General features: G+C 50.4%; 2 protein-coding genes and 2 long non-coding RNA genes across 25 annotated transcripts in view; 1 reads left to right on the forward strand and 3 right to left on the reverse strand.

The window, feature by feature from the left end:
- Positions 1-2,481, reverse strand: part of LOC103881550 — a 16,544-nt gene extending 14,063 nt beyond the window's left edge. The window contains exon 1 of one of the 2 annotated variants that reach the window (XR_643029.3): positions 2,375-2,481. This is a non-coding gene — a long non-coding RNA (uncharacterized LOC103881550). Of the gene's footprint in view, positions 1-1,019; positions 1,292-2,374 lie in introns of those variants that run through there. The other variant, XR_001899150.3, reaches the window with a different exon arrangement.
- Positions 2,482-21,162: 18,681 nt separating this feature from the next.
- On the reverse strand, positions 21,163-22,391 carry MIF (macrophage migration inhibitory factor). Of its 2 annotated transcripts, XM_003919124.4 has the most exons (3): positions 21,817-22,389; positions 21,455-21,627; positions 21,166-21,345 (listed from the first exon to the last, which is right to left on the reverse strand). In XM_003919124.4, exons 1-3 carry the CDS (start codon positions 21,922-21,924, stop codon positions 21,279-21,281), a joined length of 348 nt encoding a protein of 115 aa, XP_003919173.1. In that variant the 5' UTR covers positions 21,925-22,389; the 3' UTR covers positions 21,166-21,278. The 2 variants fall into 2 exon arrangements, with proteins under 2 accessions (XP_009197763.1, XP_003919173.1); XM_009199499.4 differs by having other exon boundaries at positions 21,163-21,627; positions 21,817-22,391.
- Positions 22,304-25,196, forward strand: LOC108584193. The gene is made up of 2 exons (XR_001899153.1): positions 22,304-22,392; positions 24,925-25,196. It is a non-coding gene; the product is annotated as an uncharacterized LOC108584193 (long non-coding RNA).
- Positions 25,197-30,922: 5,726 nt separating this feature from the next.
- SLC2A11 (solute carrier family 2 member 11) lies at positions 30,923-59,776 on the reverse strand. 20 transcript variants are annotated; one of them, XM_021933622.2, is made up of 13 exons: positions 58,975-59,766; positions 58,448-58,558; positions 53,738-53,836; positions 47,580-47,740; positions 40,493-40,617; positions 39,267-39,396; positions 38,569-38,717; positions 33,780-33,967; positions 33,557-33,667; positions 32,599-32,700; positions 32,448-32,523; positions 32,045-32,172; positions 30,925-31,815 (listed from the first exon to the last, which is right to left on the reverse strand). In XM_021933622.2, exons 2-13 carry the CDS (start codon positions 58,487-58,489, stop codon positions 31,615-31,617), a joined length of 1,512 nt encoding a protein of 503 aa, XP_021789314.2. In that variant the 5' UTR covers positions 58,490-58,558; positions 58,975-59,766; the 3' UTR covers positions 30,925-31,614. The 20 variants fall into 20 exon arrangements, 19 of the variants coding, with proteins under 19 accessions (XP_021789321.2, XP_021789313.1, XP_021789316.1 ...); XR_002520028.2 differs by having other exon boundaries at positions 30,923-31,815; positions 32,658-32,787; positions 58,448-59,775; XM_021933616.2 differs by having other exon boundaries at positions 30,932-31,815; positions 32,448-32,787; positions 58,975-59,772.
- Positions 59,777-68,619: the final 8,843 nt, after the last annotated feature.

The following is a 68,619-nucleotide window of genomic DNA, read 5'->3' on the forward strand; positions in this document are numbered from 1 at the left end:
GCCTGTAGTTCCAGCTACTCGGGAGGTTGAGACAGGAGAATGGTGTAAACCCAGGAGGCGGAACTTGCAGTGAGCTGAGATCCGGCCACCGGCCACTGCACTCCAGTCTGGGTGACAGAGCGAGACTCCGTCTCAAAAAAAAAAAAAAAAAAAGAGAGAGAGTTCTATGAGACCTTTCAGTCGTTCCCAAGGAGTCTGGTCTCCAGGCTACATGCCACTTCCACTGTATGACCAAGGCCTGGGTAGTTTTTACCACTATGTTAGAAGTGAATGCAGGTCCATTAGCACTTTGGACTGACTCAGGGAGACTGAATCGAGGGATAAATTCCTTTAGTAAAGCCTTCATGGCTTCTGCTTTTCAGTCCAGCATGAAAAAGCCTCTGTCCAACCAGTAAAGGCATCAAGAAAGCACCAAGAGATATTTAAATCCTCTACAAGACATAGGCGTAACAGTGGAGTCAATTTCCTAGTCCCTCCCCTCACATGGCTCCCCTGAATTGTACCACCTTGGCCAAGGGAGATATGGGAGGTCTGGTTTAAGCATTGTTTCTCTGACAATAGACACATTGGTCAGCCACTTTACCTATCATTTTCTTTGCTTTTTAGGGTCCTTATTATCCTGAGGAGCTAGGTGTGCATAGCCTCCTTGCCATAGTTTGAGAGATCATGGACAGGCTTTATAATAGCCCAACTCAGATTTCTGGGCACCCAAATCCTGCCTCTCTTATTTAGGGCCCATCCCTCTGAGAGGGAACTCTGATGATCTCCCTCTCGCATGGCTTCCTGTAATTCCCCAGGGGAGTGTCTTGGTTTATTGGTTTATATTCATAAAGAGGTTCTGAAGGAAGCAGGGACTTTCCCTCCCTGTGCGTGCCAGGTTGCTTCCCTTCATTATTTCAAAGTCCCCCGTTAGATGACCACCGCGATCTGTCTAGTCATTTCCACTGTGCAGTAGTGCTAATATTTATATTGCATATTTGATTTATTTGTTATTGGCATTTAGAAGTCCCCTTTCTTACCCGATTGCACCATGGGCATGGATCACAGCGAACACATATCTCAAGTCTGTACAAACAGTCAAAGCCTTGTCCTTTCTTAGTGCCAGGGCTCTGGTTAAGGCTATTATCTCAGTCTTTGGGGTTGAAGTTTGGGCAGGGAGGCTTTTGGCCTCTGTGGTTTTCCATAGGGAGAGAACCACATATCCTGCCCTTCTTCCGTCTCTTTCCATGAAGCTACGGCCATCTACAAACCCTATGTCTTCATTTCATTCTTCAACCACATCTCTGCTACAGAGAACCTTGAAGGTCATTTCTACTAAATGCAAGGGGTTAATATTAGGAACTGAGACTTGCATTTTTCCCGGACATAACCTCAAGCTTTGGCTAAATTAACCTTTATTGCTTGAGACACCTGTCTCAGTTATTTTTTGGTTAACACAATACAGATAAAGTAGGATCCCTATCTCATATCACACATAAAAATTAATACAGATGGACCAAAGACCTAAATATGGGGGGTGAATCAGTAGAAAATACAAGAGAATATCTCTATGACCTTGGGACAAGGGCTGAGTTTCTAAGCAAAACACAAAATGCTCAAATCATAGAGGAAAAGATTGATAGTCGCCTGTGTTACAATTTTAAATTTGAGATTCAAAACACACCCTAGGAATTAGGGGTGGAAAAGAAGCAAGCCAGAGAGTAGGAGCAAATATTTGCAATTAATGCACTGAACTGGTATCCATAAAATTATAAGGAACTACCAGTCAATAAAAACCACAACCCAATAGAAAAATGGGCAAAAAATATAAACAGGCATCCTCAGAATATGAAAACAGAGTAGCCAATAACTACATAAAAAGAAGTCCAGCCGGGTGTGGTGGCTTACACCTGTAATCCCAGCACTTTGGGAGGCCGAGGTGGGCGGATCACAAGGTCAGGAGATCGAGACCATTCTGGCTAACAGGGTGAAACCCCTTCTCTACTGAAAGTACAAAAAAATTAGCTGGGTGTGGTGGCGGGCGCCTGTAGTCCCAGCTACTCAGGAGGCTGAGGCAGGAGAATAGCGTGAACCTGACAGGCAGAGCTTGCAGTGAGCCTAGATTGAGCCACTGCACGACAGCCTGGGCGACAGAGCGAGACTCTGTCTCAAAAAAAAAAAAAGAAAAAAAAAAAAGTTCAAACTTACTCAAAGTAGGGAAATGAAAATCAAAGTTATGATGAATATTACATTCCACATCCATCAGGTTGGCACGCTCAAATTGTATGTTTAAGATGCTATATTTAATGTTATTACAATCAAATTATGTTCAAGTTATTTAATATGCTATTACAATCATTATAAGAGCAAATAATTGGCAACTCTCCAAACGCACATTACAAGAGGATGGAACAGGATATCGAGTGGAAATTAGCGAATTAGGCCCATACATCTGCGTGGGAGCATCTCAGAGAATGGACGGGTGAAACGCCGGAAGGGCACACAAACCGAGCCCCGCCCCCGGGAACCCCGCCCCCCCCTCCCAAGGAGCATGCTGGAGGCTGATAGGTTGGTTTGACCACGCCAGTCCCGCCCTCCCTGGCCCCTTGGAGCCCCGGCCCCGCGTGGAGCATGCTGGGGAAGTACGGACTCACTTTCCTTGTCAGCCCCGCCCCACAGGGCTACCGGTTACCGGCTGCCGGCTACCGGCAACCGGCAGCGGGCAACGGGCGCGCGCTGCTCCGTTAGGAGGCAGTGACCATCTGCCAGTGTGCCCAGGGCTTCTGAGGGCGCTGGATGGTTCCGTTGTGTCCGAGTGCCTCGGGAGCTGCAGGGAAGGGGCGGGAAAACTACCCCGGACCCCATGGAGAGTGCAGAGGCGGAAAGGGAAGGGCCTAGGGGCCTCAGATTGTTTTGAATCAAGGGCCGAAAGCTCGGGTCTGAGGGAGGGAAGGAAATACTTTCGTGCCTTCAGAGAGAGTCTAGAAGGAACTGCTCAGCGTCCCAAAGGGAAGGAAGGAGAAGGGAAAAGGGGTGGACTCAGAAAAGGTGGAGGGGAAAGAAGGGAGATGGGAGATGGGAGAAATGGAGGGCAGAATAGGCAACGTTACTTAGCCCTGTAAACCATAATGAGCCCATATGAGAAAGCAGAAAGGTGGGTGGGGAGTCGGGGGCTAGAAAGGAAAAGAAACAAAAGCTGTCTTGGTCTGAGTCAGGAGCCCAGTTCTTGGACAGGAAGGGACCTCAGAGATGGCTTTCACAGGTGGCTGTGACTGCAGCTCTTTCTGGTGCCTCAAGCTCCCTTTTAACCCCTGGGAGACTTTTACCTTCGGGAGAGATTTCCCTTCGGGTTAAGGAAGGAAAAGAGGGACAGTGACAAGGAATGCCAGGAGAAGGTGAGGGAGAGGACACATGTGTGTTAGGTTTTTGAAAAAAGACGAGGGTTAAAGTTAAAGACAGAGTTGACGACTCTACAACACAGGTTTATTAACACATCCTAGAGAGCTGGGGACTAACTTAATGCCAAAGCCCCACTAGCACTTACAGCCTGGAATCATTATAGGCCTGGATGAGGGATCTGGAATGGTACAACTTACCGCCCAAGAGGATGTTAATAAAAATATTTCTTAAACCTTTGTCGCAATGAGATGTGATAAAGAAGTCAGACAGTTGGGGAGGATGTTACAGCCCAAACCCCTGCAGAATGTTTCACTCTGATCAGGGTCTATGAAATGTTGGTAAGATTTACAAAATAATACAGCTTGGACTAACAGTGAGGGCCCAGCCTGGGGAGAGCTAGGCACTGATTTTAAGAGAAATCTATGTCTTTGGCTATGCTGGAAGCACTGCAATCATATTTCAAGAGCTTCTGGTTGTGGTGGACTAAGTCTAAGACTGGGGGTCCAGAGAAGACCCCATCCTTAGTAACCCTTGTCAATAGGGAGACTTCTCATGGAATTTGCTCTTTGGGTTTGACCCTCTGTCTTGATGATCATGCCTCATTCATCCTTGTTAGGTTTTAAAGGAAAGGTGAGGGTTGAAGAAAGAGTTGGCAGCTTAACAGCAACACAGGTTTATTGCCAGCAGAAACCTGTGGAGGGGGGACCAGCTTAGTCTCAGATCACGAGTCCCGCTTACAGACTGGGACAGTTACTGTAAGAAAGAGGAAAGCAACACAAAGGGTGGTTGGGCAGTCAACAAGGACAGGTTTATTTTAGAAAACAAACTTGAGAGGGGCTTCTGGACAAGTTAGCTCAGACTAACTTCTGTTGTAGACTAAGAATATTTAAAGGTTTTGGAAGGGGGCTTATCGTAGGTTCCGAATGTTTCTGTGTGAGGGAAAGTTTATTGCGGGGTTGGAATGTCTCTGGTTGGAGGGGAGGCTGTCTTGGGGTTGGCATATTTCTGGTCAGAGAGGGGTTTATCTCAGGGTTGGAATGTTTCTGGTTATGCTGACATTAGCCATTAGGCTGATGTTTTGTGGCTGGATATAGGCGGCTTTTAATTAAGGGGGAACTTAGAATGGTGGTGTTTGTTCAAGATGGCAGTGCTCCTGCTCTGTCAGTTATAGGTCTGGAAGCGGGGAGAATAGGCAGTATGGCTTGCTGCCCAGCAGGATGTTGAAGATGTTCCTTGGGCCCTTCGTCCAGGAGGATTTGATAGAGATTTTCCTATAGTTAGGTAGTTAGGCAATATTTTTTTTACGGCCTGAACCCCCATGGAATGTTTTACTCCGACCAGGGTCTATGAAATGTTGGGAAATGTCTATGGCCATACTGTAAGGCTCTTGCATTGGTTCAAACCCCGAGAGCGTGCCAACAAACAGCACAAGGCAGTGTGGAGCAACACACTGTTTTAATGAGCGCCTGGGTAGAGATGGGCTGAGGCCTAAAATGGCATCAGCCCCAAGTGAGGATGGGGCAGGGGTTTTATAGTCTCCTGTAAACAGGAAGTGTCCCAGTCCGACGTAATGGCTACGTGGTACCCAGTTGACCTCTCTCTCGATCTTCAGGGGTACCTGTCCTCTGGCCAGCTCTCTTCCTGCTTCTGCTATCTTGCTGACACATGCTGCTAGCTAGCGCAAGTGGCCTTGAGCCTTGGGACTGGGCCTGAGAAGGGAGGAGTTATTCATCCCCCTAAGCTTTCAGGTGCTGGGGAGAATCTTTCACATACCACCCTGAACACACCCAATCTCTTCTGATCTCAGAAGCTAAGCAGGGTCTGGCCTGGTTAGTACTTGGATGGGAAATGTTGGGAGGCTTACAAAATGGTGTAGGTTATCTTTGAATTTAAGCCCATGTCCCACAGGGAAGACCTTGTTGGTTTTCTCCCTACAGAACCTGCTGTGACATTAAGTGAACAGCTCCTGGGGGTGCATCGCAATAGGGAAGTTATTGAGCTTCCAATGTTTTTGTGAAGCTGCTTTGTCAACTGTGAAATAACTATTGCCCTTTCCACTCCTGGGGTTGTTAGAGACCCAGTGAGATACTAAAAGCGTGTTTAAAGTGTGTAGGGTCTGCAAATGCAATAAAGTGTTGTCAGAAAACCCAGCTCACGTGGCTTTGGGGGCCACTGGTGAGAGAGGAGACTGGAGGCAGCCTGCTGTGGCCAGAGCCTCCTGCTATTGTCAATTTCTCCTCACTGTCCCCTTTACCAGGAAGGCTGTGTCAGTTTGATCAGCTGCCAGTCTGTTTGCCCTCATTCTCCCTGGCCCTGCCCTGAGTCCAGGGACCTGGATTTGAAACCTTCATCTATCACTTACTATCTGAGTGATGTTGGGCAAGTCGTTTCAGTCCTTTCCTGCTTAAATAGAGCTAAGACAGCCTATGAATGAAACTGTATAAACCAAGGCATTTCTGGCTCCAGTAGGAGGCAGCTGCTCTGAGGGAGAAGCCCTGGTCAGGAATCTGTTACAGTTATTTTGTCACCAACTGGAATGGCCTTGGGACAAAGCACAGCAGCTGTCTTGACCTCATCAATAGCCTTGACCTCATCCCTCGTGTCATGCTGTATCATCTTCAACATCTGTCACTTCCATCAGCCTTAGCATTGGCTTTGGCCTCAGTTTCCTCATGTGCAACTTGAGGATGATGATTCTTATAGGAATCAATAAGCTTAGGATAAAGAAGCGATTGGGTCACATTTGCATTAAGTGGGGTCTTCAGTTCCTAGAGATTAGCAGATTGCATGGCATGAGAACAGAGCCATAGAGAATGTTTGAGGTCCCATTAATAACTGATAAGAGGCTGATCAGTAAGCACTGGGAGGGGAGGATTGAGTCTTGAGTGAAGAGTTGGAGGATGGAGGATTGAGTCTTGAATGAAGAGTTGGAGGGTGGAGGATTGAGTCTTGGGTGAAGAGTTGATTGGAAAACAAAGCTGAACAGAAAACCAGGGCATCATCAACACTGATGAGTAATTTTTTTTCTCTATAAAGTGATTATTTAGATTAAGAAAAGGAACGACAAATTTTGAAAAGCCAACAAACACCACAAACTCCGGGAAAAAAACATCCTGACATTTTTACTAAGTGACAGACACATCTGCGCCTTTAAAATACTCTGTCCCCCCCATATTTTTTGGCTGCAGACTCTGATCACATTTTTGTGTGACAGTGATTTTGTAATATTTTCGATGGAGGGAATAGAGAGATAATTCTGTCTTTCCTTTGGCAGTAGGCATGTCCCTGTCAGGTAGGAGCTCAGCAGGACTTTTCAAGCACCTGTCAAAACTCTGCTGATCAAAACAGAACATAACAATAACAAATAACAGCCAAAACCAGTTCGGATTAGGAATTATAATGCATTTGCATAAAATACTCCCACCAGGGCCATGACAGTTTACAAATGATCCCATGGCAATAACCCAGGAATTACCTTATATGGTTCCAGCAACTTCCTGTTACTTTTCCAGAAAGTTTATGAATAAGCTGCCCCTTAATTAGCATATAATTAACAGTGGGAATAAATATAGCTAGCCAGCGATCCTGGAGTGCTACTGTCTATGGAGCAGCCATTTTGCTGTACAGTGTTGATTTAATAAACTTACTTTGCTTTCAGTTTTGTCTGTTAGCTCACTCTTGAATTCTTTCCTGAGCAAAGCCAAAAACCCTCCGGGCTGAGTCCCTATATGGGGGTTCGCCTGCGTCAGCCAGAAGTAATTTATGCACAAAGATAACTATAGCAATTTTTAGTAGATACAGAAGTGACTTCAAAGCCCAGAAATCCATCCCACTTAAACACACACAAAATGATCCCCAATTGGCCGGGCGCGGTGGCTCAAGCCTGTAATCCCAGCACTTTGGGAGGCCGAGACGGGCGGATCACGAGGTCAGGAGATCGAGACCATCCTGGCTAACATGGTGAAACCCCGTCTCTACCAAAAAATACAAAAAAACTAGCCGGGCGAGGTGGTGGGCGCCTGTAGTCCCAGCTACTCGGGAGGCTGAGGCAGGAGAATGGCGTAAACCCGGGAGGCGGAGCTTGTAGTGAGCCGAGATCCGGCCACTGCACTCCAGCCTGGGCGACAGAGCGAGACTCCGTCTCAAAAAAAAAAAAAAAAAAAGATCCCCAATTTTACCTTCTCCCTTAGCCATATCCAAAATAGCCACAGTCATTCCAACAGGACAGATGCATGAGGGAGAATATGAACTGAAAAGAGAGAGTGGGCCTCAACCAACTTGTAAAAATGTCTTCTACATATTTTCCAAAAGCACATGACAAAAGCATTGATAGGGCTCCTCCCAAGGCAAAGAGGACCCCTGAGGGGTAAGCTTCATGTTCTCTGTGAAGCCACCTCTGCTCTGAATAATTGCAGCTGCACCCGTTGCAACTTGCTCTTCCCCCCAACATGTCCCACCTCACCCCACTCTCAACACATACAGTGGGGAGGTTCTGAGATTTGTACCCACCCCCTAAAAGAACCCTACTCTGGGCGGGATGAGATTCTCTGGCCCTTAGCAGGGCTGTAGCCTGCCCTGTCCTATGCCGCACATGCACGGGCAGTCAAAGCTGAACTTTGAACCACAGGTGCACTTCTTGAAAGGGGGCAGAGTGGGAGGCAGAAAAAACACGTTGGATCCTATACATGCCTTTGGGAACCCTGAATGAACTCTCGGGGTTCCGCGTCTGGTCACCTTTACACTGCCTTCTAAGACTGTTGGGAGGAGCTATTGAACACTCTTACATAAGACGTCCACAAGCATAAAAAACGTGGCAGTAGGGGAGGGGAAACAAGAGAAAAAGAGTAGAAGAATTGGAATAAAAGACTGTAGCTTGGAAGGGAGGGCAGTGTGGAGGGGCACCCAGATCGGGCCATCCTCACTGTCCCCCTGTTGCCGTGCCGGAGGCTGGCCCTGCCAGGAAAGCCTGATACCTTATCTCAGTTTCCCCTTTAAAGCAGGGTTGCTAATTCCTACCTCACAGGGTGGTCCTCATGAGGACAACATGAGGTAACATCGGGGGAAATTGCTTGGGAAAGTGTAAAAGGCCACTTACACAGAAACTACTCATGACCCATTTGGCCAAAGTGGGGATGTGGACTCAGAGGCCCTGGACCCAGGCCTGGGCCCTGCCTTGCCTGTTTGGGGAAATGGCCCTGGCCTTTACTCAACACTGACCCTACCTTAGGAGGAAGAGTCCTGCCCGAGCCAACCTCCCACGCCCTGACCGAAGCAGTGCCGTCAGAGAGTCCTGGCTTGGGAGTCAGAGGGACTGAGCTCAACGTATGGGTACCCTAGAACCTGCACCTGGAAAACTGAGTTGCTGATGCAGCCAGGTCCCCGCTGCTGGGGTAGCCCAGCCTACCCCTCCAAGCGCCTTCAGGGAAGAGAACCAGCTGAGGCTGGGGGTACCAGGAGAAGGGTCCCCCAAGGTTGGAACTTGCATGCAGGAGGATGCTCAGCAGGGGCTGCAACGGGGGCTTTGGGAGCCCACCAGGCAGGGATCAACAAGGGGTCTGACTCAGCAAAGGACTGCAAAGCCAAAGTCTCACTTCAGTCTCTAGGCCCAGGGATCAGGCTCACCAACTCCCTGCAGAGGCCCCAGCAGCAGGGGACCGCACGCTCACAGCATCGATAGTGGGTGATATCTGTTGTAAGCTCTCCTCTTCCCTCTCCCGCTCCCCATGGCCTCTACTATCAGAACATATTCTGCCTGTTGCAATATGGACAGAGTGGGTCTTTAAAAAAAATTACTTAAAATGATAGTTCAGGGTTCATTTCCAGAAGAAAAAATAGGTGTAAGGGGTTCTGGGACAGGCCTGTGGAAATCGGGAGTGATACCGAGGCTGACTGTAGCATTGGGGATAAAAAGGAGGAGTCCCAGAGTGGGGTGGGGACCACATAGGACACCACTTCTTTAGGGCCCAGAAGGAGGCAGGAAGTCTGGTATCAGCAGCCAGTTGGGAGTTCCTAGGGGTCTGGGTTGGTGGAGAGAGACCTTCACAAGTTGGGCAGGCTGCTCTGCTTCACTCCAGATTAGAGGGCACCACAGGATACCCACATGGCAAATTTGCCAAATCCCAAGGGAAGGCCCGGGGAGCTGAGTTGAAACTGCCCCCTGCTCCTGAACTCAGGGGTCAGCGATATTGCTGCTACTTGCTAAGCCCAATTGCCCCTGTGTTATCCACTCCCCGCTGGAGACCTGGGGCAGCATAGATTCCCCCTACCTAGGACTTGGAATGAGTCATCATTCAATGCTATTTGATTCCAAGGGTAGCTTGGACCCCAGACTACAAATTGTTTTACTACTCTTCCTACTTTCCCATCCTAAATTAGGTCCAACCTCAAAGTTCAAATTGGAGTCAGAGGTTCTGCAAATATATAAAATGCCAGATACCTAGATAAAAAGTCAACCTTAGAAATGTCTTTCATAAATTTCCTAGGGTGAAATTCAAGTCAAAAAATTAAGTTCCCTTGTCCTTTTAGGTTAAAGTCCAAAGGGGGAAAAAAAAAAAAAGTCTTAAGGTCAAAGGATTCAAGCCCAAAGCATTCAAAGAGAGCCCAGGGGCCCATCAGAGCCCAGTGGTGTTAACCTCCTCTCCAAGGCTCTGTGCTTACCCAGTGAGCAAAGTGGCCCGTGGGCACGGGAGGGCTGGGTGTCTCCTGGAAAGTGAGATCCTTCTCTCCACATCTCAGCATTTTCACTGGCCTGCCGTGTGCTCCAGTTTTAAAAGACTCAGGGTTACTAGGAATGAGCAGATGGTGATAGCCTCAGCTTCCTGCTCGCCAACCACAGGGAAGTCCTTAGAGCAGCGTGCAGGCCATGAGATGTCTCCAGGATCCCGGACCCAGCCCCACGTAGCTCTCTCTTCCTGCTACCTTAGTACTCCAGCAGGAATGCCCTGGCAGCTGATGGAAAGACAGTAGACAGGGAAGACAAACCCTAGACCCCATGGCATAGCTGACCAGGTGGAGGGTTAGCATTAGCCCTGGCGACCCCGCTGTGGTGCAGCAGGAAGCAACTTCTGCTGTCCTCCTCCCTGAGCGTCTGTGTACAAGCAGTCATCACCTGCCTGGGTCTTATTTATAACACCACCTTCCTTTTCATATGTGTGAAATCTCATCATTTCCATTTCTCTCTGTGTGCCCATTGCATGGGTGTCTTCGGCCCTAAGAGATCCCGCCCCAGTCAGTGGAGCGCAGCCCGGCAGGTTGCTGAGCTGAGCACCAGGGAGCAGTGGTTATGTCCCACTGGCTCTCAGGACACTAGCTGTCCTCCACTGGGGATGTTCCCAGCCCTAAGCAGCACAGTTTCTGCAGCACAGTTGTCAGCAGCTAGGGACAGATGTCCACAGCTGTGCTTCCTCACGCGACTGCTGGCTCGTATCCCCAGCATGGCTCAGCTGGGGTCCTGGTAGTTGTGCTGGCTGCTGGCCGTCTTCACACAGAGGGCTAGTCATTTGTGTTCAACCCCAGTGCCTTCCCTCCTTTTACTTTCTCTTTGCTTTCCGGCCCATATATTTACTTTTTCTGACATATTCCTCTAGATTTGGTCACTTGGGGGTCTCCCCTGGCAACAGAAAGCAAAACCAGGCAATCCTAGGTTTGCCACAAGAATTGCTGTTGAAACAGCCCCACAGCTGCACCCAAGAGATGGCAGCCGTGGCCATCAGCCTCCCTGCCGTCAGCCCCTCTCTCCTGACTGGCTGTGCTCTCCTCAGGGAGGACTCCACTGAACCCTTCTTGCCACCTAATTCCTACATTTAAAAAATGCATTCCCTTAGGACCTGAGCAACCCCAGGCACCCACCCACAGTAACTGCACTTTCCCCAAGTGTACCCAAAATATTCTCAATGTTTGACGCTGATCTTCTGTCCTTTAATTTGTCCAAATTCCCTACAGCCTCTGAGGGCTGCCCTGGCTCATGGAATGGCTTCTGGTTCTTACAGAGTCACTGTCTGCAGCATTGAATGGCCACCCCTCAAGAGTGTTCTGGGTCACCTGGTTCCCTGGTGGTGACCCTGTCTGTTCCCAACATCTGCCCTCCCCTCACATCAGGGAGCTTTCCTGTCCCCTACGTTGGTCTGGCCCACTCCAGGGTCCCATGATCCCTCATCTCTGCCCAACCTGCCTCCTGACACCACTGCTCCCCTTCTAAGGGTAAGACTGTGGTGTGTGTTTCAAACTATTCCAGTTCCTTCTGGATCTCCTAAGTAAACCCAATTCCCTGGGACAGGCGGTTCTCAACAAAAGCCATTTGGATGGCCCTTGCTAACTTTAGATGTGTATTGATTTCATTGTTTCTCTATCTCAACCCAAGAAAACAGCATATTCTCTAAAGGGCTCTGATTCCCTTTAATGCTGTTGTCCATTAACAAACTCTTGCCTTTCTGTGGGCAAAGCCACGACTTTAGTCTCCCAACTCCTGGGTCAAAATGTATGTAATAGCTGGGCACGGTGGCTCATACCTGTGATCCCTGTAATATTCTGGGGTGCCAAGGTGGGAGGATCACTTGAGGCCAGCCTGGGGAACCTAGTGAGATCCCGTCTCTACAAAAATAAAAATATAATTAGCTGGGCATGGTGGTACAAAACTGTAGTCTCAGTCACTCAAGAAGCTGAGGTGGGAAGATGACTTAAGCCCAGGAGTTCAAGGTAACTGTGAGCTTGATTGCACCACTGCATTGTAGCATGGGCAACAGAGTGAGACCCTGTCTCCAAAAAGAAAAAACAAATAAAAACAAAATGTACATAAGGCACAAATCCACAGCAAAGCTGAGCCGCACAAGGGGACGAACTCAGCAGGCCTAGGGATGTGCTTTGTGGGTTCAGGAGGGACCCTCCCCAGTCCCTGTTCTGGCAGGAGGCTTTGGGGGCAGCTCATCTGGCACAACTCCATTGTGGGTGGTACAAGATTCATACCAGGGTGCACTGGCCCCTTGCTGCCTTCACAGTTGAAAGTGGTGACCTCGGACCTGGCTGAGAACACAGGAAAGGCAGCAAGCCTGGGCCTGCCCTCCTCCATTCATGCCTCAGAGGTTGGGACTCTTCTGTAGCCTCCTCTGCACTGTCTCTGTTTGGATTAATAGGAGGCCCGTGCGGTAGTCAGAGAACATGACTCTGAGCCGTGACCGTCCCCAGAGCACTGTCCTGAGTTGCCAAGGCCATACCCCCACATGGACCTTATTTATATCAGCAAGGTGGGACCTCCAGCCTGGGCCACTAGTTAAAAGCCAACCCTAGGACCATAAGGATCAGCTCGTGGCTCCAAAGCACTGTAGGGAACTGCCAAGGCCAGAAGCCAGCGTGGTCCCCGTGAAGCCCCGGTGCACACACCAGGCATCCCAAAGCCTCAGACTTTTATATGGTTACTTGAGGACTCAAAGCTCAAAGCCTCTGCTGGATTTAAGGGGGCTTAAATAGAACACGCCTTTCTTCCCATTCCAATCCTGGGGCCTCCGCCACAGTTGTGAGGGTCACAGCACTCGCCAGAAGGCAGGGAGCACACGGCAAAGCAGGGCCCCGAAAGGCCGAGCTAGACGGGGGGCGCTAAGGGGGTGCTTGTTTAGGGACATAAGCACCTCATGGGGAAACAAGGAGGTGAGGAGGATCAGGCCCCCAATCCCAGGAGAAACAGTGGTGGGAAGCTCAGGGAGGCTGGGGGTGGGCTGGGGAAGAGGCCAACAAAGTGGGAACAGCCCTCCGTATGGGCCAGTGACTGGCAAGGTCTTAGAGGGATGGGGCAGTTGGGCAGTGCCTCTGCATGGCACAGTACCCAACCGTCGGCCTGGTGGTGGTGCTCTTCACTTCCTCTTCACTCCCTTCTACTGTGCATGTTAACTTTTGTATCAGGGAATATGAGATATGGAAAAATGCATAAGGTTTAATAAATATACACAGACACTTGAAAGAACAGAAAAATACTGCAGCACCCCGTCACCTCCCAAATGCCCCTGGTCGGTGGGACTGCTGTCCTGACTGTGATAGAAACCATTTTCCTGGCTTTCTTCACAATTTTCCGACCTACACATCATCCTCTGAACAATACAATTTGGGGCTTCTTGTTTTCAAACTTCATATAAATGGAACTGCATTATATGCATCTTGTGGCTTTTGCTCAATGTGTTTGAGATTTGTCTGTGGTGATATTCGTACCTATAGCTTGTTCATTTCACTGCTGTTGAATAATTCCGTGAATGAACAAGCATAATTTATCTATTCAATGCTTGATGGACATTGGGTTGCTTCCAGATACAAGTTTCTCCAGGATAGATACACCGAGGAGTGGGATTGTGGGCATGTTAGTTACAGCCGATGGGGTTGGTAGTGGTGTGTCATAGTGGTTCTTATTTCCCTGATTTCTACTGAGGATGAACAAGTTTTCCATTGGATATTCCGTTTTGTGAAGTGGCTTCTAAAGTCCTTTGCTCATATTGTTTAATAGGGTTTCCTAATAATGTAATGTTGAGGTAGGAGATCAGCAGAACTTGTTTTCCAAGCACTGGTCAAGACCTTGGTCATGACCTCGCTGATCAAAACAGAATCTGGTCAGAACAGGATGCAATGAAGAAATCAGCTGAAACCAAGATGGCGACAAAAGTGACCTCTGGTTGCCCTCACTGCTCATTATATGCTAGTGATAATGCATGCTAAAAGACATTCCCACCAGCAGCATGACAGTTTACACATGCCATGGCAATACCCAAAAGTTATCTTATGTGGTTTAAAAGGGGGAGGAACCCTCAGGTCCAGGAACTCCGGATCCCTTTTCTAGAAAATTCATGAAAAACCTGCCCCTTATTTAACATATAATTAAGAAGTAGCTGTAATCCCAGCACTTTGGGAGGCCGAGACGGGCGGATCACGAGGTCAGGAGATCGAGACCATCCTGGCTAACACGGTGAAACCCCGTCTCTACTAAAAAATACAAAAAACTAGCCGGGCGAGGTGGCGGGCGCCTGTAGTCCCAGCTACTCGGGAGGCTGAGGCAGGAGAATGGCGGGAACCCGGGAGGCGGAGCTTGCAGTGAGCTGAGATCCGGCCACTGCACTCCAGCCTGGGCGCCAGAGCGAGACTCCGTCTCAAAAAAAAAAAAAAAAAAAAAGAAGTAGCTATACATATAGAGGGCTGGTAGTCCAGGAATGCTGCTCTGCCTGTGGGGTAGCCCTCTAAACCCCATCCATCTGTATGGATGCTCTGTGAAACCCACTTTTCTGTACTCTGGTGCTCTAATAAACCTGCTTTGCTTTCACTTTTTTCTGTTGGGTCACAAATTATTTCCTGTGCAAAGCCAAGAACGCTCTCAGGCTGAGCCCCAGTTGGGGGGCTCACTTGCATTAAGACCAGTTGCAGAAACTGTACCATGTCTTTTATTCTTACGGTGTCTTACTAACATCAGTGTGTCAATCTTTCCTTATTGTATGTACTCATTTTATCTTACTTAAATCATAAAGATGATATTCTTCTACATCATCTTTTAAGATCTTTGTGGCCTTTTCTTTATGGCTCTAATCTATGTAGAATTGACTTTTGTGTGGGAGTTAAATAGGAGTCCAGTTTGATCTTTCTTCTTACATGGTAGCCAGCTGCCCAGCACCCCTAGTTGAATGAGTTCTTCTTTTCACGTGAATTTCAATGCTCCCCCAGTATGATATTGTGTCCATGTGTGTGGAGAGGTCTGTTTCTGGATTACTCTTTTTTCCATTGGTCTGTTGTCTGGTATGTTCTGATTCCACTTTGCCTTAATTGTGTAACTTGATAATGTGTCTTGATATTGAGAAAGCACGTCCTCACATCTTGCCTCCTTCAAGAAAATGTTTTGACTCTTCTTGGTCATTTAGAGTCTCATATAAATGTTAGAATTAGGTTGTCAATTTCCACAGAAAAACCTGTTGGAATTTCGATTGGGACTGTGCTGAATCATCAACCAGACAGAACTGTTGCCAGCACAATATTGCCTCCAGTACAGAGATGCCAAGACCACCTCGGTCGGTAGGGGAGACGCTAACCCAGTGGCCGCTACAGGAATTAAAGACACACACACAGAGAAACAGAGGTGTGAAGTGGGAAATCAGGGGTCTCACAGCCTTCAGAGCTGAGAGCCCCAAACAGAGATTTACCCACATATTTATTAACAGCAAGCCAGTCATTAATTAGCATTGTTTCTATAGATATTGGATTAACTAAAAGCATCCCTTATGGGAAATGAAGGGATGGGCCGAAATAAAGGGCTGGGTTGGGCCAGTTATCTGCAGCAGGAGCATGTTCTTAAGGCACAGATCGCGCATGCTATTGTTTGTGGTTTAAGAACGCCTTTAAGCAGTTTTCTGCCCTGGGTGGGCCAGGTGTTCCTTACCCTCATTCCGGTAAACCCATAACCTTCCAGCATGGACATTATGACCATCATGAACATGTCACAGTGTGCTGTAGAGATTTTGTTTATGGCCAGTTTTGGGGCCAGTTTATGGCCAGATTTTGGGGGGCCTGTTCCCAACGCAGAGACATGGTCAGTCTCTTCATTTATTTAGTTCCCCAATAACCTTTAGGGTGTTAGTTTTCTCTGTAGAGGTTCTCTGTAGAGTACATCTTGGATTTGTTTCTAGGTACAGGAAACTTTTTAAAAAATATTTTATATAGACCAGGGTCTCACTATGTTGCTCAGGCTGGTCTTTGAACTCCTGGCCTTGGTGTCCCAAAGTGCTGGGATTACAGACGTGAGCTACTGCACCCAGCCAGGAAATTTATTTTCTTTTTTTTTTTTTTTTTTTTGAGACGGAGTCTCGCGCTGTCGCCCAGGCTGGAGTGCAGTGGCCGGATCTCAGCTCACTGCAAGCTCCGCCTCCCGGGTTCACGCCATTCTCCGGCCTCAGCCTCCCGAGTAGCTGGGACTACAGGCGCTGCCACCTCGCCCGGCTATTTTTTGTATTTCTTAGTAGAGACGGGGTTTCACCGTGTTAGCCTGGATGGTCTCGATCTCCTGACCTTGTGATCCGCCCATCTCGGCCTCCCAAAGTGCTGGGATTACAGGCTTGAGCCACCGCGCCCGGCCGGAAATTTATTTTCTATTGCTCCCCTACAACTCCCACATCTTCTCCATCTGCATGAAATCATATTCTCTGTATGGTATCTGTAAAGTCATATCTTATTCTGAGAAATGTCCACTTCTGCATTAATACTCATCGCATGTATTCTAAATATACTTTGTCTTGTTTCTCTTGTATATAGGTTATTGTAGTTACTTGACCTGACTGAAATGTTAAATGTGTATAAGTTCTTGTCCTTCATGTCTTCTTCTGGCTTTTTATTCACTAATAGTCATCAGCGTCCTTACTGTCAATTAAGAGATGCTCCTTCTCAATATTTTGATATGATAGTACAAGGATTCTAAAGGAGGAACCTTCTTTTTTAGCAACTGTGTTTTTTGTTTTGGTTGGCAATTCACTAAGGACTCATCCCATCATGTTATGAGGGAGATATTCTTGGAAGCATGGCTACTTTTCAGATTCTTCTCAGCACATAGCTGTCACTCATGCTTTGCTGTGAGATGGGGTGCCCTACAGATGGATAGGGTTTACAGGCTTAGGGTTACTCATGCCTTTTTATAAGACATTATTGCTGTGTTTGTTTCTTCTTCAGAAAACAAATTCTAGAGAGCCGGGGTTAATCTGTTCCACAGTCTGAATGTGTTACCGAAACACCAGGGGTTTCATCTAGGTCCCATTGCTTGCTGCACAGCCAATCACTGCCGGGAAGAAGGGCTTTATTCGGGTGCTGCACTCAAGGAGAATGGGAGATAAGTCTTGAATCCATCTCCCTGACCAACTAAAATTGGAGGATTATGTAACAGTGGAAGGGATGTAGCTATGTTTGGGAAGGAATTAGGGAGGGGTAAGAAAGCAACCATGATGACCAATGGATCCAGTGTCTCCTTGTCTGGATGCAGTGATCTGGTGAATTTGAGAGAGGATTACTCTGTGGAGGAAGGCAACAGGAGGGAGCCTTCTCTCTGGAGCCCCTTGGCATGCTTTGAATTTGACCTATGTAAATCTATTACCTATTAAACTGAGAAGAGAGCTAGGTACGCAAGAAGCCAAGTCACTGGGGCCGGGGGGATGACATGGGGGATGAAGCTTCTCATTTGTAGCCTTTCAATTCAGTGCTCTATCTGGCTGTTTTGAGAGCTAAACTGTGAGTTGAGACCCCATGGTCACCAGATGACGCCTGAGGTTCCAGGACTGAAGGGACAGAGTCAGTTTCTGAAACTGACAATCTCTGTCTCTTTTACATGGGCTTCAAACACAGAAATGAAGTGGCTTGGCCTCACTCACCAGGAGGGGAAATCTGGGCAGTTGGCTGGTGGGTTGACACTGTCCCCCACATTGTCCTGGAAATTACTCAGGGAGGCCCAGGCCTGGAGAGCTAAGACTTGGCTTTCACTGCTCAGCCTGGAAAGGAACTGAGATGGCCAAAGAGGGCTTTATAGAAACATAGTGTCAGTGGCCCAGAAATCCTGGAAATATCCCAAGTTCCAGGGATCAGCTGATCTCTGTGTGTGTCTCCTGCACAGAGAGAGCTCCACCTAATTCTGTGGTCTTTGGGCTGGTGGCCCCAGGGGCCCCTCCCTCAGTACTTGTCCAGGTAACTGAAAAACCACTCTGATATGAGGGTTGGCCCTGCATTAATCTTATCTACTGCGTTAGAGGCTGTAGGGTTGTCTCACTGCCTGCCCTGCCAGTTCCTGTGAGGGGTAGAGCCAGCCCTTCAGTGTGGGGCTGGTGGGGATGCAGTTCCCAGTGAATGCATTTCAGTTGCATCCCAGCAGGATACCGCTCCAGCTTGCCTTGCTGCACAGACTGGCCTCACTGGCCTCCTAGCGCTTCCCGGCTCCATCTGGAGACTTCTAAGTAGATACCTGACCACACTTCCACATTGTCTCTGTCCCTGCCTCCCTATCTACTGCCATCAGGGCTGGCACATCAGGAACAATAGTGCCCTCTGAGGAAGGGGTAAGGGAGAGATTTCACAATTTATCAAGACCTGAGTGCAGGCACAGGCCACCTGCTCTCTCCTCCCCTCCCATGGCGTTCCTTGGATTAATCGTGCCTCTGAGGATGTGAGATGTCCCTGTCATGCCTACATGATTGAGTGAGTATGTGGGAAGGACTTCTGATGAATCCCTTCATTTCACAGATGGGGAAAACTGAGGCCCGGAGAAGGAGCAGAGTGGGGACTTGATCCTGATCTTGCTGGAATCGAGCTCCCAGAAGGGAGTGGGGTCTGAATGGAGGCTGGCAGTGAGGGGTGGTGGGGAGGGAGTCTCTGCAACGAAGCTGTTCCCGGAGGGGATGAGGTGGGAGACGTGCAGGGTGGGAAGTCTTGGGAAAAGCCTACATTGCTGGACTCTCCAGAATGGACAAGTACCGAGGGGGCCCCTGGGGCCACAAGCCCAACGGATGACAGAACTGGGTGGAGCTACGTGCAGGAGACACACCCAGAAAGGGAAACCTCGGCTAACAGGACCTGGGCTGAAGCAAAAGGGCCTGTGGGCGTTGACCAGGTGGCCTCAGGGAGGGTATCCCAGAAGAATGGTGTGTGTGAGGCTTATAGTGGACAGATGGGGGACAGGCCTTGAACCTACAAAATGAGGTTCAAGGCCTGCCAGGCTGTCTGTCCGTTGCAAACAGTGGCCCTGAGGAGAGTGAGGGTCACCCTGTAGGCCAGGAGTCTTTCTCAGCAGATGACATGGTACCACCAGAGTGATGGAGAACAGGCAGCATGATGGCCCCACACCTGTCTGTCCTGTACCTCGAGGTTTGTGGTGTTACTTGGAAATGCATTTCCAAGGCTGACCCTGCAGGTTCTGGGGCAGTCAAACCGGGGTTTGAGGAAGAGACCCCACCACCTGGCGGGCAGTGGAGCCTGTGCTTTGGAGGAAATGGAGCTGGCCATGGGATGGGGGTCGACGGGGGCAAGTATGGCTTGAAGGTAGGATGTAGCAGCTGCCCTCCCCAGCAGGCAGGCTGGTTGTTAGTCCCAGGGGACTTAGGAACACTTTCAGCAGGGCGAGTGGATAGGTCCCCAACCCATAGACATTCACTTTGTTCCTGCAGTCCAAGGAGCCATGACCTTGTAGATGCCCCCAGGGGGCCACAGAACCTCAGACACTCACCTGTTTTTGGAGGGCAACTCTGCCATCAACCCTCCTGCCCTCACACAGCAGGTGCCAGGGCCCTTGTAGGGGGCATGGCATTGAGTGTACGGCCATGCCCTGGATCCTGGGGTCAGTGTCCTCATCTGTGAAATGAGGGAGTTGAATTAGATGCTCATGGAGCCCTGAGGCCCTGCTCTCCCCATCCGTGGCACAGCTGAGAGTGAAAACTGCTGAGGTGGGGTGGGGGCCGGGGGCCAGCCAGGGCTTGGTGGGGTGTGGGACCCGAGGCAGAAAGAGCTTGTTGTGGGGGGAACTGGGGGTCCTGGGCAAAGCTCTGCCTCAGGCCTTGGGAGGCTGGAGCTGGGGGCACCCAGGAGCTGAGGGGATGTGACAAAGGCCAGGGCCGAGGAGTGTGCCTGTTACACCGGAGGTACTCGGATCCAAGAAGGAAACCTCAAGCCCGAAAGCCAGGCTGAGAGGAGTGGGACCTTCCGCTACAGCTGGAGCCATGCCATGCCCCCCATGCCTCCCCCAGCCGGGAGGCAGACAAGGGGTTCCACCGCCCTCTCACTGAGTTAATGAGACTGAAGTGACACTGGGGACCTCGGCTGGCAGGAAGTAAGCTAAGGAGGGCCTTGCTTTAGAGACCTTTATGGAAGGGGTACCCCACCCCAAGATGGGTGCCACCCTTCCAGGCTCCCTGGAGCTTCTATTCTCCTTCCTCTTTCTAATCTTCACCCCACCCAGCCCCACTGCTCTTCTGGAAGGAGATCTTGCTGTCTGGTGCTGGGCGGGATGATCGAGTGAACACGGGACTGGGGAGGAGACGTGACTGGAGACTAAGAGAAGCAGAGGAGTCACACTCGACTCACCTCGACTTCCCAAAGTGCCGGGATCACAGGCGTGTGCCACCGCGCCCAAACGTAACTGAAGGCTTTACAGACATGTCTGTGGCACCACAGAACACGAACGGTCTCAGTGGAAACCCCACGCCCAATTTCCTCAGGGAACTGTTGTGGCGGGGGCTTGGGTGGCTGAAGGGAGCAGAACCAGGCGTAGGGTTCAGGGGTGGACGGAGCGGTATAACCAAGAACTCCGCACCTCCCCCACCCACCCGCCTGAAAACTCTACTGAAGTCACCTAACAAAGCAGATGGCAGTGAGTGGCTCTGGGTGGGATCTTTCTGTCTTCTGGCTAGCCTCTGCCCATCAAGAAGGCTGGGGAAGGTGGGGCTGAGAGAAAGGTCTAGGCCTAGAAGACCTCAGACTCTCAACTCCAACTCCTCCTCCCCCTCTTCCGTAGTGGGCTCACCTCAAGCACCCCACGTGGTGGCCCTAGGTAGAACAGCACCTTAGATCCCGAGTCTGCAGCCCAGGGCAGGGTGCCCACTTCTCCTCATCCCTTCATAGGCCACAGAATGGAAAGACACTGGGGCTTCCCTGTTGGGAGCGTAGGAGGGAAAGGCTGGACAAAAGGGCTCCCGAACAGGCTCCGAGGGGAGCAACCCGCCCCCCCCCAACACCGTTCCCGGCCTCGCTCCCCAATGTCCCGGCTCTGCACCAATTCCTCCCGCAAGCCAAGGAACACCGAGGCACTCCTGGTCTCTAAACTGTTTTATTTCTCCAGAAGGTTGGGGTGGGCGAGCCTAGAACACTGCGTGCGGCGGGTTCCCGGGTCGAGCCAGCGCAGACCGCGTGGGGCCCGGCGGCTCTTAGGCGAAGGTGGAGTTGTTCCAGCCCACGTTGGCCGCGTTCATGTCGTAATAGTTGATGTAGACCCTGCGCGGGGAGGAGGCTGGACTCAGCGGGCGGCTCAGTCACCGGCCTGGCCGCGCGCCGCCGCCCCTCCCCCGCGCCTCCCCCGCGCCTCCCCCGCGTCTCCGCGTACCTGTCCGGGCTGATGCGCAGGCGCTCGGCCAGCAGGCCGCACAGCAGCTTGCTGTAGGAGCGGTTCTGCGCGCCGCCGATCTTGCCGATGCTGTGTAGGCTGCAGAGCGCGCAAGGCTCGCTGGAGCCTCCGAAGGCCATGAGCTGGTCCGGGACCACGTGCACCGCGATGTACTGCAAGAAGGGGCGCGGTCAGCCCGCCCCAGCGACCTCGCCAAGCCCCAAGCGTCCACTTCGGGCCCGAGCCACCGTCCTCCCCCCGCTCCGTCCCCCCAGCTCCGTTCGGGAGTCGCCTCCCCAGCTCCCAGCGCGGGACCCCCTCGTCCGGCCGGCACCCCCTCTTCCTGTCCCCTCCCGGCAAACCTGTGGGGGCTTGCCGGTGGCCTGCGCCAGCTGCTGGGTGAGCTCGGAGAGGAACCCGTCCGGCACGGAGGCGCGGGGCACGTTGGTGTTTACGATGAACATCGGCATGATGGCAGAAGAACCCGGACACCCGCGCAGAAGCACAAACGCACGCGCCGCGGCCGCCACTGAGCTACGTGCCTGACTTCTCGGACACTACTGCGGCCCCGCCTTTTGTGACGCCACCGCCGGCGCCAGGCCCCGCCCCCGCGAGGCTGCGGCTCCGCCTCCAGTGGGGACGTCACCGCCTGCCTCGGCTCCGCCCCTCAGGGCAGGACCCTGGGCGACTCTGCCCGTTCCTCCAGCAACCGCCGCTAAGCCCGGCGCACTGTTCGAAACCGTTCTCCACGTGGCCGCTAGAAATCGGCCTGTCCCGGCCTCGCTTCGGGTCTTTCTTAGTCCTTTCACTAAGTCACCGATGATAGTCGCCAGGAGGCGCTGTGCTGGCAGTGGGGATGCGGTGGTGAACCCGGAAGATGGCCCCTTGCCCTTCCAGAGATGAAGCCAAGTTGATTCCACTGCACGCACTGAGCCCCTGTACGTCCTGAGTCTTTGGGCCACGCGTCCCCAAGGGCTCCAGTCCCCGCACGCGTTAGCTTGTGTGTTTGAGATGGGGAGGGGCAGTCACTGCGGCAGGTGAGAGGGGAGCTGCCCCTGCGAATCACCATCCGGGGAACTTCCCTGAACCCCTGCTCTTTAAAGAGGATAGGATGCTGGGAGGCACCGAAGGGAAGGAGGTGAGGTCGAGACCAGATTCAGTGGTTCAAACGTGCGTAGCTCCACTTCTCTGGGCCTCTGGGCAACTTCAGCTCCTCAGGGAAGCCACACCCTAGTCAGGTCCACCGTGTATGCCCTCTCATAGAGCCCTTGCTGAATTTCTTAACTGTCTTTTCCACTAATGGTAAACTCGGGGACCATCTAGCAGGTGCCAAGCATACAAGAGACATTGACTTAATACTGCTGAATGAATGAATGAATGAATGGGTGAAAGAAGATAAGCCATGACATAGCAGGAAGAGGACAAGGCAGCAAGTGGATCACAGGCCAGGTCCTCAGATTTCCAGGGAGGTCCTGTCCTTGGTCTCTGATAGGTGCAATCCATATACCAGTCTCGGTGAAGGCCATGTGATATAGTAGGGACACCCATGCCTGTGGGACCCTCGTGGCACCAGCCAGCCTCCAGTTGGGAGGCCCCATGGCCCATTTATACAAATAGCCTATGGGTGTTGGTTCCTGCAGCTGGGCCCCAGACTCTTTCCCTCCTGCTGTCGCACCTTCTCTTACTTGTGTCCAGGGCTCCCTAAATGATGGCACTCCATGCCATGTCTCCAGCCAGGGGCACTCCCCTAAGCCCCAGGCGCTGACAGCAGCCGACTGAGTGTCCACTGCTCTGTAAAGTCCAGATATATGACTTGTCCTCCTACACCCGATCACCTGCCAGTGAAATGTGCCTCCTTTCACTATCCCTTTATTCCCACTTCTCTCCATTCCCTGCACTACTGCCTAGTCTGCACTAGCTGCATTGCCTTTGGCCTGGACCACTGTGACTTCCCTATGGTGGACTGCTGCTCCTCGAGGGAGGAGTCTGTTTCCCAGCCCCAGGCAGCAGATTTAGCTATGACTCCCTGTGCCCAATGAAAGCTGAACAGAATTACATAAGTCACTCCAGGCAGAAGACTGAAGAGCCAGGGCCTGGTTGACCTGTTCCCTGTGAACCTGAATGACAAGGTGCAGCCTCGCCAGCAAGCACCTGAGCTCCCCCTGGATGTGAGCCCCTGCCAATCTCAGGTTGTTATCATAACAAAGAGTTGCCTTACCTGGCCAGTGACGGAGCAGGAGCATTGCCACCTTGAACCAACACCACCATTCTAAGTTCCCCCTTAATTAAAAGCTGCCTAAATCCAGCCCCAAAACATCAGCCTAATGGCTAATGTCAGCATAACCAGAAACATTCCAAACCTAAGATAAACCCCTCTCTGACCAGAAACATGCCAACCCCGAGACAGCCTCCCCTCCAACCAGAGACGTTCCAACCCCACAATAAACTTTCCCTCACACAGAAACATTTGCAACTTATGATAAGCACCCCCTCCAAAACCCTTAAATATCCTTAGTTTGTAAGAGAGTGTGGCTCTGACCTAACTCGACCAGAAGCCCGTCTCAAGTTTGTTTTCTAAAATAAATCTGTCCATGTTGACTGTTGAGCCACCCTTCGTGTTTCTTTCCTCTTTAATTCTTATAGCCAGGACAGCCTCTGAGCCACTTGTCATCTCCTTGTACCCTCCCCAGCTGTTTCCAGTGGCAGTCAGCCTCAACTTTCTAGAAGGGTACCCAAAGAAGTGATATGATTTGCCTCTTACTAGCGTGGGCATTTGGCTCAGTTTCCCCATCTGTAATTTGGGGATGACAATAGTGTTCACCTGACATAGAGGTATTATAAGCACCAAGTGGCCTAAATGCCAGTAACAGTCTCCTCTGATACTAGGGATTGTACTGTCACAAGGCCCTGTGAGCCTCCCCCAACCCTCCCTTGTTCTCTGAGTCATGGCACACTGTCCTTCAGTACCATGGCTCCTGGCTCCAGGGTTGGGGTTGATCCTGAAATCCAGCTTGCCCACATTTTCCCTTGTCTGACTCCAACTCATCCTCCAGTTCTTGACTCAGCCTCAGGTCCTTGGGAAAGCCCCTGGAGCACCTGGCTTGGTCCATTCCCACATGTGCCCAGCACCTGTCCTGTCCTTCAAGGCTGTCTCCATATTTCTGAGTTAAGACTGCATGTCTAGGCAGTAAACTCTGTGCCAGTGGGGACAGTCTCTTTTTGGGCATTGCTGTATGCCTACCTCCTGACCCCTTACCTCCATGGTAGGCAGATGACCCCCTGCCCACTAAAGAATAGCAGGAGGAGGACAAGCACTAATCCCTGGAACCTATGAGTATGCTCTGTTACCTGGCAAAAAGCACTTCACAGATGCAATTAGGATTATGGACCTAATAGGGAGATTAGCATGGAGTATCTGGGTACACCCAATCTAACCACATGAGCTCTTAAAAGCAGATAATTTTCTCCAGCCAGAGTGCCAGATTCGAAGCAAGAGAAGCACTCGATGTCCATTACTGGTTTTGAAGATGAAGGGGACCAGAGACCTCATGGTACAACCACAAGGAACTGAATTTTGCTCACAACCAGATTGAACTTGGAAGTGGATTTTTCCCTTGTCCCTTCTGATACCTTGACTTTGGCCATGCGAGTCCTGACGCAGAAGACCTAGTCACGTTATGCTGGACTATTGACCCACAGAAATTGGGAGATAATAAATGTGTGTTGTTTGAAGCTGCTAAAAGTTTGTGTTGATTTGTTATAAGAGCAATAAAAATAATAAACCTGGGACCCATAGGGACACAATAATTATCTGCAAACCATGGGCAAATGCTCCAGGAGGCATTGGCAGGCATGGCTGCTGACTCCCTCTTCCTCCTCATGGCAGCATCCCAGATCTGTTAGTTAGAAGATTCACTGCCCCAGAGCCCCTGCCACCCAGGTGTGGTCACCTCATCTCCCACCCCATCCTAGCATATCCAGCTGGAGGCACCACCCACCTGTCAGTTTTCTCACCCCTAGGCCTCTGAGGAAGCATTTTCATGGTCTGATTCTAAAGACAGCGGTGTGTGTGTGTGTCCATGTGTGTATGCGTGCACGTGTGTGTGTGTCCACACACATGCTCACATGCACGTATGAGCCTATGAAGCTAGAGTAGCTGAGAAGTCACCATCTAGCCCTGGAGTGTGCACCCAGACAGGAGCCTGGGTTCCCCGGGCAGAGTCATCTCTCTCTAGGTGTTTGATTCTCTCTAATCTTCAATGATTCCCTGCTACCTGCAGAATGAACCAGAGTGGGGGCAGAACACGAGCCTCGAAGAGCACTGGCTCAAGTTCAGCTCCACTGCTAATCCACCGGGTCACTCTGGACCCCTTGGGTGGCCTAAAGGCCTCCTCAATAAAATGGAGATCAAGGAAATCAGGAAGCACACAGACTCTAGACTACACTGCCCATGAGCACTCTGAATGATCAGCACCAGCGTGCCACGGACCTCAGATACCAGGTGAGGCCCCAGACGCAGCGTGTGCAGTGATCAAGGTCTGGGGTCCATGGTCACCAGGTCTACTCCTGGCCATTCCAGTTAGCTGGGTGACCCTAGACAAGCCACCGGCTTCTACTCAGTCTCTCATATGTACAACAGGGGGGATAAAAGTACTAATTTCATGGGGTCCTTTCCAGGATTAAAGGAGCTAACACTTGGAAGACACTCAGAATGGTCCTGATACGTAGAAAGCCCTCCATAGATGTTATCCCTGAACATTGTTGTCACTGGGAGACTGTTTTACTTTTTGCAAGGTAAGGATGACCGCCATCCTCATAAGCCTGGGCACAGCCTGAGGACAAGGACTGAGGCGGAAGCCTTTGGATGTTGTGGACCCTAGGTGGATATGTGTGAACTGAAGGGAAAAATGATTCAGCTGAGGTACAGAGTGATCTGGGTCCCAACAAGAGGGAACCAGAGACTCAGAGGGTCCAAGAAAGGAGAGGATGAGAGCAAATACAAGAGAATGGACAGCGGCCCTTTGCAGGCTGTGCAAGCCCAGATCCTTGTGAGCGCCGCCTGGATCCTGGCGGCCAGGCAGTCAACTCGAGCCTGCCAGATGGGCTGGGCCCTGTCTCCTGGCCCTGGGAAGCTGGGACATGTAGGTCCTGGTAATTAACAAACGAGGGAGGGATTTGGGCTAGTTGAGGGGCTTGATCACATGCTCTGGGAGGTGGGGAGAGGCCACACTGGGTCTGGGGTCTGGGGAGGTGGGCTGGAGCTGGGCAGCATGGCTGTGGCTCCTCTCCAGCTACATGAGCTAGACATTGATGCTCACACCTGGAACGCAGGCTCAGCAGAGACAGGTCAGCTCCCACCCTGGACCACCCCCTAGAAACCCAGTCTGGCCCTCCGCCCCTCTCTGCGCTGCCCTTCCTTGTCTTCAAGGTCCTGTCCTGAGATCCTGTCTCCTCTCCCTAACTGAGGGGCTCCCTGGGCAACAAGGGACTTGCAACCCCCACCCTGGGCTCCCAGAGTGGCCAGAGCCAATTCCGGCTGGGTGGGTGGTGAGTGAGAGGGCAGGGCTCCGGCTGGGGACCAGGTCACCAAGTGGGTCTGAGGTAGGCCGGGACCTGGGTGTCACCTGATGTCTGCTCTACTTGTGGCATGTACCCCAGGATCTCAGGGGTGCTTGTCAACGGATTCTTACTCATGACTCTACATTGGAGGTCTGCAGCCAGGGCGGCCAGGGAAGCCATTTGGAGCACAAAGGTAAGCTGGGGAGCAGGTCAACAGATGCAGGATCAGGGTGGATGGACACAGAGGGTCAGAGTGACCACACACAGGGCTCCTGGGAGGGCTGCCCCTGCCAACTGAAGACTCCACAGTGACTGGACACGGGGGCTTCATTCCCATCCCGCAACGCTACTGCCTCCGAGTGGCTCCAGCTTTTTTTTTTTTTTTTTTCTTTTTTTAGTAGAAACAATGTTTTGCTCTGTGGCCCAGGCTGGAGTGCACTGGTGCAATCATAGCTCACTGTAATCTCCAACCCCTGGGTTCCAGCGATCCTCCCACCTCAGCCGGCACTACAGGCATATGCCACCAAGGCTCTAGCTTTTAAAAGGCTCCCAGCTGAGCCTATCCTTGGGAAGCCAGCTCAGAGCCACCATCTCCCTGAGACCCCTACTGATCCCCTGACCCACATATTTCTCTCTCCAGAGAACCCACTGCCACCATTTCTCTTTAACAGTCACTGTTTCCTGACAAAAGCGAAATTCTTTCTTATACAACAATAGTCCATTGATTTTTTAATTTAGGCACCAAAGTAAAATAATGAAGAAAAGATGGCTGTTTTTAAGCAAACGGTGCTGGTACGACCAGATAGCCGTTTCAAAAAAAAAGAAAGAAAAGAAAAAAGGGCCAGGCGCTGTGACTCATTCCTGTAATCCCAGCACTTTGGCAAACAAATGGCTTGAGTCCGTGAGTTCAGGACCAGTCTGAGGAACATGGCAAAATTCTGTCTCTACAAAAACAAACAATAAAACAAAACAAAACAAAAATTAGCCAGGCATGGTGGCATGCACCTGTAGTCCCAGCTACTCAGGAGGCTGAGGTGGGAGGATTGCTTGAGTCTGGAAGGTGGAGGTTGCAGTGAGCTGAGATCATGTTACTTGCACTCCTGGGCAACACACAGTGAGACCCTGTTCCAAAAAAAAAGGAACCTCAACCCCTCACACCATACACAAAAATTAACTTGAAATTCAACATCAGCAACATAAGTGTAAAAGCTAAAACTATCCAACATTTAGAAGAAAATCTTTGCAACATTGGGATAGGCAAAGATATCTTATGGCACAAAAAGCATGAATCACAAAAACCAAAAACTGATAAATCAGACTTTACCAAAATAAAAATTTCTGCTTGGCTGGGCCAGGTGGCTCATGCCTGTAATCCCAGCACTTTGGGAGGCCGAGGCAGGCAGATCACGAGGTCAGGAGATCAAGACCATCCTGGCCAACATAGTGAAACCCCATCTCTACTAAAAGTACAAAAAAATTAGCAGTGTGGTGGCGTGTGCCTGTAGTCCCAGCTACTCAGGAGGCTGAGGCAGGAGAATTGCTTCAACCCAGGAGGCAGAGGCTGCAGTGAGCCGAGATCGCAACACTGTACTCCAGCCTGGGTGACAGAGCAAGACTGTCTCAAAAAACAAACAAATAAATAAAAATAAATAAATAAATTCTGCTCTCAGAAAGGTAGCATTAAGCAAATAAAAAAGGCAAGCTACAGACTGCAAGAAAATATTTATGATACTATATATTTAACAAAGTGCTAGCTTCCAGAATGTATAAAAAATGCCCACATTTCAAAAATAATGACAACCAACCTGATTAAAAATAGCAGATAAGGGCTGGGTGCGGTGGCTCATGCTTGTAATCTCAGCACTTTGGGAAGCCAAGGTGGGTGGATCACCTGAGGTCAGGAGTTTGAAACTTGCCTGGCCAACATGGCAAAATATCATCTCTACCAAAAATACAAAAATTAGCAGGGCATGGTGGCTCACACCTGTGGTCTCCCCTACTTGGGGGGCTGAGGTGGGAGGATCGCTTGAGTCCAGGAGGCAGAGGTTGCAATGAGCTGAGATCATTCCACTGCCCTCCAGCCTAGGCAACAGAGAGAGAACCCTGTCTCAAAAAAAAAAAAAAAAAAAAAAGTAGACAAAAGATTTGAACAAATTATTCATAAAAGAAAACCCACGAATGGCCATGAAAAGATGCCTAACATTATTGGTCATCAGGGAAATACCACAATTAAATGACAAGATACCACTACACACTCACTAGAATGGCTAAATTGAAAAGACTGACAATACCAAGTGCTGGTGAGGATTTGGAGTATCCAGAACTCTCACACATTGTTAACGAGAATGTGAAATAGTATAATCAATCACTTTTGAAAACAATTTGTATACAGTTAAATATGCATTTATTATTAAGCCCAGCAATTCATTTACCCAAAAAGCTAGACTGACTGTTTATGTCCTCCCCAGGTAACCTCCCCATACATTGAAACCTAATCCCTCATATGATGGTACTTGGAGGTAGGGCCTTTGGGCCTCTTGGGAGGTGATTAGGTCATGAGGGCAGAGCCTGCATGAACGGGATTGGTGTCCTTATAAGAGACCCCAGAGAGTTCCCTTGCCCCTTCTGCCATGTCTAGGAGGACACAGTGAGAAGACCGCCATCTATGAAATAAGACATGGGCCCTCAGCAGACACTGAATCCACTGTCACCTTGATCTTGGACCTCCCAGCCTCCAAAACCACGAAAAATACATTTCTGTTGTTTATAAGCCACCTAGGCTATGGTTCTTTGTTATAGCAGCCGACAGACTAAGACACAAAAGAAATAAAAACACATGTTTAGACAATGATTTGTGTAGGAACATTCACAGCAGTTTTATTCATGATGGCCAAGAATTAGAAACAGCCAAAATGTCCACTAACAGGTTGATGGATAAATAAATCATGGTCTAACCACAGAGGGGAATACTACTCAGCAATACAAAGGAGTCTCTCCTAATACGTGCAACAACATGCATGAATCCCAAAAACTGTATCTGAAGCCAAGCCAGACACAAATATGTACATACAGTATGGAATGACTTCAGATTCTGAAAAAAGGTAAATCTGACTAATTGAGGCAGAAAGCAGGTCAGTGGTTCCCTGGGGCTGGGGCTGGGGTGGGTTATTGATAGCTAAGGGGCATGAGGGTGCCTTGGGGCAGGGTAAACGTTCCATCTGGATTGCGGTGGTGGTTCACAAGTGTATATACACTTCTCAAAACTCACCAAATATGGACTTAAGGCCGGGCGCGGTGGCTCAAGCCTGTAATCCCAGCACTTTGGGAGGCCGAGGCGGGTGGATCACGAGGTCAGGAGATCAAGACCATCCTGGCTAACATGGTGAAACCCCGTCTCTACTAAAAATACAAAAAACTAGCCGGGCGTGGTGGCGGGCGCCTGTAGTCCCAGCTACTCGGAGGCTGAGGCAGGAGAATGGCGTGAACCTGGGAGGCGGAGCTTGCAGTGAGCCGAGATCGCGCCACTGCACTCCAGCCTGGGTGACACAGCGCGAGACTCCGTCTCAAAAAAAAATATATATATATAGACTTAAAATGGATATATTTGATTATGTGTAAATCATACCTCAATAAAGTTGATTAAAAACATCAATTCCTCAGAAAATTCTGATCACTCCCCTCTCAGACTAGGTCAGTCCTCCTGGTATGCATATCCATACCCACTACAACCTGTATTTATTTTTTTTGAAACATGGTCTCCTTCTGTTGTCCAGGCTGGAGTGCAGTGGCTCAATTAGGATTCACTGCAGCCTTGACCTCCCAGGCTCAAGTGATCCTCCCATTTCAGCCTCCTGAGTAGCTGGGACCACAAGCATGTACCACCACACACAGCTTATTTTATTATTTTTTTATTTTTTGGTAGAAACAGGATCTTACTGTGTGGCCCAGGCTGGTCTCAAACTCCTAGTCTCAAAGCGATCCTCCTGCCTTGGCCTCCCAAAGTGCTGGGATTACAGGCATCCAGCCACCTTGCCTGGCCAACCTGTATTTTTCTTTCACTGCATTTCCTGAGTCTGTAATTATTACGTTTTAAAGAGAGGAAGTCTCCCTCTGTCACCCAGCCTGGCATGCAGTGGTGTGATCATAGTTTACTGCTACCTTGAACTCTTGGACTCAAGTGATCCTGCTGCCTCAGCCTCCTGAGTAGCTAGAGCTGTTAGCACATACCACCATGCCCAGCTCATTTTTTAATGTTTTTGTAGAGATAGAGGGTCTCACTATGTTACCCAGGCTGGTTTCAAACTCTGGCCTCAATTGATCCTCCCACCTTGGCCTCCCAAAGTGCTGGGATTACAGTCATGAGCTGCCACAACCAGCCTGTAATTATGTTGTTACTGATTTTCTGTCAGTTAATTACCTTTAGCCTGGAACACCACTCTCACCACTGATTGCTAAGCACCTGGAGCCATGTCTGCACACAATGGGTGCTCAATAAACACTCCTTAAACAAAGGAATGCAGGAGGGAGTGAGGACCAGGGCCCTGGCAGGAAGCAGAGGACAGGACAGCAGCTGGCTTTGGCCCCTGATCACCCCTTTGGGACTAGAGTTCTGTCGACTGGATAACTTCCGGGCTCCTCCACGTGGGGCCCTGGGGCCGCCTCGGGAAGTTGAGTCTGTGTAATTCTTCGGAGATCTCTTGGAGGGTCTTGCCTTTGGTCTCAGGAAGGAACAGGCCAGTGTAGATGGCCCCACAGACACAGACACCAAGGAAAGGGACATAGAGAAAGTGGGACAAGGCCTCCTGCGGATTAAAAGAGACCCCAAGACCTGGTATGGCTCCATCAACCCCAAACAGAAGGCCCATGACAGGTTGTGAGGAGGGATTTGCCCCCCTCTTTGCTCCCCTAAGACCCCTCCCTTTCAGTCTCAGTCTCCCTGGATGGAAGCCTCCTGCTGGGGTTCTCAGCGGGAGGCTGAGATGACAGGGACACAGCCTAAGGCAGGGCCCCCAGCGGGAGGGGCGGGCCTACCATGATGAAGGGAAATCCCAGGCTGACCAAGAAGAGCATGATCCACATGAGCGCCCCGCAGACCATGCAGGCAGCAGGCCTGGCCATCTGGTCAAACAGCTCTGTGGCCAGGATCCCTGTCACCCCGGCTGGAAGGAGGGGCAGGGACAGGGGTCTGCTGGCCAGGGCTCCCTGCCTGCCTCTCCCCTACCCCAGCCCAGACATGGGAGTGGGAGCCCAGGCCCAGTCTGTATGGGGGACCCCTCAGGGCTCTCCTCCTGCCATTCCCTCCCAGAAGCCCCAGCACGAAGTGGTCTCTGAGGGCCCGCAGGGGACATTGCATTCACACCACCACCGTGCACCCAGCCACCCATCACTCCTTCTATGTGATGACGGATGCCCAGAGCCCCTTAGGCCCACTCACCAGGGCCAATGCCAAAGCTGAGGATGGAGGCAAAGATGCAGGCCACGGCCAGGTAGAGTGTCCAGGGGAACGAGCTCTGCCATGGATGGGGCAGGGGTGAGGTGGAAGTTAGCCTGGCCTGGACCCTCCAGCCCTCATCCACCCCAGCTACCTGCAGGCACAGGGCCACAGTGAAGATGCTTCCCCAGCAGGCCATCAAGCTGTACCCACCGATGAGCAGCACGCGCCGACCCATCCTCTCGACTGCCACACACTTCAAAGGAAGAAAGCACAGACCCATGCACCCAGCCATGGTCCCTGAGGTGTGGGGCAGGCAATGGGAAGGGGTCTCCTGAGAAAGCTGGTGGTGGAGGTGGGGGTAGTTTATTGCTTCAATGTGACTTTATTAATTTCCTAAAGGAACTTGGTCAATCAATCACCCAACTTCAGCCAGTTTCCGCATCTCAAAATGGTGCTGGAAGTGACCCGCAAACAATAGATGCTCTCTAACTCACTGCATTGATTGATTGATTGAGACAGGGTCTCGCTGGTCCAGTCCAGGCTGGAGTGCAGTGGCATAATCTCAGTTTACTGCAGTCTCAACCTGCTAGGCTCAAGTGATCCTCTCACCTCAGCCTCTCCAGTAGCTAGCACTACAGGCAAAGACCACCACACCCGGCTAATTTTTGTATTTTTTGTAGAGACGGGTTTCACCGTATTGCCCAGGTTGGTCTCGAACTCCTGATCCCACCTCAGCACTATCGCCTGGGGTGGAGTGCAATGTCACCACCTCGGCTCACTGCAACCTCCACCTACCGGGTTCATGTGATTCTCCTGCCTCAGTCTCCCGAGTAGCTGGGATTACAGGTGCCCGCCACAATGTCCAGCTAATTTTTTGTATTTTTTAGTGGAGACGAGGTTTCACTATGTTGGCCAGGCTGGTCTCGAACTCCTGACCTCGTGATCCACCCGCCTCGGCCCGAAGTGCTGGGATTACAGGCGTGAGCCACTGCACTCGGCCCCTCACTACATTTTAACACCATAAGCTGGAGTGTAAACTGGTTTAATGCAGGGGACCTGGGGGTCCCTCCCCCAAGGGCTGGTGGAAGAAGGGCGCCCTCCAGACTCACACTAACAATCGCCATGAGCAGCTCGCAGCTCCCAGTCCCGATGGTGGCATACTGGACTTTCGCTTCTGGCACTCCTGCTTTCTGGAACACGGAGGAGGCGTAGGCGTACATCTGGGAGAGCATGGCTTTCAGGCCTGGGCTCCTTTCCACCTCCCATGGCTCCCAGCAGCCTGCAACACCAAGCCTCCAGGGCCCAGGGCGTGGGGCAGGGCAGGGGTCTCACCAAGTCATTCCCGCAGAGCTCCATGGCACTGCCCAGCACCACGAGGCTTGTCACCTGTCTCCTCAGGGCCCGATGCTGGAACAGCTCCCATGGGCGCCGGGCACGGCAGCCCTGGCAGGCAGCGCGCTCCTCCTCCAGCTCCTCCAGCTCCCTTGCCAAGTCCCCTGAGCCCCGCAGTTGCCGTAGTGCTGAGCCAGGGAAGAGGGTACTGAGCTCCCCTTCCCCAAGCCCCTCTTTGGTCCCCCCACAGGGACCCTCTCCTCCATCACACCATTCCTTTCCTTCTTGGCTCACTCTCTGTCTCTGTGTCTGTCTCTGTGTGTGTGTGTGTCTCTCTCTGCCTCTGTCTCTCTCAATCTCTCTGTGTCTGTTTGCCTCCCTGGTCAGACGGAGATGATCTTCCTGGCCCTGACATTTCTCAGGGCTGTTGGGGTGTTGCAACCGTGGATGAAAAAAGGCTTTAGAAAGAAACTCGGGGTTCTGTGGACATATCATGACTATTGCAGCACATTATCAAACTCAATTTTTCACCCCTCCCTGCACCCATGCTGCTTGCTGTGTGATTTTGCAGTTCCTCCCACTAAAGGGGCAAGTACCGCCTACATCCCTGCTCCTGGATCCGGGCTTGGCCAATAGGATGAGGCTGCAGTGAGGGCGTGCCATGTTCCAGCCTGAGCCTTAAGAGGCCTTGCTCACTTATACTTGCTCTTCTGCCACCATGAGAACATTCCAGGCTAGCCAGGAGGATGACAAGAGACATGGACAGCCATTGGCCAGGCGCAGTGGCTCAAGCCTGTAATCCCAGCACTTTGGGAGGCAGAGGCGGGCCTGAGGTCAGGAGTTCGAGACCAGCCTGGCCAACATGGTGAAACCCCATCTCTCCTAAAAATACAAAAATTAGCCAGGCATGGTGGCAGGCGCCTGTAATCCCAGCTACTTAGGAGGCTAAGGCAGGAGAATTGCTTGAACCCAGGAGGCAGAGGTTGCGGTGAGCCAAGATCATGCCATTGCACTCCAGCCTGGGGGACCAGAGTAAGACTCCGTCTCAAAAAAAAAAAAAAGAGACATGGACAGCCAAAGGGGCCCAGATGAGCCACCCTCGCTGGGACTGTTCTAGATCAGCCAATGCCCAGCTGAGCTGCAGTTGCAGGAATGACCAAGATCAGTAGAGACATCAGCCAGAACCATCCTAGATCAGCCCAGCCCAGAGAACCTAGAGGCTTAGGCTACACAATTGCTTGTTTTGTTTGTTTGCTTACCACCGAGATGTTATGATTGTCTATTAGTCAGCAATAGAAAGCTGATCAATAAATTGGCACCAGGAGTGGGTGCTACCATAACAAAGACCTGTGAAATATGGTATTAGTTCCAAGACCAGGCAGAGGATGGCGATAAGGTTGAAGAAATGAAGTGCTATGTTATATAGTGCAGTAACTTGGAAGAAAGAAAATGGGCTCAATGGGCCGGGCGCGGTGGCTCACGCCTGTAATCCCAGCACTTTGGGAGGCCGAGGCGGGCGGATCACAAGGTCAGGAGATCGAGACCACAGTGAAACCCCGTCTCTACTAAAGGTACAAAAAATTAGCCGGGCGCGGTGGTGGGCGCCTGTGGTCCCAGCTACTCGGGAGGCTGAGGCAGGAGAATGGCGTGAACCCGGGAGGCGGAGCTTGCAGTGAGCCGAGGTCGCGCCACTGCACTCCAGCCTGGGCCACAGCGCGAGACTCCGTCTCAAAAAAAAAAAAAAAAAAAAGAAAATGGGCTCAATGAACTTATGGACTTGAGCAAAGAAAACTCCAAATGTTGAAAGCATGAACTGGTTGCTGTTAAATGAGTATTCTAAGCTCGCTGTAAGACATGAAGAATTAGCTCAGAAAATAACTGGCCAGTTTGCAAACAGAATTCAGAGGCAACAAAATTTAATTAAATATAGCATATTTCAGAAACGCTGGGTTAGTTGAAAACAACAACAAAAATGTTTTCTCACCTCTATCCTCTCCAGCTAGCAAAAGAATCCCAAATTAAGTAAAAGCCTGTGAGCAAAGATCAAATCCGGAGCACCGCCAGGAAGCCATGGACTCATAGTAAAGATCAAATCAAGTGTGTGACTTAAAGCAGTGCCTCATAGACCCTCACAGCTAGAAAAGGGGGCATTTAGGAGGCTTGCAGGCGTTGCTTCAAGGTAGCCTGACATACCCTAAATAACAGCAATTAGGCCTTGGGAGAGAAGCCTGTCTCAAAAGTAATTGTGAGCGTGGTTTGTTGGCACATGAAAAAACCTCAAATACATAGAAAACTCACATCATTTTTGAGAAAGTTGTATTGGCAAGAAGCTCTGCTTTTTGACCAGGACAATTTGACCAGCTCTGCTTTTTGACCAGGACAATTTGAAATATAAAGACTTCTGTGCCCCAACTTTTCTTTTTTTTTTTTTTTTTTTGAGATGGAGTCTCGCTCTGTCACCAGGCTGGAGTGCAGTGTGCAGTGGCACCATCTTGGCTTACTGCAACCTCCACCTCTCAGGTTCAAGCAATTCTCCTGCCTCAGCCTCCCTAGTAATTGGGACTACAGGCGCATGCCACTATGCCCAGCTCATTTTTGTATTTTTAGTAGAGATGGGGTTTCACCATGTTGGCCAGGCTGGTCTCGATCTCTTGACCTAGTGATCCGCCCGCCTTGGCCTCCCTGGTATTACAGGTATGAGCCACGGCGCCCAGCCTGCCCCAACTCTCTGTAGACAGGAAGCAAGCTGAGAAATTTGCTCAACCATCAAAAGCAGCACACTGTGCAATGCCCTCTTCAGAAGGAATCAAGGAAGGTGATAGAAAAGGAAAAACATCTCAGAGGGCAGACGCAAGAAGCATGGAGAGCCACGCATAGTGGTGTGTGCCTAGAGTCCCAGCTACTCAGGATGCTGAGGCAGGAGGATCGCTTGGGCCCAGGAGCTCTGGGTTGTGGTACGCTAGGCAGATCAGGTGTCTACACTAAGTTCAGCATCAATATAGTGACGTCCCAGGAGCAGGGACCACCAGGCTGCCTAAGGAGAAATGCACTGGCCCAGGCTGGAAATGGGACAGTTCAAAACTCCTGTGCTAGCTGGATACAATGGCTCATGCCTATAATCCAAGCACTTTGGGAGGCCAAGGAGGATGGATCACTTGAGCTCAGGAGTTTGAGACCTGCCCAGGCAAAAGGTGAAACTCCATCTTTACAAAAAATACAATAATAAAAAAAAAAATTAGCCAAGCATGGTGGCACGGGCCAGTAGTCCTAGCTACTCAGGAGGCTGAGGTGGGAGAATTGCTTGGGCCTGGGAGGCGAAGCTTGCAGTGAGCTGAGATGACACCACTCCAGCCTGGGCCACAGAGTAAGACCCTGTTCCAAATAAAACCAAAAAACCAAAACAAAAACGAAGAAAACTTTCATGCTGATCAACGATGGGGTCATGCCTATGAATAGCCACAGTACTCCAGCCTGGAGAAGCGAGAACTTGTCTCTAAAAATGAAAGAAAAAAAAAGAAAAAAAAAAGAACCATGGCCTGGGGTGCCCTTCCTAGGGGGCAGGGGACAGAGCCAAAACTTGAACAAAGAATACTCCCTACCCCCAAGGCAGGGGACATGGCCGTATTTTCCTAGGGGCACTTCAGAATTGTTATAGATTAGTGACTGCTCCATGCCTGCCTTGCTTCCTCGTTTTTGAAATGAGAGCTTTAATTCTGGTTACCTCATCTTACTTTTCACCATTGCACGCTGAGTGTGGGAAGGGAGGAAGACTTATCTTTCTAGATCCTAGGTTTCTGGATCAAGAAAAGGCCCATATAGACTTAATGTGGTGTAAGATCTGGGACTTCAAGCCTGATGCCATGATTGGATGAGACTCTGGGGGATCCTGGAATGGGACTGAACACATTTTGCACAGAGGAGAGACATAAGTAATAATTGTGGCCATGGTGACAGAGAAGAGTACACTAATGGGCTCTGGTCTTCACCCCTCCTTAAATCCACACCCCTTGCGATAGGAGAGGATATGCCATCAATTTTTCCATCCCTTGACTTGGGATTTGGCAGCATGACTGACTCCCTTTGGCCAATGGAATGTTAATAGCATGAGGGGACCAAAGGTTTGGAAAGCACTTATTTGCAACTGGATTTGCTTTCTTGTTTCTCTGCCATCATCATACTATTCCTAGGCTAACCCGTTGGTACCAAAAGTGAGAGGACAGAAAGTGCAGCAAAGCTGAATGACTCCAGTCCAGACCAGCCCAGACCGGCCAAGCCGCAGCTGAACCTCACCGCTGCCCCCGTCCCCCGCCCCATGCTGTGAGGTAGCCCAGCTGAGATCAGCAGAGCTGCGCAGCCAGCCAGGCAAGCAAATGAATAAAAGATGCAGTAAATAATTGTTGCTTTAAACCAGAAACATGGCAGTTGTTCCTTAGGCATTCTTATTGTAGCCATAGTTGACTGATAAGATGACCATCACCCAGTTGGCATTGGGTAGGTGAGGTCTTGCACAGGTGTTTGACCGTGTGTGTGTGTGTGTGTTTCTCCACACCACTCTGGAGTTCTTGAATAACAGTGGCTATGTCTGATCCATTTTGCTGCCTGGCAGTTTGGACAGCCACTTGATAAGAGTTCTGACTGAAGGCAGGTATGGGCAGATCATGAAACTGAGACACAAAGAGAGGGATAGCTTTTCCTTGATAAATGAAACCTATGAAATGGGGACCCATATACTCTGAGGAGATGCACCCCTTGGTCAAGGCAGTCTGGGAGCCCAAGGACAGAGACTCACCTGCCAGGCAGGCCTCGGTGTCTCCACAGTCAATGAGGAGGTAGCGTGGGCTTTCGGGGAGCAGAGGCAGGGAGGCGAGCTGCAGCACCCCGGGCACCAGGCAGCTGGCCAGCAGCAGAGGCCAGGCCTGAGGGTCACCTAGAAGCTCCCTAAGGAGGCAGAGGAGAGGCCAGGCCAGATTCCTCTTTGCCAGAGTCCTACCACCCTGCTCTCCTGCCCACCTGCACACCTCCCTGCAGAGGCTCTGCAATTGCCCCGTGCCTCTTCCTATCCAAGTCTGGGTCTGAACATCAAGATCCCTCCCACCCAGGCTGGGACCAAGAGAGGACAGGGACACTGCCCCACCTCATCCCTAGCAACTCCCCTTCCCAAGAGTCCAGGCTCTGCGTTCTCCTCTTTTTTCTGGAATGACTGGAACAGGTTTCTCTTTGAAAGCCCAAATCTTTACCCTCTCCTCTGTCAAGACCTGTTCTTTGCTCCCTGACCTGGAGAAGATAGGATAAGGTGATTCACGTTGCAGTATGTTGACTGATACCCATTTTGTGAATTGGCAGCAAAGATGTGGATAGAGGATTCGATGCCTTCATGCAAAGCAACAATGCTTTAATCTACTAGTGGGTAGGGGAGACATTTAGGTGAAGAAAGGTTTTTACTGGTATCTCCGAAATACTGAATGCATGTGGGGGAGGGGTGCTTACCTGAGTCCGACCACCTGTCCCATCACGATCCCCAGAGCGGTAAAGATGGCTGAGCTCATGGCCACAGCTCCTCGGAGCTCCTTAGGGGCGCTCTCCCCCAGGTACATGGGCTGGATATTCATGCTCACGCCTGGACGTGTGCACAGCAGAGGCACATCAGCCACCGGCTGGGACTTCCCTCCATGACATCGGCCTGTCTTCCCTGCCCCACTCAGCACTGTCCAGCCACTCAACTGGATCCTGGCACTGAGGGCTGATCCCTCACCCCCCACACTCTGAGGGGTTCTGCTTCATCTGCTGAAGGGCCAACAGGATCCCAACTCTACTCCTCAGAACTTCTGAGAGAGGGCTTTCCCAGATCCGCTCCCATCCTGGTCCCTGGCCACAGTCCCACATGTTCGTGGGAACTTCCTAGGTCCCATCACTGGGACCTGAGTGAAGGGCTCTAAGGAAGCTGTGTTGGAGCCCTTAAAAGCCCAGGTGGATGTGCTCAAAATTCTGCTCTCTCACATGAAAAGCCCCACAAACCAAGGAGTACCTAACAGGCCATTCTGCTTCTGAGGGAAGATCAGAAAACTCATCCTATATCCTTTTATACTTTGGCTGCCAGGAAGCTCATGGCTTACAGTGTTACTCAAACATGGGACCTCTGTTAGTGTTAGTTTGCAGGTGTTTATTCCCCCACCCCTACACAACTTTTCCATTGTTCTGTACCTACTTTAAATATCTAGTCATATGAGTCTTTTAAGATAAACTATATTTCATCCTTTTGTGACAAAGGTAGGCATAAACAAAAAATAAATAAATGAGGCTGGGTGCGGTGGCTCACGCCTGTAATCCCAGCACTTTGGGAGGCTGAGGCAGGCGGATCACAAGGTCAGGAGATCGAGACCATCCTGGCTAACACAGTGAAACCCCGTCTCTACTAAAAATACAAAAAATTAGCCAGGCATGGTGGTGGGAGCCTGCAGTCCCAGCTACTCAGGAGGCTGAGGCAGGAGAATGGCATGAACCCAGGAGGCAGAGCTTGCAGTGAGCCGAGATGGCACCACTGCACTCCAGCCTGGGTGACAGAGTGAGACTCTATCTCAAAAAAATAAAATTAAATAAATAAATAAATAAATAAATAAAGGGAGGAAATGAGGGAAGAAATGAAATAAAAGAAATTAATGAATTTATGAATAAATAGGCATAGAGAGGTAGGACGAGAAGCCCCCACCCCATACCTGCACTGACTCCCACAAGCAGTCTTCCCAGCATGATCATCTCAAAGGAGCCTGCTTTGCGGCTGAATCCAAACAGAATCGCTGCCAACACCACAAAGATGTTATTCACCAGGAGGGACTTCTTCCTTGGGGGAAGTGAAACACACAGAAAGAGAGGCTGTGGTTCAGTCCAGAGGGACCATCCTTGGGGACCACTCTTTGCAACTCTAACAAGCCCTGATCACACACACACACGTGTGTGTATTTGTGTTTCAAAGAGTCTAAACTGCATGAACGGAAATGACCATTATACCTAGGCTCACCTATGGTATGCCTTCAGGTGAATATTCCCACTCCCCTCCCCCGCCATGCACCCCAATTACTCTCCTTTCTGCCTACAGCAAAGCTTGAAATAACAGAATTTATGTGGTATGGCTTTCCCCCTTCAGATTAAGTATTGTTCTCCCCAAACTTTTTGAAAATGAAGGGACTGGCCAGGGGTGGTGGTTTATGCCTATAATTCCAGCACCTTGGGAGGCTGAGGTGGGAGGACTGCTTGAGCCCAGGAGTTTGGTTTTTTCTTGTGTTTTGGTTTTTTTTGAGACAAAGTCTTGCTGTGTTACCCAGGCTAGAATGTAGTGGTGCAATCTTGGCTCTCTGCAACCTCCATCTCCCAGGTTCAAGCTATTCTCGTGCCTCAGCCTCCAGAGTGGCTGGGATTACCGGCGCATGCCACCACACCCAGCTAATTTTTGTATTTTTAGTAGAGATGGGGTTTTTCCCTGTTGGCCAGGCTGGTCTCAAACTCCTGACCTCAGGTGACCCACCTGCCTTGGCCTCCCAGAGTGCTGGAATTACAGGCGTGAGCCACAGCGCCCAGCCAAGACCCTGAATTTAAATCCTGACTCTGTCATTCATTAGTTCATGACCTCAAGTATGCCATTAACTACTTTGAGTCCTGGTAACCTTGCTGTCAAATGAGATGAGAGTTCCTACACTTATAGTCTGTTGGAACACATAATTTTTAAAATATATGTAAAAATTGGGCTGGGCATGGTGGCTCATGCTTTTAATCCCAACACTTTGGGATGTCAAAGCGGGCAGATCACCTGATCCCAGGAGACCAGCCAGGGCAACGTGATGAAACCCTATCTCTACAAAAAATACAAAAAAATTAGGCTGGGCACGATGGCTCACGTGTGTCATCCCAGCACTTTGGGAGGTCAAGGCAGGCAGATCACCTGAGGTCAGGAGTTCGAGACCAGCCTGACCAACATGGAGAAACCCCATCTCTACTAAAAAAAATACAGAATTAGCCAGGCGTGGTGGCACATGCCTATAATCCCAGCTACTCAAGGCTGAGGCAGGAGAATTGCTTGAACCTGAGAGGTGGAGGTTGTGGTGAGCCGAGGTTGCGCCATTACACTCCAGCCTGTGCAACGAGAGCGAAACTCCATTTCAAAAAATATATATATATTAGCTGGGCATGATGGCGCACGCCTGTAATTTCAGCTACTCAAGAGGCTGAGGTGGGAGGATTGCTGGAGCCCAAGAGTACGAGGCTGCAGTGAGCCATGATCACGCCACTGCACTCCAGCCTCGGTGAGAGAGTGAGACTGTCTCAACAACAACAGTGAAGGTACTAATATGTAATTTATCAGATTCAATACAACTCCAGGGAGGAAGAACAGGGACTTTAGAGTGAAGGAATGGACGCATAGATAGTCAAGTGGAGTTTCCTTATATTTTCCTCCATGTATTACAGAGTCGCTTCCCACAACTCAGAATGGCTGTATGTCTCAATGCCTTGATCAATGGGACAGACACCAATCCAAGAAGAGGCCATTGGAAATGTCACCTGTTCCGTCATGATGAAGCATTAGCTTTGGCTCCTAATACTGAGCTCAGAAGTGCTGTCATACAGATCACCCAGGAGAGCTCACTGTGATGATATAGCTCACTGTACTGAGAGGGAAACTGAAGACCAGAAGTGGCCAGTGTTCTGCTCAAAGTGACCAACACATTGGTGATAAAATATGAGCCAAAGCCTGTGTGTCTTGTGTCTAGAGAATCAAAAATGACAGTAGATTATAACAAACTTGATCCAGTGGTAACTCCAACTGTAACTAATAATTATAATTACAATGATAGACATTTTCCTCACTGGAATTAATAAATCCATTAATAATAATTAAGTACTTCAATCTGGTGAGTGCACTTTGCTCCATTTAAATACACAGACATTGCCAAAAACACTTAGCATTCACCTTGCAGGAAGAGTCATACACCTCCACTGACCTGCCTTAAGTATATAGCAGCAGCCGGGTGCAGCAGCTCATGCCTATAATCCCAGCATTTTGCGAGGCTGAGGTGGGCAGATCATGAGGTCAGAAGTTTGAGACCAGCCTGGCCAACATGGTGAAACCCCATCTCTACTAAAAATACAAAAAGTAGCCAGGCTTGGTGGCATGCGCCTGTTATCCCAGCTACTCAGGAGGCTGAGGCAGGAGAATTGCTTGAACCGGGAGGCGGAGGTTGCAGTGAGCTGAGATCGCACCACTGTACTCTAGCCTGGGTGACAGAACGAGACCCTGTCTCAAAAAAAAATAATAAATTTAAAAAAAGGATATAGCGGCTGTCCATCTGTGGGCGACAGTCCATCCACAGGGACCTGTGCATCCCACAGGACATGCTGCTGTCCCACTATTTTGATGAGTTCATACAGAAAGGACCTGGAGAAGAGGAAGCAGCAAGTGCACTAGATGTCTTGGTAAGGTACACTGTGACAAAGAGTAGAAGATTAAAAACGAGACAGGGGGCTGCCACTCCAACGAAGTTCCTGAGGTCTAGAGGACTAAGAGGTGGCAGCGTATTTTCTCCAAAGTGCATGACAAATTGCTGCACCATAGTCCCCTTCCTCTAAGGAGGAGGGACAAGCCTCTGAGAGCTTCTTTCCATTTTGGAGGCAGCGGAATACCACATCAGGTGTCGTGTCCTGGCACATTTATCAGGTGACTTGAAAACCTGGCAGTTTTGAGTGGTGCTTAGCAAGAGAAGTATTTCTCTAGTGGGTCGAAGCCAAATTCACATCGCACTAGCAACTATACACAATCACGGCCCCAAGACAAGCTCAAAGAGCTCTGCCACTCAACCCTTTAGCTTTAGGAGAGCCTGTGGTGCTCAAAGTGGCAGTGAAAATACTCTAAAAAGAGGTCACAATGCAAAACCAAAGATTTTTAAGTTGAACTACTCTCCTTCAGCAAATTACTAGCCTCTTTTATATATACATATTATATATATTTTTTCATATATATAAATATATATTTTTTTCATATATATATAAATAAATACGTATATTTATTTATTTAGAGATGGGGTCTCACTATGTCACCCAGGCTTGAGTGCAGTGGTGCTATAACAGCTCACTGAAGCCTCGACCTCCCAGGCTCAGCAAGTGATCCTCCCACCTCAGACTCCTGAGTAGCTGGGACCACAGGTGTATGCCACTATGCCTGGCTAATTTTTTCTTTTTTTCTTGTAGAGATGGGGTCCTGCTATGTTGCCCAGGCTGGTCTCAAACTCCTGGGCTCAAGAGATCCTCTTCCCTTGGCCTCTCAAAGTGCTGGAATTATAGGCATGAGCCATCATGCCCAGCCTGCTATCCTCTTAAGGAGAAAGAGCTCCTGGCCTTGTCACTAGGCCCTAGTGAGGAATAAACACCAGGCTGCAGGATGCCACAGGGCCATGTACTTATCATAACTGGGTGCTGTATGACACCCTTCTACTAAGCTTGAGTGTGCCCTGTACTACTCCGTCACTGAATAGAAGTGGTATAAACCAAACTTGCCCAATGTGGGCCCCAAAGTTTCCCATGAATAGGTCACTCACATCAGTTTGGACCTAAAAGGTATTGAAGGACTTAAACCCATCCAATAGATTTTTTAGCATGGACTTTTTTTTTTGTTTTTTTTTTTTTGAGACGGAGTATCGCTCTGTCACCCAGGCTAGAGGGCAGTGGCGCAATCTGGGCTCACTGCAAGCTCTGCCTCCCAGGTTCAAGTGATTCTCCTACCTCAGCTGTTCACGCCATTCTCCTGCCTCAGGCTCCCCAGTAGCTCTACAGGCGCCCGCCACCACATTTTTTTTTTGTATTTTTTTAGTAGAGACAGGGTTTCACTGTGTTAGCCAGGATGGTCTCGATCTCCCAACCTCATGATCTGCCCGCCTCGGCCTCCCAAAGTGCTGGGATTACAGGCATGAGCCACCACGCCCAGCCTAGCATGGACTTCTTTTGCCTCTTTTTATTTTTCTTTTCTTTTCTTTTTTTTTTTTTGAGATGGAGCCTCACTCTTGTTGCCCAGGCTAGAGTGCAGTGGCACGATCTCGGTTCACTGCAACCTCTGCCTCCCGGGTTCAAGTGATTCTCCTGCCTCAGCCTCCTGAGTAGCTGGGATTACAGGCGTCCGCCAACACGCCCGGCTAATTTTTGTAGTTTTAGTAGAAATGGGGTTTCACCATGTTGGCCAGGCTGGTCTCAAACTCCTGACCTCAGGTGAACCCCCCGCCTCAGTCTCCCAAAGTGCTGGGATTACAGGCGAGAGCTACTGCACCCGGCCTGTCCCTTTTTCAAAAGGTTTGGTTGGACAGACAGTCTTAGATGAAGCAGAATTTGAAGACTGGTTTCAAGGAGGTACAGGGAAACACTAAGTGGGTGTATCTTTTAAAATTAGCCCAGAATCTGAAAATATAGCTGGGCACCGTGGCTCACGCCTGTAATCCCAGCACTTTGGGAGGTCGAGGTGGGTGAATCACCTGAGGTCAGGAGTTCGAGACCAGACTGACCAACATGGAAAATCCCGTCTCTACTAAAAATACAAAATTAGCCAGGCGTGGTGGCGGGCGCCTATAATTCCAGCTACTTGGGAGGCTGAGGCAGGAGAATCACTTGAACCCGGGAAGCGGAGGTTGCAGTGAGCCAAGATCACGCCATTGCACTCCAGCCTGGGCAAGAAGAGCAAAACTCTGTCTCAAAAAAAATAAATAAATAACCCAGAACCTGAAAATATACATAAATATGTTTCTGCTTATCAGAATCCCCTTCCTGCTGCAAAGAGGCTCTTAATAATCATGCATAATCATGGACAATATGACCCTCTATCTGTAGATGGCATTCAACTGCCTTCTTTGACCATCCTGGTGCTTACTCAGTTGGGTGATAAACAAAGCAAATAGGGTAGAAAGCACAGAAAACGCACATAGGCTCAACAATAGGGGCTTCCTGGCACCGAGATGACTAACCCACCTGTTGCCCTATGCAACCAACCCTGAGCACCCAAAGATGGCAACACATTTCAGAGCTCCAGTCAGCTGCTGAATGGAAGAACTACATCCCCCTGTCCTGGGGAGGGGAACAGACATTTGACATAATCAGAATAGGCATATGTGCTAAATTTGAATTTTTAATTTCTTCCTTTCATGCTTATGCCAGCTGAACCAGGTATCATGAGATAGCCACACAATAGTTATTACCTCCATCTTTGTGGGAAGAGCCCCACTTTTGTTTGCGATTGTTCCCCTACTCCCCATGGTGCAGATATGAGCCCCAGTGGTCTAATCCAGTCTTGGTGATCCTGTGCTAGTGTTATGGTTTGATGGTTTGTGTCTCTTCCAAAATTCAGGTTGAAATTTAATTTCCAATGCAACAGTATTTAGAGGTAGACCTTTGGGAGATTGATTAGGCCATGAGAACTCCACCTTCATTGATGGGACTAGTGCTTTATAAAAGGGCTGGAGGGAACTAGGCAGGCTCTTTTTGCCTTTTGCCCCTTTGTCTTCCACCATGTGAGGACACAGCATTCGCCCTTTCTACCATATGAGGACACAGGGACAAGGAACCACCTTAGAAGCAGAAAGAGTAGCCCTCACCATACACTGAATCTGCTGGTGCCTTGATCTTGGACTTCACAGCCTCCAGAACTGTGAGAAAGTAAATTTCTGTTCTTTATATATCACCCAGTCTCAGTTATTTTGTTATGGCACCAAAAATAGACTAAGATCGCTAGTAAGCCAGCTGTTTTGAGACAGGGGCTCACTGTGTCATCCAGGCTGGAGTACAGTGGCACAATCAAGACTCATTGCAGCGTCGATCTCCTGGGCTCAGGTGATCTTCCTGCTGCAGCCTCCCGAGTAGCTGGGTCCACAGGCATGTGTCACCATAACTGGTTGATTTTTTTTTTTTTTTTTTTTTTTTTTTTGAGATGGAGTCTTACTCTGTTGCCCAGGCTGGAGTGCAGTGGCATGATCTTGGCTCACTGCAGCCTCTGCCTTGTGGGGTCAAGTGATTCTCCTGCCTCAGCCTCCTGAGTGGCTGGGACTACAGAAGTGTGCCACCACACCCTGCTAATTTTTGTATTTTTAGTAGAGATGGGTTTTCGCCATGTTGGTCAGGCTGGTCTGAAGCTCCTGACCTCAGGTGATCCACCCGCCTCAGCCTCTCAAAGTGCTGAGATTACGAGCATGAGCCACTGCGCCCAGCCCATACCTGGCTAATTTTTTGTAGAGATGGGGTCTCACCATATTGCCCAGACTGGTCTCAAACTCCTGGACCCATGCAATCTTTCCTCCTTAGTGTAATTCCTCCCAAAGTGCTGGGATTACAGGGGTAAGCCACCCTGCCTGGCCAGGCCTGGCTTCTAAGAACTTCCTTTCATGCTATGAGCTGCCCCAATGTCCTTTGAGCTATTACATTTTTGATTCTGTTAATCAGAGTCAGTTTGTGTTGTTTGCAATCCAAGAACTGCATTAGATATGCAGATGGAAAGTGAGGCCCAGGAAGAAAATACTTGTTTTAGGTCAGTTAGCACTTGTTGGTAGATATGAAATTGGAAACCAGGAGTCCTCCCTCTCTCGTAGCACAGGACTGTTTGCTCTACCAAATCCCGGAAGATGTGTCTTGCAAGGTGAAACTCCAGGCAGAGTAAGAGGCTGGATGAGGAGCTGTTCTGGGCCTGGAGCTTGCCGGGCCTCTTCCTGCTTCCATGTCCCTCAGCCTGCAGGCTGCAGCACTCTTCATTAAAGGGCATTCAGGGGGTACACAGGAAGCACTTACCTTCCCAGCGTGATGGCCAAGGGACCTGCAAGCAGTGCTCCAAAGAGGCCTCCTAGGGGGTACAGAGACACGATGAGGGACCACATAAGTAGAATTAGGTGGTCAGGCAGTGGCTCTCCAGTACGCGCCTGCCACGTCTCATTGGTGAATTCCTGAATGTGCTGTGGACAGAAATGCCAGTCAGCCTTCTGGGGATGGGGGCGTGCGGGCACTAGACAAGACAAGCCTTCTCCCCAACAGGGTTCCATGCTTCTGCAGAACAGGCAATGAGAACAGGCACCGTGTCTTCTGAGCTCCCCGTGGAGCAGGAACTAACTCACCTGAGCACTTCCCCTGTGCAGGGCACCATGCTGGTTCTTATCCCTCATCCCTCAGAGCCTAGCACTGGACATGCCCCATTTGCCCCTCTCTGCAAAAACACTTTTTCTCCCTACTCACATAACACTTCTGACAGCAAATGTGTGGATTTTTTCCACATCAAGCAATTCTCTAACTCTCCGGACACGAGCTGGAGTACTACAATGGAATCCCATTCTGACACTATCCACCTGGAGTTAGCATCAGATCCCACAAGTCAAAGGGCTCCATTCCACAAGACTGTCCCCTCTTCAGATGCCAACTGCAAGATCAGGTCTCCTGCACTTCTGACCAACTGGCCATCAACTGGGGATTCCTAGGACCCTTTCCGTGGGTTTGAAAATTTGCAACAATGGCTTACAAAACTCAGGAAGGCCCTTTACTTACATTTACTGGTTTGTTATGAAGGATACAACTCATGAACAGCCATATGGGAAAGATGCACTGGGCATGGTCCTGGGGGAGTAGGTTGCTAGAGGCTTCCATGTCCCCTGCAGGAGCACCACCTTCCCAGCACCTCAATGTGTTCACAAACCTGGAAGCTCATCAAATCTTGTTGTTCAAGAGCTTTTATAGACCTTAATCTTCAGCTCCTCTCCCTTTTTCAGAGTTCTGTGAGTGGGGCTGAACATTCTGACCCTCTAATCTCTTGGTCTTTTTGGTGACCAGCTCCATCCTGACGCAATCTAATGGCCCTACCCTGTCACCTCATTAGCATACGCGCAGGTATGATAAAATGGGGCTCATTGCAAATAACAAAAGATGCTCCTATCACTCAAGAAATTCCATGGCCAGGCACGGTGGCTCACACCTGTAATCAGAGCACTTTGGGAGGCAGACACGGGTGGATCACCTGGGGTCAAGAGTTCAAGACCAGCCTGGCCAACATGGTGAAACCCCATCTCTACTAAAAATACAAAAAAAAAAATTAGCCAGGTGTGGTGGCAGGCACCTGCAATCCCAGCTACTTGCGAGGCTGAGGCAGAAGAATTGCTTGAATCTGGGAGGTGGAGGTTGCAGTGAGCCAAGATTGTGCCAATCTTGGCAAGTAATCCTCTTGCTTCAGCCTCCCGAGTAGCTGGGACTACAGGCGCCCGCCACCACGCCCGGCTAATTTTTTTGTATTTTTTTAGTAGAGACGGGGTTTCACTACTTTTGGGAGGCAGCCTCCCAAAGCACTGGGATTACAGACATGAGCAACCATGCTCAGGCTTGGTCACTGTCAAGACTGGGGATTAGGCTCTGGGAGAGGTGAAGTGACTTGCTCACAGCTTTAGCCATGGGTCAGGGTTGTACCAGGTAGTTTGGACTCCCCAGACTCCAAACCTCAGGTGAGTGAAGGGAAGTCACATGGTTAGGAAAGAAGTGGGGAAGACATGGACACCCTTCTCTTGGTTAGAGATGAAATGTCATTTGCAGGTCTCCCGACAGAACAGAACACAAGAGAGGGCAGTGGGTTCAGGTGCTGGGCCAGCTCTCCCCTGCCCAGCTCAGGGCAATGACTGGCAGCCTAGTGCCCACCAGCTGCCTCTCAGGGGAGGAACTGTCCACAGGAGCTGGGACCAGGGCCAGCTTCCCCTGACATTGGCTGGAACTCCTCAAGAGTGACCATTGACAAAGATTCTCCTCAGAGTTTCCTAAGCTCTTTTTTTTTTTTAAAGATAGGGTCTCCATCCCAGCACTTTGAGAGGCCGAGATGGGCGGATCACGAGGTCAGGAGATCGAGACCATCCTGGCTAACATGGTGAAACCCCATCTCTACTAAAAAGTACAAAAAAACTAGCCGGACGAGGTGGCAGGTACCTGTAGTCCCAGCTACTCAGGAGGCTGAGGCAGGAGAATGGCGTAAACCCGGGAGGCGGAGCTTGCAGTGAGCTGAGATCTGGCCACTGCACTCCAGCCTGGGCGACAGAGCGAGACTCCGTCTCAAAAAAAAATAAAAATAAATAAAGATAGGGTCTCCCTCTGTTGTCCAGGCTGGAGCTCAAGCCATCCTCCCACCTCAGCCTCACAAGTACCTGCAAATACAGGCTCATGCCACTGCGCCCTGTTGAATATTTTTTTACTTCTTCGTAGATACTGGATCGTGCATGTTGCTTAGGCTGATCTCAAACTCCGGGGCTCAAGCAATCCTCCCACCTCAGCCTCTCAAAGTGTTCAGATTAGAAGGGTGAGCCACTGCGCCTGGTATTCTGAGCTCTTTTTCAACTAGGTCTCAACTTTTGGACTTCTGTGTTCATCTCTGCCTTGTTCAGTTTTAGCAAGTGTCCTGCTAAGTTGATTTAGCTAGAATCCTCATCCTCCACATCTGATCACTTTCAAAATCTAATTGGCCTCCTTATCCTCTGCCATCCTCCATGATGTCTGGTTACCCTGGCCTGCCCTCAACAAGAATCCTGTTGGGTCAATTTAACCAGAATCCCCCACAAATGCCTGATGATCCTCTCAGTCATTGTGCACCTACTGACCCCGCTCTACTCCTTGGCTATCAGTTCTCGCTTGCCCATGCTGTATTTGAAGTTGAATCCAATCTTTCTGCCTCAGGGCAGGACCCCATTGCCATGGTCCCTCCAACTAGTGCTTGCCACCTCTTGAATAAAGTCTTCATTACTGTGCTTTGACAAGTGTCATTGAATAGTTTTTGTTTTTGTTTTTGTGATGGAGTTTTGTTCTTGTTGCCCAGGCTGGAGTGCAATGGCGCGATCTCGGCTCACCGCAACCTCCGCTTCCCGGGTTCGAACAATTCTCCTGCCTCAGCCTCCCAAGTAGCTGGGATTACAGGCACGTGCCACCATGCCGGGCTTTTTTTTTTTTTTTTTTTTGAGAGGGAGTCTCCCTCTGTCACCCAGGCTGGAGCACGGTGGCGAGATCTCAGGTCACTGCAACCTCCGCTTCCTGGGTTCAAGCGATTCTCCTGCCTCAGTCTCTGGAGGAGCTGAGGTCACAGACACGCACCACCATGCCCAGCTAATATTTCTACTTTTAGTAGAGACAGGGTTTAATCATGTTGGCCAGGCTGGTCTCGAACTCCTGACCTCAAATGATCCGCCTGCCTCAGCCTCTCAAAGCACTGGGATTATAGGCATGAGCCACCATGTCCAGCCTGAATAACTTTTTCTTTAACAATTAGAACTTAACACTATTCAGCAGGGTAGGGGAAGCCTCTGAGCCTAGGAAAGTCTCCTTTGTGGGGGCTGGTGATGGCCGTGGGAGGTAAGGTCTGAGTGACCTGCCCAGCCCGGGATGGACCCCTCTCTAGTCTGAGTGTGCACTGAAGTGGGTGCTCAAATGCTTGATGAATGAATGAATAAATAAACCAATGCCTTACGCCTGTAATCCCAGCACTTTGGGAGTCCAAGGCAGGCAGATTACCTGAGGTCAGGAGTTTGAGACCAGCCTGGTTAACATGAGGAAAGTCCATTTCTACTAAAATACAAAAAAATTAGCCAGGCATAGTGACAGGCGCCTGTAATCCCAGCTACTCAGGAGGCTGAGACAGGAGAATCACTTGATCCTGGGAGGCAGAGGTTGCAGTGACCTGAGATCTCGCCACCATGCTCCAGCCTGGGTGACAGAGGGAGCCAAGATCACGCCATTGCACTCCAGCTTGGTCAACAAGAGCAAAACTCCATCTCAATAAATAAACAAACAAACAAACAAACAAACCAATGCAGCCAGCTCAGACCCCCCTTTCTAAATTCTCATCCTTGCTTTAAGAGGCTGGGCTGCTATCATTCTTTCTATCCCCATCTCTATCTTCTGCTAACAAATATTACTTTGGAGGAAGTTCTCTCCATAGTCAAGTACAGCTCTTGGTTCCCCCATAAAGGTGATCACCTGGCCCAGATCTGGCCAATCCGAGCATCCCAGCCTCCTGACCACATTACTGGTCTGGGAGTGGACACGTAAACCAAACCAGCCCCTCAGGCTCTTCCCTGCCTTTCTGCATGAGCTAATCTGGAAGACTTTTGTTGGTGGGGGGAGTTCTCAGCTGGCAGGAAGTGAATCTGGTGACAGCAGCTCCCCAACTGGGTATGAAAACAAGGCCAAGGCAGGCACGGTGGCTCATGCCTGTAATCCTAGAACTTCAAGAGGCCGAGGTGGGCGGACCACTTGAGCTCAGGAGTTCGAGACCAGCCTGGGCAACATGATGAGACCCTGTCTCTACTAAAAAATACAAATAAAATAGCTGGGCTTTGTGGTACACACCTGTGGTCCCAATTACTTGGGAGGCTGAGGTGTGAGGATCGCTTGAGTACCTGAGCTTGGGGCGGAGCGGAGGTTGCAGTGAGCCGAGATTGCATGACAGTACTCCAGCCTGGGTGACAGAGCAAGACTCTGTCTAAAAAAAAAAAAAACAAAAAAAAACAAAAAAAAAACCCGAGAGAGGAAAATCAGGGGCAGGACAGCAGCCACAGTTCTGTCCTGGGGCCTGGTTCCTGCAGCTCTCCCCCAGTGCTGTGTGAAGCCCCATATCCCATCATTCCCAGTTATGTGACTAGGTACTTGCCCTTCTTACTTAAGCAAGTTAGAGGTAGGCTTCTATCACTGCGGCTGAAAGACCCATCCTTTCCACAGACACTCACAGAACATCGGCTCGGGCCAGGCTACGACCAAGTGCTAGAGATTCAAAGATGACTCAGATGCTGAGAGCGAATCAGCAGGAGAAAGGAGATGGACACAAAACAGCCCTCACACAGCCTGAGTGAGGACAGCCTGCACCAAGGGCTGGAGAGGGAAGAAGGTTTCAAGAAGGTGGTGGTATCTGGGGTGGGCTTCTACAGGTGGAACAGAGAGGGCCCCTCCATGGAAGGAGGCTTAGAGGAAGGGCTGTGTCATAGGCATTTGAGGAACTATACTTAACTTGCTTTGGTATCAGGGTTGGGGGAGCGAAGGTGTGAGACAGTGAAACCGAGGGGTTCATTTGGTCAGATCTGCCTGCCCTGCTTGCTTTTGGTCAGTTGGTTTTTTAAAATTTCTTCTTCCTTTTTCCATGAAGCTGAGGCCCTGGTAGCTCCAGGCCTCGCCGCTGAACACGGAAACTTAACCTCCACTGGCTACTTTATAAATAACCTTCATGAGACCAGGAGCAGTGGCTCATGCCTGTTATCCCAGTACTTTGGGAGGCTGAGGCAGGTGGATTACCTGAGGTTGGGAGTTCGAGACCAGCCTGACTAACATGGAGAAATCCCATGTCTACTAAAACTACAAAATTAGCTGGACGTGGTGGCACATGCCTGTAATCCCAGCTACTCAGGAGGCTGAGGCAGGAGAATCGCTTGAACCCGAGAGGCAGAGGTTGCAGTGAGCTGAGATCACGCCACTGCAAACCAATCTGGGCAACAAGAGCAAAACGCCGTCTCAAAAAAAAAAAAAAACAATTCTGAGCAGGAGAGTGACTTGAAGAGATCAAGATGGGGAGAGGCTGAAGGCAAGGAGGCCAGTGAGGAGGCTGGGCTAGAACTGGGAATGTGGTGGAGACATGGGGAGAAGTGGCTGGATTCTAGAGATAGTTAGGAAGGACTTGGTGTCCAAGAGACGAAAAGAAGTCAATGCTGACTCCCCCATCACTAGGTGGAAGATGGAGTCATCCGCTGAGATTAGGGACTCAGGAGGACATGCAGGTTTGGGGGAAGATGTATGCTCAGTTTGAACCTGCAGGAACCTGTGGGCCAACCCAATGGAGACAAACTTGTGGCAGAAAGTGCCACCAAGTGGATGCCTGGCTGAAGCCCCTCAGTGGGCAGCTGTTAGCCAGTACCCACTCAGAAAGGGGCAGTCGACACAGAGAGGATACGTACCGAGGTCGGGGCATTGATGATAGACAGGTTATAGCCAAACTGAAAAGTCCCACCAATGCCAGCAGCACAGATGGTCAGGAGCAGGATCCTGCCCTGAATCTGAGGAGAGAGGGGAGAACACAGAGTGACCAACAACAGCCACCACCCCTCTCCCTGGACCAGAGCTGCCAATCACAGCATTGCAATTTATTTGAATCAAGCAGTGATGTCTCCACTTTGCAGATGAGGAAAGTGAGGCTCAGAGAGGAGTTACCTGGGTCACATGGCTGGCAGGTAGCAGAGGAATCCAGGCCTCCTGCTCTGAGTCCAGGACCCCACTTTACCCTCACGCCACCCATAGCCCCAAAGTTTCCCTGAGCTGGAGAGCAGTTCCCATCCCTCCTTGTTGGGCTGCCCCTGAGCACGTCTGCTGTGTTTGGGAAAGACAGTCGCCTGAGTTGGGGCCCCAGCAGAGTAAAGCTCTGCCTCCAGCAGGACAGGAGTCCCTGACTTGCCCCAGGAAAATGTTCTCCAACAGAGTGGCCAGGCTCCAGGAATCTGGGCTGAGCCTCCTTCTCTTACCTCCCACCAGCATGTTCTGCAACTAGGCTAAGAAAAGAGGCCACATGGACCTGCAGGTGCAAGGACTTGGGGACATAGGAGAAACAGAGAGGCAGCATGGATGGCCAAGGTGCCTGGTCCCTATCCCAGCTCTCCCCTTACTTCCTCATCCTAAGTCACTTCCTTACCTGGACCTGGAGATAATGAAGCCTACTTCTAGGCTGGGCACACATGAGTCATGCACACTTGGTACACAAAAGGACAGTGAAACACTCTTAGAGATGGAGGGAGAATTCCCAAAGGCATCCCCAATGCCTCATCATTTGTAGTTGGGATTTTCTCTTTTTTTTTTTTTTTTTTTTTTTTTTTTGAGGAGTCTTGGCCAGGCGCAGTGGCTCACACCTCTAATTCCAGCACTTTGGGAGGCCGAGGCAGGTGGATCGCGAGGTCAGAAGTTTAAGACCAGCTTGGCCAAGATAGTGAAACCCCATCTCTACTAAAACTACAGAAATTGGCCAGGCGCGGTGGCTCACGCCTGTAATCCCCACAATTTGGGAGGCCGAGGTGGGCGGATCACCAGGTCAGGAGATCACCCTGGCTAACACGGTGAAACTCTGTCTCTACTAAAAATACAAAAAATTAGCTGGGCCTGGTGGCGGGTACCTGTAGTCCCAGCTACTTGGGAAACTGAGACAGGAGAATGGCGTGAACCTGGGAGGCACACAGTGAGCCGAGATTGTGCCACTGCACTCCAGCCTGGGTGACATAGCAAGACTCCGTCTCAAAAAAATGAATAAAAATAAAAAAATTAAAAAAATTAGCCGGGCTTGTTGGCAGATACCTGTAATCCCATCTACTCAGGAGGCTGAGGCAGAGAACTGCTTGAACCAGGGAGGTGGAGGTTGCAGCAAGCCAAGATCACACCACTGCACTCCAGCATGGGCGCAGAGTGAGACTCCGTCTCAAAAAAAAAAAAAAAGAAGAGAGACGGAGTCTTGCTCTGCCGCCCAGGCTGGAGTGCAATGGCGCAATCTCGGCTCGCTGCAATCTCCGCCTCCCAGTTCAAGTGATTCTCCCGCCTCAGCCTCCCGAGTAGCTGGGATTGCAGGCATGCACCATCATGCCCAGCTAATTTTTGTATTTTTAGTAGAGACTCCTGACCTCAAGTGATCTGCCCACCTCGGCCTCCAAAGTGCTGAGATTACAGACATGAGGCACTGCACCTGACCTGTAGTTGAGGTCTTCTGAGGGATTCACAAAATTGTTTATCTTTCTCCTTTTGTGATTTTTTGTTTTGTTTTTTTGAGACAGGGTCTCATTTTGCCACCCAGGTTGGACTGCAGTGTCATGATCTTGGCTCACTGCAGCCTCAACCTCCTGGGCTCAAGCGATCCGTCCACCTCAGCCCCCCAAGTAGCTGGGACTACAGGCATACACCATCACGCTGGGCTAATTTTTTTGTAGAGACGGGGTTTCACCTTGTTGCCCAGGCTGGTTTCAAACTCCTGAGCTCAAGTGATCCACTCGCCTTGGCCTCCCAAAGTGTTAGGATTACAGGCGTGAGCCACCATACCTGGTCTACTCTTTTGGGATTTTTAATTACAAAATGACACGTTTGTTAAGATTTTTGAAAATTCAGTATATACTGAAAGTTCTCCACTCCTCCAAAGGCACAACAATGAACTCCTTCCCTCAGGTATTTTTTTAGATATTTGCAAAGTAGTTGACTTTACAAAAATTGAATCGTTGATATCTTCCCCCCAAAATTACTGCCTTTCTTGTTCTGGCAAATTGTTCTGTAAAATTAAAGGTATTATTTTTGAAAACTTTGATACAATTTTCACGACAGAAGGATGTTTGGCTAAGGTTTTCTGAAGTTTCGAGAACCTATGGACTATTTATTCATTCATTAGTCAAATACTGGGTGTTGGCCAGATGCGATGGCCCACGCCTGTAATCCCAGCAGTTTGGGAGGCCGAGGTGGGCAGATCACTTGAGGTCAGGAGTTCAAGACCAGCCTGGCCAACATGGTAAAACCCCGTCTCTACTAAAAATACAAAAATTAGCCAGGCGTGGTGGCAGGCACCTGTAATCCCAGCTACTCGGAAGGCTGAGGCAGGAGAATTGCTTGAATCTGGGATGCGGAGGTTGCAGTGAGCCCAGATTGCGCCACTGCACTCCTGCCTGGGCAATACAGTGAGACTGTATCTCAAAAAAAAAAACACACACAAAAAACTGAGTGTTTATCTCAGCCAGGAAGTGTGCTGGGGGGGCAAGATATAGCTGGGAAAGAGCCAGTTGTGCTTTCACCATTCAGTGAGACACTGCACTGGAAGGTGGGGGAGCAGAGGAAGTGACTCTGGAGGGCAGAATCCTGCTGAAGGCTTTGCCATAGGTCTGGAGACAGGTTGGTGACAGGGGCCCTAGCTGCCCATAGTTCCCATAAGGCCTAAGTAACTTTCTCTTAGGCTGGAAGCCTTAGGAAGAAGCCAGGTGAGAAACCTGGAGTCTGGTCCCAATGGGGCCACATTACAGCTCCACGGGGGCTTCATGGAAGTGAGAGCTCCCTTAAGACAGCAGATCTGAAGGAAGCAGCGAACACAGTGCTTGATAGCAGCTGAACTCATGTAGCAGATGTTGACAGGTCTCCAAGACTACAGGAAATTGTTTAATTCAATGAGATCATGCATGGAGATTGCCTATACCGTGCCTGGTCATGGTAAGCATTCAGACATTAGCTATGATACGGACCATTAATTAGGCAAACAAAGATTTATTGCCTCCCTATTATGGTCAATAATCCTACTGTTCTGGGTGTTGGGATACAGCAGTGAGCAACAGACAAAATCAATGAGCTATCAGAGCAGGGAAAGACAAGCAATCGCAAAATGAATGAGCAAAATATGTAGTACATCAGCTGGTGCTACAGAGACTTAAAGCAGGGAAGGGGTGTAGGACGTGTTAGGACCAGGTGGTGCTATTTTATTTTTATTTTTTACAGACAAGGTCTCCCTAGGTCGCCCACGCTGGAGTGCAGTGGTGAGATCCTATTAGATCTCTGCAGCTTCAAACTCCTGGGCTCCAGCGATCCTCCCACCTCAGCTGGTGCTATTTTAAATAGGGCTGTCAAGGAATACAAGTGCAAATGAAGACAAAGGAGGTGAGGGAATGTGCCATGCAAATACATAAAGAAATCAGTCCAGATTGGGGAGGAACCCATAGAAGCGGTGGGCAGTGCAGGCGCTCTCCTCTGGCTGCGCCCTTTCCCTCTGTGAGGCAGGACGCCAGGTCAGAGCTGAGGGCATCATGAGGAGGAAAGAGGCGAGGGTGGGAAACAGTCACGGGAAGGAGTGAGCGGTCAGGACTGCCGTGCTCGGAGGGCTTACTGCCTCTGAGGTCAGGGCTGATCCACAGAGGATTTAGCATCTCTGGGGGCTGGGATGCCAGGGTCCAGCAACCTTGCTCTGGCCCACAGGCCGAACCTGGACGTAAACACCTGCCTATGGACATCTGAGCCTAGCACCTAACGCCACTGTACATACAAGCACGATGTTTTTGAACATTTGACGACTTAGTGAAGGCTCCAAGGTGGCTATACATGCGCAGTTCACTCAGGTCCGCAATCCCTCATCTGAAATGCCTGGTCTGGGCAGGTATGAGAATTCAGACCATTCCAGATCGCAGGAGGGCATGGAGCATTCGGAAGAGGGGCCTGAGCGGAAGTCTTGCTGTCCCAGGGAGACCCCAGCTGCCATTACCAAGCGATTAACCGGGCGCATGCGCGCGGAGGGAAGGTCAGCGCGCGTTACCCAGCCGTGAAAGAGGGGCTAGCGCACGCGCAGTAAGCGTTTGAGAGGCGCAAACCAGTCGAGACGAAGCGGTAGCGCAAGCGCAGTGGGTATTGAGAGCGGCTGCACAAGCTGAAGGTTCGCACAACGCTAACCAGTGGCCGGGAATGGGGCCTGAGACTCAAGCGCAGGCGCAGTGGAGCGCAGAGCCGTTAGACTGTCGCGGAGGGCGCCTGAGGCGCAAGCGCGGATCCGCAGCGTGTTAAGAGTTGCTGCCGGTGCTGGGGAGCTCGCCGCCGCGGTGGGGGAGGGGGTCGCCGCCGCGGTGGCGCGGGGTTTGTCGCCACCGTGCGGTGGGGGGTCGCCGCTGCTGGGGGCTCACCTGCGTCGGAGGCCGTAAGGACGGCTCCAGTTCATCCTCCATCCGCCTCCTCCGCAGCACTGCGGCTGAAAAGCTGCTCACTCCTCACTAAGCTAAACCCCAAGCTCATCTCTGCAGGCCGGAAGGGAGCTCTGGTCCAAGGTCATCTCGGCCAAGCCCCTGCATTCGCCCCCGCAGGTGCCAGCAAACGACTCTGGTCGCTGCGCTCCCGAGTCCTCCCCCGAAATTCCGGCCCTGGCCCCTCGTCCCCCTCCCTTGCTGCAGTCTCTGGACTAAATGTCTGAGGGTCTCTGTCTCTCGCTGGTGGGACCTCAGCCGCAATCTTGCGCGACCCCCTGCTCCGGTCGCCCCTGCCGGCCGCCAGAACCTAGGAGGCCCCTGCCCCTGGGCGCTCTCGGGAGGGCCAAGCCCTTGATTGTGCACAGATGCACCCCCCCACCTACACCCCGCCAGACACTTGGGTTCAGGTATCCTTGACCTTTCCCCAGAGGAGGGGAAAATTAGGAAGGACCGAAAGACAGACCCACCAGTCTGCTGAGCGCTCTCATCTGTGCGTCCTGGGCAGAGCGAGAGACTCGGCGGAATGCGGGTAGGAGAACCGGTCTGAACCGGTCTCGGGTTGCCGCCAGGGATCCTTTCCGTGAGAGGCAGGTCCCACCTATGGTGGGGGCACTTGGAGTTGAGGAACCACGGAGTCCACTGGACCGGATTAATCTTTTATCCTTGAGGGCTTCTCAGGCCCTGCATGGAATCCAGGAGCTGGACAAAGACCAACTGAAACCAGATTTGCCAAAGATGCTATTTGTGGTCACAGAAACATAGAGCTGAACATGACCTTAGGTAGTCTTCTGAGCAAAGACTGTGATGGGCATTGTAGTAGCTCTATTGCTCAGACTTGGTTTTTGTTTGACTTTTGCTGCTCTGAACTTTAATTCCTAAAAACGCTGCATTTTTAAGGAAAAGCACAAATAAAATATTAGCAGTTATCATAAACAGGTATTTTATTGCATGATTTTCCTGAATCTATTAAGATGATCATATGGGTATTCTTTAAATCTGTTAATGAGATCAGTTACATCAATAAACTTTCTAGTGGTAAACCATTCTTGAATTCTTGGGGTAGCGGCAACTTGGTCATAATACTGTTGTAATATACATTGTTAGTTTCAACTGCTGATATTTTATTTAGATAGGTTAATTTTTTTCAAAACAACCATTGCCTTTTCCCCCTTAAAAAGTAAGTGGGAAGTGGCCGGGTGCGGTGGCTCACGCCTGTAATCCCAGCACTTTGGGAAGCTAAGGCGGGCGGATCACGAGGTCAGGAGATCGAGACCATCCTGGCTAATATGGTGAAACCCCATCTCTGTTAAAAATACAAAAAATTAGCCAGGCGTGGCGGCAAAAGCCTGTAGTCCCAGCTACTCGGGAGGCGGAGGCAGCAGAATGGCGTGAACCCGGAAGGCGGAGCTTGCAGTGAGCCGAGATCCCGCCACTGCACTCCAGCCTGGGCCATAGAGCAAGACTCCATCTCAAAAAAAAAAAAAAGCGGGAAGTGAAGGGCTAATAAATGGCTCTAGGACAATTGATTATATGGGGAAAAATGAAAACTGGACCTCTGTCTCACTTCATATACAAAAGTCATTCCAGGTGCACACAAACCTAATGCAAAAACCTAACTTTAAACATTTTAGGCTGGATGCAGTAGCTCCCACCTGTAATCCCAGCACTTTGGGAGGCTGAGGCAGGTGGATCACTTGAGCCCATGAGTTCAAGATGAGCCTGGGCAACACGGGCAGACCCTCATCTCTATTAAAAAAAAAAAAAAAAAAGTAAAGGCCTGGCGAGGCGGCTCATGCCTGTAATCCCAACACTTTGGGAGGCTGAGGCGGGCGGATCACGAGGTCGGGAGTTTGAGACCAGCCTGGCCAACAGAGTAAAACCCCATCTCTACTAAAAATACAAAAAATTAGCTGGGCATGGTGGTGGGTGCCTGTAATCCTAGCTACTTGGGAGGCTGAGGCAGGAAAACCATTTGAACCCTAGAGGCGGAGGTTGCAGTGAGCCAAGATCACACCACTGCACTGCAGCTCAGGCCACAGTTCGAGATTCCATCTCAAAAAATAATAATAATAATAGCTGGGGCCGGGCGCGGTGGCTCAAGCCTGTAATCCCAGCACTTTGGGAGGCCGAGACGGGCGGATCACGAGGTCAGAAGATCGAGACCATCCTGGCTAACCCGGTGAAACCCCGTCTCTAGTAAAAAAATACAAAAAAATAGCCGGGCGAGGTGGCGAGCGTCTGTAGTCCCAGCTACTCGGGAGGCTGAGGCAGGAGAATGGCGGGAACCCGGGAGGCGGAGCTTGCAGTGAGCCGAGATCCGGCCACTGCACTCCAGGCTGGGCGACAGAGCGAGACTCCGTCTCAAAAAAAAAAAAAAAAATAATAATAATAATAATAATAATAGCTGGGTGTGATAGCGCACACCTGTGGTCACAGCTACTTCAGAGGCTGAGGTAGGAGGATTGCAGTGAGGGAGGTTGAGGTTGCAGTGACCCATTATTGTGCCACTGCCCTCAAGTCTGAGTGATAGAGCAAGATTCTATTAAAAAAAAAAAAAATTAGGAGACTGGGCCTGGTGGCTCATACCTGTAATCCCAGCACTTTGGGAGGCCAAGGTGGGTGGATCATCTGAGGTCAGGAGTTCCAGATCAGCCTGGTCAACATGACGAAACCCCATCTCTACTAAAAATACAAAAATTAGCTGGGTGTGGTGGCACACGCCTGTAGTCCCAGCTACTCAGGAGGCTGAGGCAGGAGAGTCACTTGAACCCAGGAGACAGAGGTTGCAGTGAGCCAAGATCATGGCACTGCACTCCAGCCTGGACGACAGAGTGAAACTCCATCTCAAAAAAAAAAAAAAAAAGAAAATATATAATACTTTTATAACCTCAGGATAAACAAGGATAAACCATGCAGATTTCTTATGAGGATTTAACTTCATTAAAATTAAAAATCTATGTGTCAAAAAACACCATTAATGGACCGGGCATAGTGGTTTATGCCTGTAACCCAAGTACTTTGGGAGGCTGCAGTAATTGGTGATCACACCACTGCACTCCAACTGCGGCAACAGAGCGAGACCCTGTCTCAAATGAACAAAAGACGCCATGAAAAGGTGAAACCTGGCCAGGTGCAGTGGCTCCAGCCTGTAGTCCTAGCACTTTGGGAGGCCAAAGTGGGAGGACCACTTGAGTTCAAGAGTTCAAGACCAGCCCTGGCAACGTGGTGAGACCACATCTCAATTTAAAATATATATACATTTTTTAAATAAATAAAATATATTTATATATTTTAAAATATATATATATTTTAAATATATATATTTATATATATTTATATTTTTAAATATATATATTTATATATATTTATATATTTTAAAATATATAAATATATAAATAAAAAATATATATATTTTTTAAAAGGTGAAACCTAAAGCCACCAAGTAGAAGGTATCTACAACATATGACCAACAAAGTATTAGTATTCAGAATGTATATAGAATACCCACATACCAATAAGGAAAAGAAAATGGGCAAACAGGCTTGGCGCAGTGGCTCATGCCTGTAATCCCAGCACTTTGGGAGGCCAAGGCGGGGCGGATCGCTTGAGCTCAGGAGTTCGAGACCAGCCTGGGCAACATGGTAAAACTCCGTCTCTACCAAAAATACAAAAAATTAAACCCCATCTTTACCAAAAAATACAAAAAATTAAACCCCATCTCTACCAAAAAATGCAAAAAATTAAACCCCATCTCTACCAAAAAATACAAAAAATTAAGCCCCATCTCTACCAAAAAAATACAAAAAATTAGCTTGGCATGGTGGCTTGGCCTGTAGTCCCAACTACTTGAGGGGCTGAGGCATGAGGATCACTTGAGCCCAGGAGGCAGAGGTTGCAGTGAGCCGAGATTGTGCCACTGCACTCCAGCCTGGGCTACAGAGTGAGACTCTGTCTCAAAAAAAAAAAAAAAAAGATGTGAACAGGGAATTTACAGAAGAGGAAACTGAAGTGACCAAAAAACTAATTAAAAGATAGCTGCATTAGTAATCAGGAAATGCAAATTAAATCCACATCAGCATACTGGTTCCCACTCAACAGAGTAACAGCTTAATTCTGGCAATACCAAGTGGTGCTGGCGATCAGCTGGAACACGCATGTACTATTGATGAAAATGTCAATTGGAACCAGGTGTGGTGGCTCATGCCTGTAATCCCAGCACTTTAGGAGGCCAAAATAGGAGGATCATTTGAGGCTGAAGTTTGAGACCAGCCTGTGCAATGTGGTGAGACCCTATCTCTATAATTTATTTTTTAAAATTATCTGGGCACAGTGGCACACCACACAGCTGTGGTCCCAGTTACTTAGGAGGTTGAGGTGGGAAAAATGGCTTGAGCCCAGGAGGGTTCAAGGCTGCAGTGAGCCATGTTCACACCACTGCACTCTAGCCTGAGTGACAGAGTAAGACACTATCTCAAAAAAACAAAGAAAAGAGAGAGAGAGAGAGGGAGGGAGGGAGAGAGGGAGGGAAAATGTAAATCAGTGCAATTTGGGCAGATCAAGGAAGTTGATTCACCTACGTCTCCCACCCAGCAATTCCACTCCTAGGTTTACTTTGGAGAAACTCTTAATCCCACGTTCAAGAACTGTTCACAAATGCAGCATCGTTTGTACTATAGGAAAACTGGAAACAGCCCAAATGTCAATCCTCCGAAAAAAGGGGAAATAAGCTGTGGAATATGATAGAATACCACTCATCAGTGAAAATCAGTGGACTAGACTAGATGAACGATATCAACGTGTATGAATCACAACGCTGCATGAACAAAGTTGCAGAAAGATGCATACGCGCCAGGCACAGTGGCCCACGCCTGTAATCCCAGCACTTTGGGAGACCAAGGCGAGCGGATCACGAGGTCAGGAGATCGAGACCATCCTGGCTAACACGGTGAAACCCTGTCTCTACTAAAAATACAAAAAAAAAGGCCGGGCGTCGTGGCGGGAGCCTGTAGTCCCAGCTACTCAGGAGGCTGAGGCAGAAGAACGGTGTGAACCTGGGAGACAGAGTTTTCAGCGGGCCGAGGTGGCACCACTATACTCCAACCTGGGCGACAGAGCGAGACTCCGTCTCAAAAAAAAAAAAAAAAAAAAAAAAAAGAAAGAAAGACGCATACACTATTATGCCTATATATTGTTTGGAAATATACAAAACTGTACCTGATGTGTGTGGGAATACATGTCTACATAGTAAAAGCCTGGGGGCGAGCCTGGGGATAAGTTCCAAATTTAGAACTGGGTTTAACCTTGAATCCAAGACCCTGCCAGACTGGACCCTGATCTGGCCACCGTTAACGATACCTGGCTGTCCCTTGATTCTCCCTGAAATGCCTCTTGGATGCCCTAAAGCCACCCCCATCTCTTTGGAGGCAGGTCCCCATGTGCGGGCTCCCCAGCCATTATTATCCTTTGGCCAGGAAGCTCTGGGTTTCACCTCAGCAAACATTGACTGGGAGTTTAACCTTGAGCATGTGAAAGTCATAGCTGTATTTGTAGCAGCCTGGTGCTCACATCCGCCCTGTGCAGTGCTAGGTGTAACTACCTGCATGTGTATGTCAACCTCATTTACAGGGGGAGTCCCTGAGGCTCTGCGAGGCCAAGCCTGTGCCCACACCAGCCCTACAGCCCGGCTGGCAGAGCTGGTCTTCCTCACATTGCCAGGGTCAGCCCGCTGACCCTCAGGCTGGGGCTCCCCGCCGGCCTCACCCCAACAGCGGGGCCAAACCTCATGAGTGGAAGGCACTGGGGGAGGGGTCAAAAGAACACCCCCTGACTCTTCCAGCCCTTGGCTTTCTGCATTGATTCTCATCGAGTCTGTTTCCCAGGTGAGAAGGTGGAGATGGAGGTGAACTGCCCACAACCACCAGCTGCTCACACACCTTCCTACATGCTAGGGCCTCTTACTCCAAGGATGGGAAAACTGAGGCCTAGAGCCAGCAGAGATCTGCCCTAGCACAAGCAGGAAACAGGGAGGAGTGCAGCTCAAACTAAAAACAATCAAGGCAGGCCAGGCGCGGTGGCTCATGCCTGTTATCGCAGCACTGCGGGAGGCTGAGGCAGGCAGATCACCAGAGGTCAGGAGTTCGAAACCAGCCTAGCCAATATGGTGAACCCTCATCTCTACTAAAAACACAAAGACTAGCCGGGTGTGTGGTGGGTGCCTGTAATCTCAGCTACGCGGGAGGCTGAGGCAGGAGAACCACTTGAGCAGGGGATGCAGAGGTTGCAGTGAGCCAAGATGGTGCCACTGAACTCCAGCATGGGCAACAGAGCGAAACTCTCTCTCAAAAATAAATAAATAAATATTAAGAAATAAATAAACAAAAACAATCAATCCAGCGCAGCCCGCTGGTGATACTGACTCCCACTCGGCCCGCACCCCACCCCGGAGCCCACTGGCTCTTCTAGCGGGGTGCCTCCGTGTCCCCGAAGTGTCTTATAAAATGCCCATTACCCGGGCCTAGGGAGGCGGGGCCAGGCTTGGGGGCCTCCCAGGGATTCCACTTCCTGATGGAGACTTTCCCAGCCGTGGGGGAATGAATGGGCTCACCGCGCCCGGGTCCCGCTGGCGTTCAGCTTCTTCCCCGCAGGCTTTTCGGGATTTCCCCGATGCCGCCTAGACCGGCTCCGGCCGCGAGGGGGCGACAGAGCCCGGGCTCTGAGGAACCCGGCACCAGCGATCGCCGAAGACTCGCGAAGGTTCAGTGCTGGCGGTGAAACGGAGGCCTGCACCCAAGCGCCGCTGGGTAGGGGGCACTTCATCTGGGGAGCCTCCTCTTTCTGCCTTGCCCTGCCTGCCCCTCAGCCCTTGGGCGCTCAAGTCCTGGCCGTTGTACCTGGTTGCAGCCTCCGGTCCTGCGCCACCCGCCCCGGTGCGATTTCACTTCCCCTGTCCTCACATCTAGCCGCGCGGGACCAGGTGGGCCAGGACCCCGGGGAGCTGAGAAACCCGATGCCAGTTCCCGCCGGCGTCGGACCGCCTGCGTGGCTCTTGTCTCTCCTTCTTGCGGGGTGGGACAGGTGCCTCCTACCTGAACCCAAGATTCAGGCAGCAGCTGGCCCGGTCCATCCCTGGGGGTGAGTGAGGGGGGCGGGGCATGGCTGACAGCGGGGACCTAGCGTTCCTGAGCACCTCACTACTAGTGGGCTGAGCAGCTCTAGGCCAGCCTGTTGGCCTCTCTGAGCCTCGGTTTCCTCATCTGTCAGTGGGCTTGAGAGCGCTGTAGCACGGAGGACTGCAACGCAGTTCAAGGCTACCCAGAGGCCATTCCTTCCTGCAGCCTTTCCTATTCCCCCCACGTGGGTGGGCATCTCTGTCCCACACCAGGAGCCTCCTGCGGGGCAGGGGGCAGAGGTCAGGAGTCCTGATGATCACTGAAGCCTCTGACTCCGGGATTCAAGCGATTCTCCTGCCTCAGCCTCCCGAGTATCTGGGATTAACAGGCGTGAGCCACCATGCCCAGCTAATTTTTGTATTTTTAGTAGAGATGAGGTTTCACCATGTTGGCCAGGCTAGTCTCGAACTCCTGACTTCAGATGATCTGCTTGCCTTGGCCTCCCAAAGCACTGCGATTACATGCGAGAGCCGCCACCCCCAGCCAACACAGGGCCTTTTTTGATCCCCTAGTTGTCCCAGACAGACCCTAACCTCAGACGAGTGTGCTGGCGGGCTGCAGCCTAGCTGGACAACCCCAGTCAATGTTGGGGTTGACTGGGGTGCAGGGGTGCAGAGAGGCAGGTCCTGCAAACTACCCAAAGCCCTGCTTCATCCTCCTCCTCGCAGCTGGCATCTACTCCGGTTCTGGGTCTCATTTCCAGCATAATAGTTCAAAGACAAAGAAAGAAAGAAAACAAACCCTAACCCCACAACCAGCTGAGGCGGCCCCTCCTGGTCACCCTTTGATGTTTGAGGACTGAACAATGGGGCTGATTGCGGATGAGAGATTTGAAGCCATCTTAATTAGAAGGAAAGAATGTCCTCGTGGTCGGCTGTTCTAAAAATACAGCTGTGCCCACATCTGGAGGGAAAGGGTGGGGGCCTGGGAGGTGGGGACGGTGGTTAGGCCAGAGTCTGAAGCACTGACGCCTGCATTCCTTGGGGCGAAAGGGGGGGGCCTCTAAGCAGGGCCCCTTGGAAGGGGGTGGGGAGACACCAAAGCAGCCAGTCTGCTGTGGCTAGACCACCTTCTGCAGGTTTGGGATGTGCAAGCAGTGGAACAGGTGTGCCTTCCTGCGTCTGCCCTCACCACTTCAAGAAAGCCCTCCCCATGCTGTGCCGCAGCCTCGGTTTTCTCTTCTCTCCAAAGGGGCAACCAAATTTGTCATTTGTTTGCATTTCAAATACTCACTTTGCAACCTAATCTTGTATTTGTTTTGCATTATTCTTTTTTTCTTTCCTTTCCTTTTTTTTTTTTTTTTTTTTTTGTGACTGAGTTTCATTCTTGTTGCCCAGGCTGGAGTGCAATGGCGCGATCTCGGTTCACTGCAACCTCCACTTCCTGGGTTCAAGCAATTCTCCTGCCTCAGCCTCCCGAGTAGCTGGGATTACAGGCACGTACCACCACACCTGACTAATTTTTGTGTTTTTAGTAGAGACAGGGTTTCACCATGTTGGTCAGGCTGCTCTTGAACTCCTGACCTCAGGTGATCTGCCCACCTTGGCCTCCCAAAGTGCTGGGATTACAGGTATGAGCCACCATGCCTGGCTGTTTTGCATTCATTTTCTTAAAGAGGCCCTCCTAATCTCATGAAGGTAAAGGGCATTGGAGGGCTGGGTGAGTGTTTGGAGGAGGACGTGGAGGCAGAGGCTCTGGTAGTGTCACTGTGAGAGGATGGGTCACCTGGGTTCTCATCTCAGCCCACTGTTAGGAGCCTCCCATCCCAGCGGCTGGACAATCACCTGGCATGGGGGGCCATGCCCCTGGTGGGAGCAGGGCCTGGATGCTTGTTGGGGCTATCAGTGGATGCAAGCCAGGTGGGAGGTGTGGTGAACCTAGGCCTTGCTTTTTTTTTTTTTCTTTTTGAAATGGAGTTTTGCTCTTTTTACCCAGGCTGGAGTGCAGTGGCACAATCTCAGCTCACCGCAACCTCTGCCTCCCAGGTTCAAGCACTTCTCCTGCCTCAGCCTCCCAAGTAGCTGGGATTACAGGCATGCGCCACCACGCCCAGCTAATTTTGTATTTTCAGTAGAGACAGGTTTTCTCCATGTTGGTCAGGCTGGTCTTGAACTCCTGACCTCAGGTGATCTGTCAGCCTCAACCTCCCAAAGTGCTGGGATTACAGGTGGGAGCCACCGCACCCAGCTGAACCCAGGCCTTTCTGAACTTCTCCTTCCACCAGACCATGGCTCTGAGTCACTAGTCCTGGGCAGGGCCTTCCAGAGTGGTGGCCCCACTCCCTAAAGATTAGTTTCCTTTTGTAGAGATGGAGTGTCACGCTGTTGCCCAGGCTGGCCTGGAACTCCAGGGCTAAAGCAATCCTCCTGCCTCTGCTGGGACTACAGCCACACGCCACTCCGCCCAGCTTTTTCGAAGTCCAAGACAGAGCTGTCTCAGGTTCTATCTCTGTAAACTCACATCCCTGACCCTGCCAGATGGCTGACTCTGCCAAACAGATAATCTGCTTCTCCCCAAACACCGCCCACAGCACTGAGCCTGAAAATAGCTGAGGCGGGGGCGGGGGAGGCCCCCACCAGATGCTCTGGAGCTCTGGGGTGCTTGGCCGGAGGTGGCTTTGACATTCTGGCAGCGGCCACAGCAGGAAGTGGGAATTCCTGGCAATTGCTCTAGGTCATGACAGTCAGGACACAGGCTCGGGCAGGTCCGGCAGCTGGGGGCTGAATGGGGACAGTTTCATCAGCCATGAAGGGTCAGAGACAGTAAAACGAGGCGCAGGGAAGCAGCTCGTGAGTGGAGTTTCATGTTGGAGACGCTCCCTGGGAGCCCAGAGGCTGCAAGAAGGTCTCACCTCCAAACCAGAGCTGGAAAAGGGTCTGAGGCTGCACAGCGTTAGCTGGTTGGTGACACCCCCACGCCCCTGTGCCCCAGCAATGGGGTCAG

This window comes from Papio anubis, chromosome 16, assembly GCF_008728515.1.
Source record: "Papio anubis isolate 15944 chromosome 16, Panubis1.0, whole genome shotgun sequence".
NCBI lineage: Eukaryota > Metazoa > Chordata > Mammalia > Primates > Cercopithecidae > Papio > Papio anubis.

Coding starts and splice junctions, on each gene's coding strand:
- MIF (XM_009199499.4), bottom strand. CDS start 21,924: ATGCCGATGTTCATCGTAAACACCAACGTGCCCCGCGCCTCCGTGCCG. Junction 21,628..21,816: donor CCACCGGCAAGCCCCCACAG/GTTTGCCGGGAG, acceptor CCCTTCTTGCAG/TACATCGCGGTGCACGTGGT.
- SLC2A11 (XM_021933616.2), bottom strand. CDS start 58,489: ATGGAGGATGAACTGGAGCCGTCCTTACGGCCTCCGACGCAG. Junction 40,618..47,579: donor TTGGCCATCACGCTGGGAAG/GTAAGTGCTTCC, acceptor ACTTCCCCCAAG/GAAGAAGTCCCTCCTGGTGA. Junction 32,173..32,447: donor CAGCTTTGGCATTGGCCCTG/GTGAGTGGGCCT, acceptor CCCTCCTTCCAG/CCGGGGTGACAGGGATCCTG.